This window comes from Anabrus simplex, chromosome 2 (assembly GCF_040414725.1).
Source record: "Anabrus simplex isolate iqAnaSimp1 chromosome 2, ASM4041472v1, whole genome shotgun sequence".
NCBI lineage: Eukaryota > Metazoa > Arthropoda > Insecta > Orthoptera > Tettigoniidae > Anabrus > Anabrus simplex.
In genome coordinates this window covers 209,150,308-209,222,396 of record NC_090266.1, presented here as the reverse complement: position 1 = coordinate 209,222,396, position 72,089 = coordinate 209,150,308, and the positions used below count along the sequence as shown (strand labels likewise).

Sequence of the window (72,089 nt, the reverse complement as noted above, 5' to 3'; positions counted from 1 at the left end):
CAATATCACATTCTCCGCTTCCCTTACAAGGGAAGGGCGCGTACCGGGGAATCACCGTCTTTATATAAATTTTGCACACACACATTAAACGGGTCAAGAATAACACAGTGGCCAAAATACTTATTTCGGAAATTAACTCGTGCGACCTACAGAAAGCGTTCAAGTTCGTATGTTTGAATTAGCGCGCTCGGGTACGCCGGCCGCTACTCCATACCCTACCCGCAACTCGTACTGTCCAACATGATTTGAGGCCACGCTGAAATTGTATGGGACTAGTAGTTGTTTGTATAATGGCAATCAACTTAGGCAAAGTTATAGGCGTTGGAAGGAAAATATGGAACGTGATTTTAAGCCCTTATGCTCGCTTCGTTAGGTGTGGTTGGTGTACAACCGCTTTGTGCTTTCAACATTATCTACCACGAGAATCATTGTTACAGAGTATATAAGGAGTAACGTCCCTTGTTTTTGGATAAACCTACTGCCGCCCCAGGCAATTTCAACATAGTATGTAACATTTGGAACCGGGCGGGAGGAATATTATGGCTATTTCTGTAGATTGCGTAGGTGTGTCAACTACTGTCTATATAAGCTGCTGTATATTGTAGAGTTAGTCATTGAGAGAGCGAGGCCACAATTGGTCGGTCAGTCAAATGGATGGTGAACAGAGAGTTAGTCATTTGGAAGGAGAGACCTTAGTCAATCAGTTAGTTGAAGATACGGAAGGAGAGACTTGCCATAAAGTCATACGGAAGGAGAGACTTGCCAATAAGTCATATGGATGGAGAAACTTGCCAAGAAGTGTTGTACTGATATGATAGTAGTCAGTCATCTGGATGGAGAAGCAGCAGTCACATGGATACTTAGTTGTCAGTGAAACAAGAAGGATACATCACCAAATTAGGCTTGATACGCCTACAGCAAAACACCAACTCAAAGGAATACGTCGTAATTACACTCAAAGTGTTGAAGGTACAGTCAAGTGATCCAGTGAGCGATAAATCTGGGATAAATTTGGGCTGGGAAGACTTGGAAGAAAGGAGACGAGCTGTTCGACTAAGTGGTATGTTCCGAGCTGTCAGTGGAGAGATGGCGTGGGAGGACATCAGTAGACGAATAAGTTTGGATGGTGTCTTTAAATGTAGGAAAGATCACAATATGAAGATAAAGTTGGCAAATATTCGTTTATAGGAAGGGGAGTTAGGGATTGGAATAACTTACCAAGGGAGATGTTCAATAAATTTCCAATTTCTTTGCAATAATTTAAGAAAAGGCTAGGAAAAGAACTGATAGGGAATCTGCCACCTGGGCGACTGTCCAAAATGCAGATCAGTAGTAGTGATTGATTGAAAAAAAAATGTCTAATTTTTAAAATATCTGCTCAAGAAGAATTCAAATTTAATGCCGAGTTTCTTTCAGTTGTAATGTCATAATTTAATATTTTCATCTGATTTATTGCAGCAGGTCTTGTTATTTTTTCTAAACAATTCAGGAATATATTTTGTTCTATCAAATTAATGTATTGTTTTATTTCAATGGTAGAATTAGATAACCTCAAATTTCATGGGGAAACCGAACGACAATCTCCTTTTCCTAGAACCTATATGCTATGTTGTCAAAAGTAAGATTATTACCCCACACTTACAGTGCTCGCAACAACCAACTCAACGTCCCCAGTCTCCTTTAAGCCTCAATATCAACCCCCACTCCCACCCCCGCTGTTCAACCCATCACAGACAACCGCAACCCGCAGTCTCATTCTCCAATAGAGCTATTAAAATGTTTTCTATCCTTCTTAATCAACACCAACTAACCTCTACCTCCACCTCTCCCAAGACCCACCCCCCGCCCACCATTAAATTATGCATGCCTATGTCACCACTAAAACCAACTCCTCGTAGCCCTCATATCATAATGTGTACCACTACACATGATAGGAGCCTTTCTGTACATTATAATAGTCTCATGTCCCTATACAGCCCGCCGGTACTTTGTTACACCCCGTACTTTGCCACCACAATATTTCAACTCTTCCATTTTCTCTAACGCTCCAATCTTTCCTGAAATACTGGAAAATGTGGCCAACATATCACAACAACGTTTATACGTCTCTATAATGCTGCCAGCCAACAAAAGACCTAAATATGCAAATTCACAAACCAGCTGTCATGGGACAGGACTTAACGGTCGGTGGTCCCACCTTTCATTATCCACTTTAATCACACAAGGGATTTGCAAACGCGAGTTCAGTTCAGTTAATGAGTCTACGAAGAGTATCAACGAAGTTACGACAAGCACGTTTGAAAGCAGCAAGGAAAGGGGAGTTACTGCCTATAAAATGATTGATACATGTGAATATTATAACGAAATATGCATTGATCTTTACAATTGGAAGTAATTACAAACCTAACTTACTATAAACACTCTGAGATCAACTTGTCACGTTCGTAGACACACAACAAACTTGCTGAGTGTTTCGCATCGAGAAAAACATTCACAATTATTGTTTTGGGTTTAGTACAGGCTGATCAAGAGTATCATATACTCTGCCTGCGTTAAACGAGTTTGTTTTCTCACTAATTACGTTGCTGAACTGAAATTTCTTTCACTTGCCACATTGGAGGCTGGAATAGGCAATATTTTCTTTGCTAGCGGATGAAGGTTTGGATATTATGTGCTGTTAACTCTCCACCATGCAATGGGATCGTCATCAGAAAGGTGATCCTTTAATAAATACTTAACTATCAACTTTATATTCGAAGATGGTTTCTCATCTGTATCGTCACGCTAATTCGTAAAACCGAAAAAAGAAAGAGACTTTGTTCGGCGGCGTCGATTGCGGTCTGACATGCTGGCATATCCTCCGTCATCAATTTGTCTTGGAAAACACGACTAAGCACTGTGTTTAGACAGTTCGCGATGTACGGATAATGGTGGTAAGAGCTTTACCAATATTTGCTTCTTTTTCGGTCATGATTTTCTTCATATGATCACGTTATACTCCCAGCTTCAACAGCTTGTCTTCTATGTCCTCGCGTATGTGTGATTGTGTGCACCTGCTTTTGTAACTTTTTTGTGTGGGTGGAGGAGGATATCAGCAACCTTTCTTCGTCCATAATCCGTAACAACTTGAAAAAGTTCTTGATACAGATGTTTTAATTCATTTCCCGTAGCAACCGTAAAGAGAGGAAGATCTCTTGCACAAATGTTGACACACTTTCGTGTAACGTTTCCTTCTATATTATGTGTTACTGTAGGCCTTATTTGATGGTCGCAATGCAGTTGGCCACATTTTAGACGCGTGTATTTTCATATGTCCACCTCTGAGGTGTAGTGGTTAGTGTGATAAGCTGCCAGCCCCGGAGGCCCGGGTTCTATTTCCCGCTCTGCCACGAAATTTGAAAAGTCGTACAAGGGCTGGAACGAGGTCCACTCAGCCTCGGGAGGTCAAGTGTGTATAGGGTGTTCGATTCTCATCTTAGCTATCCTCCAAGTGTTTTTCTGTGGTTTCCCACTTCTCCAGTCAAATGCCGGGGATGGTTCCTAATTTAAGCCCACTGTCGCTTGCTTCCCCCTTCCTTGTCTATCCCTTCGGTTCTTCTCATCCTGTAGCAGGTGAGGCCTCGTGGGTGAGGTATTGGTCCTCCTTTCCAGTTTCATCCCCCCGACCCAAAAAAATCACGCTCAAGGACACTGCCCTCGAGGTGGTAGAGGTAGGATCCTTCCCCGAGTCCGGGGGGAATAAGCTAACCGGGAGGGTAAACTGATTAAGAAGAATTATTTTCGTATGTCAGGTAATAAGCTGCAGACGTGAATAAGGAATCAACGTTTACAGGACACTTATCCTACATGTTGACCATTCGCAGCTGTAACTGTACATAGTTTTAAGACACCGCACTTTTCCTCCCTTAATTCATTTGTAATCCATATTCCATCCACTCATGGTTTGCTTTCACCGTGTCTTTTGAATCCCGTTCCAAGTTCGCAGCACATGTCACAGCGGCTTCGAATCGGTGTTACCAAGCCAATTTTCATTTAATAAGCTGTATCATCCGATATAAGCTCGAAACAGCTCAGTCAGAGCTAGCAAAAGTCAAGAAAATAAGCCAAATAAGTGCGTAGGGTACGAAATTATTCTCTGTTCTGTTCAATTAGGCTTCTCGTCCACAGGAAGCGTAAACCTGCGAACTGTGAGTTTGGACGAATCTGTGCGAAGTCTGTTCGTCCGAAATCGTGCGTACGCTATCGCCCTTTGGCTGCGTATTCGGCCGAGTTATTTAGTAGCTGTATGTGTGAGATGATGGCGTCTCCTGAAGATTTGTGTGAGCTCAATGCATTAGATACACCTCTGCTAGCGAGAAGAAGAGCTCAGAAAAGGAGACGGGAGTGGGTGAATGATGTTATCGAAGAGGCAATTGTTTGGCGAATTTTCACATATATAGGCTGATCTGGAAAAGAACAAAAGACAGTACTTTGGTTATGTTCGCATGGCATGTGAAACATTTCGATACATATCACAAAAGGTACAATATTAGTTAAAGAAGTACAGTAACTTTCGAGAAACTGTTTCACATGAAAAACGTCTAGTTGTAACTGAGACAAACAATGTTAATTTTGAAATAGGAAGCAGGAGAATTTCTCCCCCTTATATTTATTTTGTCCATTGTTAACATTCATTTCCTAATTCCCAACCAGGCAAAGGAAATCCTGTCTTACCCGAGAGTATGTTTTGTAACAGTCCGCCTCTGTGGTGTAGTGGTTAGCTTGATTAGCTGCAACCCCCGGAGGCCCGTGTTCGATTCCCGGCTCTGCCACGAATGGAAAAGTGGTATGAGGGCCGGAACGGGGTACACTCAGCCTCGGGAGCTCAACTGAGTAGAGGTGGGTTCGATTCCCACCTCAGTCCTCCTCGAAGTGGTTATCCGTGGTTTCCCACTTCTCCTCAAGGCAAATGCGGGGATGGTGCCTAACGTAAGGCCACGGCCGCCTTCTTCCCTCTTCCTTGCCTGTCCCTTCCAATCTTCTCATCCCTCCACAAGGGACCTGTTCAGCATAGCAGGTGAGTAGTATAATAGGCGGGTTCTGCGGCCGCCTCCGCCTCAGGGCTCCCAGAGGCCCCCTCCGCCTCCGCCTCACGGGAGGCCCTCCCAGAGGCCTCCTCCGCCTCCGCCTCCGCCTCCCGAGGGGCCTTCCCAGAGGCCTCCTCCGCCTCCCGCGGGAAATTTGAATTGGTAAACAAAGCAACGTGCTTTTTGACAGCTGTCATCGACAACAACGCATCGCTAACCTCACTGCTGCCATCATGACGGGCCTAAATCTCAGTGGTACCAACTTAACCTAACTAGCGCGAGATTTGAATAGGTAAACAAATCCACGTGTTTTCTGACAGCCACGTGCTTTTTGACAGACAACAACGCATCGCTAACCTCAGTACTGCCATCTTGACGGGCCTAAACCTCAGTAGTACCAACTTAACCTCAAGGCGCGAGATAAACAAAGCCACGTGCTTTTTGACAGCTGTCATCCGCCATCTTTAAACTACAGAGCACCGTGCTGCCCTCATTATCGCAGTAGCTGTAAATTCGTCACCTGTCACCGGCAGTGCTGCCATCTTGTCGGGCCTAAACCTTAGTGCTACCAACTTAACCTCACTAGCGCGAGATAAACAAATCCACGTGCTTTTTGACAGCTGACATCCGCCATCTTTTATCAACAGAGCACAGTGCTGCCCTCTTTAGCTACTTACCTTTGAAATGTGGTGGCGGATAATTTGAAAAATGCTTTTTGACAACAGCCATCTTGCATCGCAAACCTCAGTGCTGCCCTCTTTAGCTAGATACCTTTGAAATGTGGTGGCAGACAATTCCACGTGACAGCAGCCATCTTTGAGCACAGTGCTGCCCTCTTTGTGGTGGCGGCAAATTCCACGTACTCTACAAACTCACGTGCTTTTTTCTGACAGCTGTCATCCGCCATCTTGCATCACAAACCTCAGTGCTGCACTCTTTAGCTAGATACCTTTGAAATGTGGTGGCGGCAATTTGAATAATTCTACATTCTCTTGTTTGGAAACAAACTTATGCGCTGTCATCCACCATCTTTAAACCACAGAACACCGTGCTGCCCTCTTGCATCAGCTGACATCCGCCATCTTTAAACTACAGAGCACCGTGCCGCACTCTTGCGAGCAATTTCGTCAGCCGTCATCCACCATCATTAAACTACAGAGCACCGTACCTCACTCTTGCGGGCAATTCCGTCAGCTGTCATCCGCCATCTTTAATCAAGAGAGTGCAGTGCCGCACTCTATGTGGTGGTGATAAATTAAACATTCGCCATCTTTAATCTACAGAGCGCCCCGCTGCACTCTGTGGTGGCGGATAATTTGAAAAGTTGTCAAGACAGCATCGTGTTGGTATCTTTATTCTTTGACATGTGGTGGCGGCAAATTCCATATCCGCCATCTGAGAGCACCGTGCTGCGCTCTTGATCGCAGTAGCGGACAATTTAAAAAGAACATGTCAAGGAATACCTTTGTTCTAGGAGAAGAAAAGACTACAGTTCTGAACGGTTTGCCTAAGATAGCGATTGTGTTAACCTCCTTTTCCCTGCTCTGTTAAGGCATAGCATTATCGAATACTTGAAGATTATATTACAAAAGAAGTGATTAAGAATATAATCGATACAACATATGATCAGAATATTGAATGATGTGTTTGGAGTGCACCTTCGTTCTAAGAGAATCGAACCCGAGACTGCCGGGTGAGAGGCAAGCACGCTAAACCAAACCGTAGGAGCCGGCAATTCTCTTTCTATATAATAATTTCGTGTGGCTATTTCTAGCCAAGTGCAGTCTAAAATTAAATCCTAGTCTTGTTACATCAGGAAGGGTAACTGGCTAAATCCTGGTCTTTCAGTGTCAGGAAGGGCAATCGGCTGTAAAACAGATTCTTGCGATTTAAACTCTTGCGTCAGGAGGGGGCACTCGGCTGTAAAACATATTTTAATCCCAAGAGAATCGAACCCAAGACTGCCGGCTGAGAGGCAAGCACACTAAACCAAACTGTAGGAGCCGGCAATTCTCTTTCTATATAATAATTTCGTGTAGCTATTTCTAGCCAAGTGCAGTCTAAAAATAAATCCTAGTCTTGTTACATCAGGAAGGGTAACTGGCTAAATCCTGGTCTTTCAGCGTCAGGAAGGGCAATCGGCTGTAAAACATATTTTTAATCCCAAGAGAATCGAACCAGAGACTGCCGGCTGAGAGGCAAGCACATTAAACCAAACCGTAGGAGCCGGTAATTCTCTTTCTATATAATAATTTCGTGTGGCTATTTCTAGCTAAGTGCAGACTAAAAATAAATCCTAGTCTTGTTACATCAGGAAGGGTAACTGGCTAAAGCCTGGTCTTTCAGCGTCAGGAAGGGCAACCGGCCGTAAAACAGATTCTTGCGATTTAAAATCTCATGTTAGGAAGGGGCACTCGACTGTAAAACATATTTTTAATCCCGGCCCTGTTACGTTAGGAACCACATCTAGCTGTAAAAATGGAGCTCCAAACATTTACAGTGTTAAGCTTTAGTAGCAGGCTATGTGCTCACACCGGGTTACATTTTTTGTTCCACTGCTTTTTTGTTCCACAGTCTTTGAAGTTGTATCGGCGCAGTCAGTCAGAGCGACGTGAGGAATGCATGCGTTGACTGAAATTGCACACTCGGCTTCCGGCTGTAGTAACCTTGAACGAGGACACTGCGTGATGATAAGCCACTTGTAACTCACGGAACGTTTTCTTAGCCGTGTAGCATTTAGCTGGTGTAAGTTCCTAACATAAAATATTATGGTTGTACGGAGAGGTTAAAACACAGTGCCAGCATATAGCCTACCCCTATCGAAAGAGCCTGCACGGCGCCGGCACATAGGCTACTCCTGTTGAAGGAGTCTGTACAAGGTTTAACACCCCCATCAACAGCCCTTACTTAATGCCGGCTTTTTGCACACCCTCGAAACTGCCTAAGAATGTAATATACTACAGTAGGGAGAGGGTAAAACCCGGTACCGGCACATAGCCTACTCCTACCGATGATGCCTGCACACAGCTTATCACCTCCATCCGACAGATGAATCGCCATCAACATCTTGTACTCACAATCGTTTTCGAAGGAGCCTGTACAAGGTTTAACGCCCCTCCCATCAACAGCCCTTACTTAATGCTGGCTTTTTGCACGTCCTCGAAACTACCTAAGAATGTAATATACTACAGTAGGGAGAGGGTAAAACCCAGTGCCGGCACATAGCCTACTCCTACCGATGAAGCCTGCACACAGCTTATCGCCTCCATCCGACAGATGAATCGCCATCAACATCTTGTACTCACAATCATTTTCGAAGGAGTCTGCACAAGGTTTAACGCCCCCATCAACAGCCCTTACTTAATGCTGGCTTTTTGCACGCCCTCGAAACTACCTAAGAATGTAATATACAACAGTAGGGAGAGGGTAAAACCCAGTGCCGGTACATAGCCTACTCCTACCGATGAAGCCTGCACACAGCTTATCGCCTCCATCCGACAGATGAATCGCCATCAACATCTTGTACTCACAATCATTTTCGAAGGAGCCTGTACAAGGTTTAACGTCCCCATTAACAGCCCTTACTTAATGCTGGCTTTTTGCACGCCCTCGAAACTACCTAAGAATGTAGTATACTACAGTAGGGAGAGGGTAAAACCCGGTGCCGGCACATAGCCTACTCCTGCCGAAAGAGCCTGCACAAGGCTTATCGCCTCCATCCGACTGATGAATCACCATCAACATCTTGTACTCACAATCATTTTCGAAGGAGTCTGCACAAGGTTTAACGTCCCCTTACTTAATTTTTTTGCACGCCCTCGAAACTACCTGAGAATGTAATATGCAACAGTAGGATCGCCTCCATCCGACAAATGAATCACCCTCAACACTCGTGTGCCCGCAATCATTCTCGCTACTTCGAGAGATAGCGGGTTCGAACCCCTACTGTCGGAAGCCGTAAAAAGCAAATGCTAGACGAGGGACCTGCGCGATCGTCATAACGTGTAATTACATGATCTAGCTAGATGCGGTTTTAGCTCAATGCCTTTAAGTGCCTACAGGTAAGGAATACCGCGGATGTCGGCTTCTTGCGTAGCTTAGTACCCTCCCGTTTAAGTCCAGAGGTCGAGGATCGCGCGCTAACTTTCCAAGGCTCGATCCGCTGCAGAACTCTTAAATTCTGACACCTCGGCATCAACAGCAGGTTCGATCCCGGCTTAAATACGTCAGTCTGCAGAACTCAGCGTAAGACCCTCAGGAGAGCTCTTGTTGCATAAACATTTCGTTCCAACTGTACTGCAAACGTCTGCAATTCTTGATATCCGCTTGGTAACAAGGAGCATATTTACTCGCTGCAGTCTGCGTGAAGCGCTCACAATTCTTTGTGTGCGTTTATTACGTGCACATCTCCCGTCTAAGTACTGTCTGCTGTGAATATTATTCTTCAGCCTTCAACTTAAGGTAAGCCTGAACTGTTAGTTACTGTTTGCAAAGCAACTTCTACGCTAGGTAATAAACATCTACATTCATATATTTTCTTTTCTTTTTTAGGTACAACTAGAATATTATCATTCGAGTTACAGGCTTGAAAGTACGCATTTTATTCTTCCGAGTAACAGTCTGCAGCGCGAACATTTTAAGGTATGTTTCGAACTTTGAGTTGTAAAGATAGCTAGGCTAGCTGATGTACCCTACACTACATTCATATATGTTTGTTCTTTTTAGGTACGACCAGAAAATTATCATTCGAGTTACAGGCTTGAAAGTACGCATTTTATTCATCCGAGTAGCAGTCTGCAGCACGTTCATTTTTAAGGTATGTTTCGAACTTTGAGTTGTAAAGATAGCTAGGCTAGCTGATGTACCCTACACTACATTCATATATGTTTGCTCTTTTTAGGTACGACCAGAATATTATCATTCGAGTTACAGGCTTGAAAGTACGCATTTTATTCATCCGAGTAGCAGTCTGCAGCACGTTCATTTTTAAGGTATGTTTCGAACTTTGAGTTGTAAAGATAGCTAGGCTAGCTGACGTACCCTACACTACATTCATATATGTTTGTTCTTTTTAGGTACGACCAGAATATTATCATTCGAGTTTCAGGCTTGAACGCACGCATTTTATTCATCCGAGTAACAGTTTGCAGCGCGAAGATTTTAAGGTATGTCTGACCTCTATACGTTGAAACTTGGTTTCTTCCCAACATCGTAACTTTAAGCTAATCTCTATTGATAAATAGTTGTTCTCTTCAATCCTCATGCTGTAGAAGAGGTTAATCTTATAATTTCAAAATCACAGCAATGTCCGACCTCTATACGTTGAAACTTGGTTTCTTCCGAACATCATATCTTTAGTCTATTGATAAATAGTTATTCTCTTCAATCTGCATGTCATAGAAGAGGTTAATTTTATAATTTCAAACACACATAGCTATGTCTGACCTCTATAGGTTGAAACTTGGTTTCTTCCGAACATCGTAACTTTAGTCTATTGATAAATAGTTGTTCTCTTCAATCCTCATGCTATAGAAGAGGTTAATCTTATAATTTCAAACTCACAGCCATGTCTGACCTCTATAGGTTAAAACTTGGTTTCTTCCGAACATCGCAACTTTAGTCTATTGATAAATAGTTGTTCTCTTCAATCCACATGCTGTAGAATAGGTTAATCTTATAATTTCAAACTCACAGCCATGTCCGACCTCTATACGTTGAAAGTTGGTTTCTTCCGAACATCGTAACATTAGTCTATTGATAAATAGTTGTTCTCTTCAATCCTCATGCTATAGAAGAGGTTAATCTTATAATTTCAAACTCACAGCCATGTCTGACCTCTATAGGTTGAAACTTGGCTTCTTCCGAACATCGCAACTTTAGTCTATTGATAAATAGTTGTTCTCTTTAATCCTCATGCTATAGAAGAGGTTAATCTTACAATTTCAAACTTACAGCCATGTCCGACCTCTATACGTTGAACATCGCAACTTTAGGCTAATCTCTATTGGTTGTTCTCTTTTCAGATGTTTCCCTGCTCGCAGTGTAACGAAACGTTCAGAAGACGTGACATCCTCACACGTCATATAAAATCGAAACATCGTGATGCGTCTGATACGTTTTCCTGCGGGCAGTGCAACGTTACGTTCGCAAGGCGAGATAACTTTATGCGCCATATAAAATCAAAACACCCTAGCATAACATCTGCTTTATGTGAAGTTTGTGGTGTGTATTTCGCTAACGTAGAGCGATACGAGGCTCACTTAGTAGAAGCACATCAGGTATCTACTTGCCCTCAGGTAATAGGAGAAAAGCGTAAAAAACGGATGTAGCTGTAGAAAGTACTAGTAGTAAAAAACCTAGAAAAAATCATGAACTTCAAACTATTCACTGCGAGCAATGTAACACTGATGTACCATCTTCACATTTTCAGGGACACTCACGGAGTAATGAGCATAAAAATAATGCGTGTAGAAGTGGTAGTAACGCAAACATCGAGGAAATTAATACAGCATTTAAAAGTAGGATTTCTAGTTACAGAATTCGCACCAGTCGAAAGTTTCAGAGCACTTCAAACTTTTTAAATTGTGTTCAACCGGATGTACAACAGCTTCTTGCTAAATCTTTGTCCAATCATAATTTATTTTTAAAGTTAATTTTGAACTTTTCGCCTTGTACATTAAAAGCACGGATGAATCCGAAATAACGGACATTAAATAATTTAATACGAAGAATTTTGTCATAAGTCAGTCAACTAATTTTGGTGATGTACTTAGGGATGTCTCTAACATTATTTCAACTAAGAGCGAGGAATTTCAGGAAAAAAATCAGGGTGGGCTTTAGTTGAAATAATGTATCTAGAAGTTAACATCAATAAGTACGATCCTATGCGTGGATCTTCGCACATCGAGCTGCCGACATGGATTCAGCAAAGAAAAGCTGTTGTAAACATCCAAAGCAATGACGAAGCATGTTTTGCATGGTCGGTGATGTCGGCTTTAAATCCTGCTAAATCATACGTAGCTAAGAGAACATCATCGTATCCACACTATTCAACGCAACTAAATTTCGATAGTATAGAATTACCTATGCAGTTAAAATATATTAAGCGCTTTGAGGAACTAAATAACATTAGCATTAATGTGTATGGTATAGAGAAAAAGTCTGTAGTAGGTCCTCTGTATTATACATGTCATAAGAAGAGTACTCATGTTAACTTACTCTATATCGAAAACAGTGAAAATAGCCACTTTTGCTGGATTAAAAATCTGAGTAGACTTCTTGTTAGTCAGTTGTCAAAAGATAGGTGTAAAAAGTGGCTATGTGATGGATGTTTGCAGTATTTTAGAACTGAAGATCAGTTAACGAAGCATTCCAAGAATGACTGCAATCATGTACGTACAGAGATACCTACTACGGGCAATAATGTTTTAAAATTTACAAATTTTCACAAGCAGATGTGGGTACCTTTCGTGATTTATGCAGACTTTGTAGCCATCCTCAAGCCATGCAGCACATGCTCACCTAATCCTGACATCTCTTTCACTAATACTACGCACATGCATGTCCCGTATAGCTTCGCGTATTACATCAAGTGTAGTTTTGATAGTACGCTTAACAAGTTAGAGCTGTATCGAGGACCTGATGCTGCTAAAATATTTTTAGAAAGACTTGAAAGTGATGCAGAACGTCTTGGTCTATTCTAAATAGTAATATTCCTATAAAGCCACTCACCGAAATTCAGTTAAATGATCATGAACGTGCTACAAAGTGTAGCATTTGTGATGGGGAATTTTCCGAAAATGACCCTAAAGTTTTTGATCATGATCATTTAACTGGTTTCTACAGATGTGCCGCTAATTATAGCTGTAATCTTAAGTACAGAGTTCCTAAATTTATCCCTGTAATTTTTCATAACTTATCTGGTTACGACTCACATTTCATCATTTCACAATTTGGAGCTTCAGATGAAAAAGTAGATATAATCCCTCAGAATAAAGAGCGGTACATTGCGTTTGCAAAGTCTGTAAAAGTAGATGCGGAGCATTCTATAAAACTGAGATTCCTTGACTCGTTTCGCTTTATGGCGAGTAGCCTCGATAAACTTTCTAGTCATTTACAGCCAGAACAATTTACGGAAATTCGACGCGTTTTTCCTGAAGAAGCGCAGTTTAATTTACTTCGGCGTAAGGGTGTTTTTTGTTATGAATATCTTGACTGCTTAGAACGCCTCGAAGAACGTGCCTTACCATCGAAACAATCCTTTTACAGCTCGCTGAATTCAGCGGATATTAGCGATGATGACTATTTACACGCACAACATATCTGGGAGCAGTTCCACATTCAAACGCAAGGTGAATACTCCGACTTATATTTAAAGACGGATGTACTTTTGTTAGCTGATGTTTTTGAAAATTTTCGCTGTGTTTGCAAGAAAACCTATAGCCTTGACCCATGTCAGTATTTTACAGCGCCTGGGTTAAGTTGGGATGCGATGTTAAAAAACACGCAGGTGAATTTGGAACTGCTAACCGATATTGATATGGTGCACTTTATAAAATCGTCTATTCGAGGCGGTCTAAGTCAGTGCAGTGGGCGGTATTCTAAGGCAAATAATAAGTACATGCCGAGTTTTGATTCTAGTCAGGAATCTCAGTATATCGTTTATCTCGATGCTAATAATCAGTATGGGTGGGCGATGAGTCAGCATCTACCGGTGAGTGGTTTTCGCTGGCTAACGCAGTGCGAAATTGATGCTTTACAGCTGCACGCCCTAGGCGATGAAGCTGATAAAGGCTATTTCCTCGAAGTTGACTTACACTACCCTAAAGAGTTACACACTTCTCATAATGACTTACCGTTCTGCCCTGAAAATGTGAAGTCCCCGTACATTGCATCAACGACGAAAATGCTAATTGCTAATGTGTGTGATAAATCTATGTATATCATTCATTACCGAAATTTAAAACAGTGTTTTCAGCATGGTTTGAAGTTATCCAAAATTCATCGTGTACTAGAATTTAATCAGTAACCGTGGCTAAAGCCATATATCGATCTGAACAATAATTTAAGAACGAATGCGGTTAACGAGTTTGAAAAAGACTTCTACAAACTCATGAATAACAGTGTGTTTGGTAAGACTATGGAAAATGTTGACAAACGCGTTGATGTAAAATTGATTACAAACTGGGAAAATATTAAGAAAAGGTATGGTGCTAACTATTTAATAAGTAAGCCAAATTTCCACAGCTGCACCATCATACATGAGAATTTAGTTATTATACAGATGAATCATGTTAAGGTTAAGTACGACAAACCTACCTACGTCGGCTTTGCAGTACTTGAATTGGCTAAAACACTCATGTATGAATTCCATTACGATTATATGATGAAGAAGTACGCGCATAATGCGCAATTGCTCTACACAGATACCGATTCGTTTATTTATCAAATCAAAACTGATGACTATTACAATGATATAAAGCCAGACTTGGGTAGGTTTGATACAAGTAACTATCCTGCAAATAATCAATATCATCTACCGGTAATGAACAAAAAGTTTCTAGGTAAAATGAAAGATGAATGTGCTGGAAATATTATCGATTCATTTGTAGGTACTAAATCCAAGTCATATTGCATAAAACTCTTAAATGAATTACAAATAAAGAGATTGAAGGGGGTTAAAAAGAATGTCGTTCAGAATCAGCTAAGTTTTGAAAACTATAACAATTGCATTAAAAGTAATCCACCTATTTTGCATAAGCAAATGTCTGTCATTAGAAGCAAGAAGCACCAGTTGTACACTCATTTAATTAGTAAGGTAGCCCTTAATAATGATGATTGCAAACGGTTTGTCATTCCAAATTCTACCAACACTCTAGCCTGGGGGCATAGTAGTATTGATAGGTACTACTTTACATAAAGCGGATGTGTGTAAACATTAATGCTAGAGGTGTGTACTTTGTAAAATATATACGTTAGGCTGTCTTACATCACAATTCACTGTACATATTGTATAAAGATAGAGAGAGGTACGCTGAGAGCGTAGAACGGCAAGTTTAAACTTGTACATTCAAGAATTGTGTCGAGAATGGGAGAAGTACGTAAACATCACTACGGTAAAATGATTCGAGATAAAACTTGTACATACAAGATGTAAATAAATAATGTAGAATTGGCATATTCTTTTATTTTAGGTTAGGTATTACCTTCCTCCCCGCTCCTTATTTGAAAGATAGTTTTGTTTCTTACTCAAAGAAGAAAAGCAAGAAAAAAGGTGATGAGCAGATTCATAAGTATGTTATTGTCTAGCTCATGTTGAGAAGAGAATTTTTTTCTTTTTCTAAACAGTGTTTGATTGCAATGCAGTGTTCAACAACATCGAACTATAAACGGTAGTATGTGTTCAAGTCTAAACTTGCACACTCTTGCTTTTGCAATGCACGTTCGATAGAGATGTAGCTTGATAGAGGAGGAAGAGCAGCTTAGTAAGTATGTTGAGAAGATAATTTTTTTTCTTTCTAAATAGTGCTCGATTCTAGTCATGCAATGCAGTGTTCAACAACGTCGAACTATAAGCAGTATTATGTGTTCAAGTCTAAACTTGCAGGTACGCGATATGCATGCTGTCTTATGTGTAAGATCGCGTTGTATGTTCGATAAAGCTATGCCTTAACAGAGCAGGGAAAAGGAGGTTATAACAATCGCTATCTTACGCAAGCCGTTCAGAACTGTAGTCTTGTGTTCTTTTAGAACAAAGGTATTCCTTAACATGTTCTTTTTAAATTGTCCGCTACTACGATCAAAAGCGCAGCACGGTGCTCTCAGATGGCGGATGTGGAATTTGCCGCCACCACATGTCAAAGAATAAAGATACCAACACGATGCTCTCTTGGCAGCTTTTCAAATTGTCCGCCACCACAGAGTGCAGCGCGCCGCTCTGTAGATTAAAGATGGCGAATGCGGAATTTATCACCACCACATAGAGTGCGGCACTGCACTCTCTTGATTAAAGATGGCGGATGACAGCTGACGGAATTGCCCGCAAGAGTGCGGTACGGTGCTCTATAGTTTATTGATGGTGGATGACGGCTGACGAAATTGCCCGCAAGAGTGCGGCACGGTGCTCTGTAGTTTAAAGATGGCGGATGACAGCTGACGCAAGAGGGCAGCACGGTGTTCTGTGGTTTAAAGATGGTGGATGACAGCGCATAGGTTTGTTTCCAAACAAGAGAATGTAGGATTTTTCTAATTGCCGCCACCACATTTCAAAGGTATCTAGCTAAAGAGTGCAGCACTGAGGTTTGCGATGCAAGATGGCGGATGACAGCTGTCAGAAAAAAGCACGTGAGTTTGTAGAGTACGTGGAATTTGCCGCCACCACAAAGAGGGCAGCACTGTGCTCAAAGATGGCTGCTGTCACGTGGAATTGTTTGCCACCACATTTCAAAGGTATCTAGCTAAAGAGGACAGCACTGAGGTTTGCGATGCAAGATGGCTGTTGTCAAAAAGCATTTTTCAAATTATCCGCCACCACATTTCAAAGGTAAGTAGCTAAAGAGGGCAGCACTGTGCTCTGTTGATAAAAGATGGCGGATGTCAGCTGTCAAAAAGCACGTGGATTTGTTTATCTCGCGCTAGTGAGGTTAAGTTTATAGCACTAAGGTTTAGGCCCGCCAAGATGGCAGCACTGCCGATGACAGGTGACGAATTTACAGCTACTGCGATAAAGAGGGCAGCACGGTGCTCTGTAGTTTAAAGATGGCGGATGACAGCTGTCAAAAAGCACGTGGCTTTGTTTATCTCGCGCCTTGAGGTTAAGTTGGTACTACTGAGGTTTAGGCCCGTCAAGATGGCAGTACTGAGGTTAGCGATGCGTTGTTGTCTGTCAAAAAGCACGTGGCTGTCAGAAAACACGTGGATTTGTTTACCTATTCAAATCTCGCGCTAGTTAGATTAAGTTGGTACCACTGAGGTTTAGGCCCGTCAAGATGGCAGCAGTGAGGTTAGCGATGCGTTGTTGTCGATGACAGCTGTCAAAAAGCACGTGGCTTTGTTTACCAATTCAAATTTCCCGCGGGAGGCGGAGGAGGCCTCTGGGAAGGCCCGTCGGGAGGCGGAGGCGGAGGAGGCCTCTGGGAGGGCCTCCCGTGAGGCGGAGGCGGAGGGGGCCTCTGGGAGCCCTGAGGCGGAGGCGGCCGCAGAACCCGCCTATTATACTACTCAGGTGAGGTCGTCGGGGCAAGGTACTGGTCCTTCTCTCCAGTTTCATCCCCCGACGCAATGTCTCGCGCTCCAGGACACTGCCCTAGAGGTGGTAGGGGTGGGATCCCTCGCTGAGTCCTTGGGAAAAGCCGACCCTGGAGGGTAAATTAAGAAAGGGAGAAAGATGTTTTGTAGCACCGAGAGGTAAGAGAAATAGCGGAAATTATTCTCTCTCATCAGTGCGATAAAGCTTGCTTCGAGCGGCCATAGCACACGGAAGTGTGGATTTTCCCTGTCGGTGGCGTGCCAGATGCGACCGTGCAGCATGCGACCCGTGCCATTAGCGACCGCATAATCTGCAACCGTGCCGGATGCGACAGGCGTTGACAAGCAAATTGCCATTTGATAAGTTGTGTAATCACCCAAGATAAGGTAAGCTAAACGAAGTGCAATGTCATTTCAGTAAGTCCTATAAGCAACTACTGCCCCTAATTTACATAACACTTCTGGGGGAAACTCGTTTTACAACACGAAACATGGTGATCCGTTTACGTCTTTTCCCACCGAGAGAGTTGGCCATGCGGTTAGACGCGCGCGGCCCTGAGCTTGCATCCGGGAGATAGTGGGTTCGAATCCCACTGTCGGCAGCCCTGAAGATGGCTTTCCGTGTTTTCCCATTTCCACACCAGGCAAATGTACTTTAATTAAGACCAGGGCCGCTTCCTTCCCATTCCTAGCCCTTTCCTATCCCATCGTCGCCTTAAGACCTGTCTGTGTCGGTGCAACGTAATGCCACTAGCAATTAAAAAGATCCTAATTCTCTGAAATTATTTACGACTTAGGCCTATGTACTTATCGTGTCCTATTAGTACCAGGAGTGTCCGAGGACGTGTTGGGCTTGCCTTGCAGGTCTTTCTACCTGACGTCCTTGGGCGGCCTACGCGTCTGGATGTGAGATTATGATAATGAAGTAGGGAGAGATGAAACCCGGTTTCGGCACTTAGCCTATTCCTCTCAAATAATACCAAGGGGTCTGCTCAATGCTTTACGTCGCCATCCGACGGCCGAATCACAATCAATAGCATCATATCCCCTCACTCCATTTGAACACTGCGAAAAGGTTTGGATTTGAATCCCGGCTTTTGGCATGCAATCTAGTAATTAGAAACTGTCTACCACCAACTATCCTACCCTGCCGGCCAACATTCTGATTGTGATTTTTTTTCTCATCCAGGCTAAGTGGCTCAGACGGTTGAGATGCTTGTCTTCCGACTCCAACTTGGCAGGTTCGATCCTGGCTCAGTCCGGTGGTATTTGAACGTGCTCAAATACGTCAGCTTTGTGTCTGTGGATTTACTGGCACGTAAAATAAGACCTGCGGGACTAAATTCCGGCACCTCGGCGTCTCCTTTAACCATAAAAGTAGTTATTAGGACCTAAAGCCAGCAACATTATTATATTTTTCTTTCGACCAACGGCACTCGAACCTGCTAACCACGGTGTCAGACATTTATTTTAGAAAATACCAAGTTAGCTACTTATAAGCAATTTGCCACTTGGTGACAGCCCTTAATGCATATCAGTTGTAAGTGATTGATGGGTCGCATGCGGCACGATGCTTTTCCGCTCGGTCGCTATTGGCACGATAATGGCCTGGTCGCATCCGGCACGGTCGCATCTGGCACGTAACCTCGCTGTCAAGTCACAGAACGATAACATTTATCTGAAATGAGAAAATGAATCTATATTTTCTATAATTCAAACACTGGAGGCAATGATTTATTATATATGGCATTTTAGCACATATTTTACAAAAAATAATCAGACGTAGGTATGAAGTGATCGGACGGGAAAGTATAAATATTGCTAGAGTTTTTGAATAACTAAAGTAAATTCGTGCTCTAATCCTGAGGTGGTGCAGCTCTTTTCAGGCACACTCCCGATGGAGATGAGCTGCATGTATCATTTCAACCACATACCAGCCCTCCTGCCATTCTTAAATTTTTAGCAGTACCGGGAATCGAACCCAGGCCACCGAGGACAGCACTTAATAGTGCTAACCGTTACGCTATGGAGACGGACAAGTTTTAAAATGAAAATTACACTTTGAACTTGTGTTGTAAAGAATCTTCAGATACAAGAATCAAGTAAGTGGTATAAAATTTACCTGGCTCACTCATTTCTCACGCCACCTCATTCCATAACAACTTTTTCAGGTCCCACAAATACTTCCCGTCTTGTACCGAGAGTATCAGCCTTTCAGCACTGATACGTGTTCGTAAGAATTCGTCATCGCAGCTTTTCGCAGGTTTCCGCTTCCAATGGACGAGAGCCCTTAGCTAGCAAACTACCGTAAACGGCAAACCATGGGCATTTAATTATGCACACTGAGCTAGTCTTGACAGGTGGAGGTGGTGGTGATTGTTTTAAGAGGAAGTAAAACTGGGCAACCATCCTCTATTAAGACTAATCAGAGGGAAAGTGGAAGGGGTCCGGCACCAGTGGTGGTGATTAGGGTGGGGGGAAGGGGCGCAGTAGCCCCCCCCACTCTGTGGAGAAAACATTACTTTTTTTTTCATTTTATCCAGCTGAAACTAGAGATTATTATTATTAAAACAAAGCAATTTGTACAAACTCCGTTGCCTTATCAGCCAATTATTTCCTTTATTTTGTATTTTTTTGTTTGTTAGGGGCTTTACGTCGCACCGACACAGATAGGTCTTATGGCGACGATGGGATAGGAAAGGCCTAGGAGTTGGAAGGAAGCGGCCGTGGCCTTAATTAAGGTACAGCCCCAGCATTTGCCTGGTGTGAAAATGGGAAACCACAGAAATCCTTTATTTTCTTTAATTCTTTATTTTCTTTAATTATAAACAAAATTTTCAGCGGAAATACGCACAGAATGTCGTTTGTTCAGATTTGTGTAGCGCGACACTTAGCATGTGATGTGAGGAAGGGTAGCAGGGGTGTATATACATATATTTACCACGGTCATGGACACAGAGGTATGAACCCACTTGCCGCGCACATTCGTCAATTTGTAATATTGTTCCTTTAGCGAAAGTTTTGTTGTACGGTATTGAATTAAAATCTCAAAAACACTATTGTTACCGTAGTTAAGTTGGTAAACTGTCAACCTTTACCTCTGTCGAAATTCGCTCAGAGAGCATCGAAAAATTGACCATTTAGTAGCTTTTTTTCAGTTTTGATGTACATGCCCCCCCCCCAACCCCCGCCCGCTATGTTCAACAAACTCAGGTACTTGTTGTTGTCTGTACATTTTTGTCCCCCCCCCCCCACTTCTCATACCCAATCGCCGCTACTGTCCGGCATTTCCAAAAATGAAGGTATCGGCCAAAGCAAGACCAGGGCCATGAAGGGCGTGAAAGTGTCCGTAGGCCTATGACCAAATACCGTCGGGGTCGGAAAAGGACAAGAGTTGACCAAGGGGGGTCGGACAGGATAGATGAGAGTGAGGAGCCTACCACAAGTAAGGACGTTTTATGCGGTCATCGGACGATAGTAAAACAGAAGGATGAAAAGGGATGTCAGTATTACATCATAAAGGCACTTACCTTGCAACATGACTAAGTGATCATAGCTAGTTTCGCTGTTGCTGCCATATCATTCAAGAAGGGAATATAGGGAAAGAGAGTAAGTCTTCGTTCATAACCGGGTGGGCCATAACGCCACATCACAAGGGGCACGTTGGGTGAAATAAGTTAGATTTAGAGGGGAAGAAAGCTAAGTTGGCGATACTGCTCAGAATGTCTAGCGCAGAGCGGTCGGGCAGGTCACGCGCCGTAGCGGAGAAGGAGTCAACTACACGACTGACTTCGCTCGACCGACAGCAAACGTGGAATGCAAACCTTTATCGGAAAGATGAGTCACTGAATAGTGCTGAAGTGCTCTTTCTAAATATTGTTACTTTGTGGTCCCATGGTGTAATGGTTAGCACTCTGGACTTTGAATCCAGCGATCCGAGTTCGAATCTCGGTGGGATCTGGATTTTTTTATCTCTCTTCCTTTGAAATATGAGGTATATATTGTTCCTGCGTTCGTAAGGCCTGATGCTTCTTTTACGCCGCGAAGCCTCATGTATGTGCTTGTATTCGGTACTAGCTGCTGATGTACACGTGTTTCTCTACGGAATTCTACATTGTATACAGAATTCTAAGTACAGTAGTGTACACGTTATGAATAAGATTGTTACATTACACAGATCTTGGATCCGCCTCTGTGGTGTAGTGTAGCTGCCAACCCCGGAAGCCCGGGCTCGATTCCCGGCTCTGCTACGAAATTTGAAAAGTGGTATGTGGTCTGGAATAGGGTCGACTCAGCCTCGGGAGGTCAACTGAGTAGAGGGGGTGAGGGAGGGTTCGATTCCCACCTCAGCCATCCTCGAAGAGGTTTTCAGTTTCCCACTTCTCCATGCAAATGCCGGGTTGGTACCTAACTTATTGCCAAGGCCGCTTCCTTCCCTCTTCCTTGTCTATCCCTTCCGATCTTCCCCTGTGGCGGTATAGGTCAGATCCCTCGCTGATTCCGAGGGAAAAACGAACCATGGAAGCTAAACAGCTTAAGAAAGAAATATCTTAGCGTTACCGGAGAAACACGACGGGGAGGTCGCTATACGTCATTTCTCATGTGAAGACCTGGTTAGGGAGTTTTAATTATGATGGCAGGCCGCCTTGGCCACTACCGGACGCAATGGTGTTGGGCAGTTTTCATTATAATGCCAGACACTCACTCTAAACCTTCCTGTTTATATAATGAGGAAGACTGTCTCTGTGGTTTTCCCAAAGTCTCAACGGGTCTGTCAGTGGACAGAAAACCAACATAAATATATTAACGCAATAAAGCGAGTTTTATTTAATCCGTATCTGCATAATTACAAATTCAAAGGACATGTCGGCCATGTTGGTGGCTGAGGTAAATGGAGAAAATAATGTGATACGCAGCAAGAGTAAAAGTATGAATGTGGCAGTCAGTTTGTAAAAGGACAGTTTTCTTGGTAAGTATTAATCCCAAAATGAGAATAGGGTAGAAAATGTGAAATAAGTTGTAGGATCTACGTGTTATTGGGTAACTAAGATATTCGGGTTACGTCGCACCTTCCTATCTACGAAATGTCACTGTAAAATTTGTCACAAATGGAACATAATAATTGCCCTTACACAGTTGAAGTCTAAAATGTGCGGTAAATTAAGAAATATTTTATTTTTGGTGAATATTATGTATACCTACTTTACTACTTTACAAGTACGTTTGGTGCTACGCTCAAAGTAACACACCTATGTCTTTTGTTTATCTTACACTTTCAACAATTTCGTGTGTGATGTCTGTGTTCAATGAAGTTCTTTGCTTTCGTTTTATTGCTTCAGGTGTCAATGACACCATTTCCTGAATTGTATCGCGATATGCAAGATTTAATAGATGACAAAAAGCTATGTGCAGAAAATAGAATTGAGGAACTCAAGTGGATAATGAACCGCATCGTTGTGAACCAGTGTATCACTTACCAGTAATTATCGGACCATGTATGGACCAGAGGAAATTAAAATCCACAGCCTGCTTCAAGTCATTCGATCGTCTCAGGAATGAAACTAATGAACCCCCCCCCCCATCTAGCGGCGAGGATAAGAATTGTGCCGGCTGCCGAAGCCTGTCACACTCCACTAGGCGCAATGACACGCGAAGTGAAATGGCATATGGATTTTAGTGCTGGGGGTGTCCGAGGGCAAGCTCTCCCGTAGGCAACCTGCGCGTACTGATGAGAATGAAATTATGAAGATGACAAATACACCCAGACCCCGTACTAGCGGAATTAACCAACTATAGCTAACATTTCCCATCTTGCCGGGAATCGAACTCGGAACCTCCTGTAGCCAAAGGCCACCACGCTAACGATTTAGCCATGGAGCTGGACATGTCAACAGAGGAAATTAAATGATGCTGGAGTGCTGCTGCAATGAAAGATGACGGGGAAAACCGAAGAACCGGAGAAAACTTGTCCCGCCTCCGCTTTGTCCAGCACAAATCTCACACTGAGTGACCGGGATATGAACCATGGAACCTAGTGGTGACAGGCCGGCGCGCTGCCGCCTGAGCGACGGAGACTTCGGTATGGAAAAGAGGAAAAGCTCGTTGAAAAAAAGTTATCTAACTCCCCAGTTAGTTTCCGCCAATACTTGGGCAGGCTGTTCTTCTCTGGTAGCTAACTCCGCGGTACGCAGCAGTAATGTCATCTATGGGAGATACGCGGCGGCAGAAGAGACGAAGCACATCACAGTAAACAATATCCAGTGTAATGTTATTCCTGATCAATTTTATGGGCTTTCGATACTGTAGGCCTTCACATTTAGTTTTCTTCCATCTCTTTGATAGTAATCTGTAATGGGAGGCCTATTTTCTCCTTTCGTGACTCTCTCTTGTCTTCTCCAAGCGATCATTCCTTTACGTTTTTTATTCTTCTCATTTTGACAGTCATCTTCAGTTTTCTTTGTCGATATGGGCTGATGACAACGCGGCTTTTTACCGTAAGACAACACAACAGAAATCACCACCATCGCCAGTTAACACTGTTGAACAATATTTTCATGTTAAGGGTGTTCGGTGTTGATTTGGCGTAATGTCAGTACTTCCCAGGCATTCCCCATAATGTATATCAATACTACATGATCATACTACAAAATATTACTCATGTATTGGTGAATTTAAAGCTATATCCTGTTACATTGTGGTTTGTGATATAATGTGCAGAATTATTTGGACGTGACCTGAGGCGTCAAAGGAGAATCTCTCAATGAGTGTGAAGAATTCATTAGAAACATTATCGATATGCTTGATACTATACCTGGATTGGAACCCTAGGATTCACAAACTGTAACGCGCAGCCTCTAATCCTATCGTGAAGCGTGAGGTAACTTAACTAAAGAGGTAAGATGATTTATATGATTTTACGTTCCAGCTACTACTTTAATGGCTTTTCGGAAACGCCGAGGTGCCGAATTTTTCTTCCGGAGGCGTATGTTTACGTGCCGGTAAATACAGACACGAAGCTGGCGTATTTGAGCACATTCAAATACCAGCGAACTTGAGCCGGGATGGAACCAGACAATTGACCTCACATGACTAGTGCTCTTACTACTAAGCTAGTTCGCACATCTCACAAGAAAGGGAAAAGATTTAAAATTGAGAGAGGGGTGGAACGATGGCAAAGCAATTATATTTTTATAGTTACAAAAAGTGAATATTCAAGATCGGCCATTTAGTATTGTGCACAGGTTAATTTCCTGTCGGATATAATGGATAGTTAAGGACTGCGGGCTACTCAGAGCACATTATTCAGATTTAATTTATACATACATAACATCTGAGTCTTCAAGCCATTGTGAATGAAACCCAATATTTCCTTTTTAAATTTGCTTTACGTCGCACCGACACACAGTTCTTTTGACTGTGGTGGGATAGGAAAGGGCTAGGAGTGGGAAGGAAGCAGCCGTGGTCTTAAGGTACAGCCCCAGCATTTGCCTGGTATGAAAGTGGGGAACCGCGGTAAACCGTCTTCAGGGCTGCCGACAGTGGGTTTCGAACCCACTATCTCACGAATGTAGGCTGACAGCCCCGTACCCTAAACCACGTGACTACTAGTTCAGTCCCTCAATCTGTAACTAGCAGTGACTTTTCGTAAGTTCCACATCTCTTACTTCAAAATCATTATACGTACAATTACTTCAACTATCGTCACCTAGGTCTCCGTTTGTTTCTGTTGTTCACCATGACCAAGTCTATTCTTGATTCGCCTCACATGAGCCTCGTGAGCAGAGCTTCCTTTAGAGAGTTCATTCCTAACTTAGCCTTTACCTCCTCACTGCGAGTGCACTCCTCTCATTGTTCCCACAAGTTTGTAACAGCAATTTTTCTCGCTACATTCTGTCTTACCTCCAGCTTGTGAATAAAATATATCTAGTCTATCCAGATGTCACTACTGAACAACTTCAAAACGGAGCCATGTAAAAATTTGTTCCGAGCTTACTTTTTACATACATTATAGACCGTTATGCCTTTCAGCGTTCAGTATGCAAGCCTCTGAATTTACTAAACGTCGTCACAATCCTCTATTTGCAACTAGTGCTGTGGTTCCATTATTCTCTTAGATAATCTAACCTCCTCCATTCGCCTCACGTGACCCCACCACCGAAGCCGCTTTATGCGTACAGCTTCATCAATCGAGTTCATTCCTAACTTAGCCTTTATCTGCACATTCCGAGTACCGTTCTGCCATTGTTCCCACATGTTTGTACCAGCATGCCGAAAATAACAATTGCGAGCTTACTGCATTACATCTGCTATTTATTTATTTATTTATTTATTTATTTATTTATTTATTTATTGATTTATTTATTTATTCATTTATTCATTTATTTATTGATTTATTTATTTATTTGCTATTTGCTGAATGTGATAAAGTATGCCAAAACAATACCCAATGAACAGTGACAGTTAAAGATGGATAGTACAGCTACATAGGTTTCAGTAAAAGTTCACTTGATGTCTTGAGTGCTAATATGCAGTACAACTCCATTATCCGAAACCCGCGTTATCCGAAATGCCTCCAAAATACTCTTGTAAAGCAACACAAACTATAGTGTGTGCATGTGTTTCTATTTGTTGACAATGCAGTGAATCAACGCCGGTTGACGTCCAAGTAATGAAGGGTGGCGGGACATTACTGCTTGAAAACGTTGGAGGGACGCAAGAAGCAATTACCGAGCTTTTTGAACGAGTGATTTATACTAAGTATAGGGCCGATATTTTTGTTCTGTAATCCTGAAAATGCAATTTTAGCGTTAATAAAACGATTTTTTAAAATCCGGAACGACCCCCCCCCCCCCCATCCCCCGACGCCACTTCAGTTCGGTTAACCGGGTTTTACTTTAAGGCAACTATGGAGAACCATCTGATTTCATAAATTGTTGACAATTTTGTCAGCTCCTCTGGTGCCTATAAGCTATGTAACTACTATAATGCTACAAATTCCGGAAGTCTCTAAAGCATTCTATTTTTAACATCGACACCTCTCTTGATCTGCCTAGTATCCTTTCTGCGGTCGATATCGATTACGCCGATTCGTCTGCTGACCCCTCCTGTGGCAATACAAGGAACTACTTCATACACTTCCAGATCTTGCGCCTTGCTGGGGAAAAAGCAGTCGCGATCCTTGCCCGGATTCTATGATGTTTGATGTTTCTAATAAGGAGCTACGCCTTGGTCAAGAACCGAGAACGTTTGCGAGGATTTCGATCTCTCTGCATACACTGCTGTGGGTTGCGTCTCACCCTCGTCCTAGAGAACGCTTGAGAGTTTCCGTCCACTCAGGTCTCGACAAACCGTTCAGGGTCTCAATCCAGCCAGCGATTCGACAGTGTATGTTCATAACAGTATTGCTCTTTCCCGTGAACACAAAGTTCACACGATGTATTATCATCACGTTTTAACAGCGCCGGCCTTGCGGTCTAGGGGTAGCGTGCCTGTCTCTTACCCGGAGGCCCGGGGTTCGATTGACGGCCAGATCAGGGATTTTTACCTGAATCTGAGGGCTGGTTCGAGGTCCACTCACCCTAAGTGATTACAATTGAGGAGCTATCTGACGGTGAGATGGCGGCCCCGGTCAAGAAAGCCAAGCATAACGGCCGAGAGGACTCGTCATGCTGACCACACGACACCTCGTAATCTGCAGGCCTTCGGGCTGAACAGCGGTCACTTGGTAGACCAAGGACCTTCGGGGCTGTTGCGCCATTGGGGGGGGGGGGTCTTAACAGCCCTCGTAATTCTGACGGTCTAGGAATAGCGCGCGTTAAATCTTGAACGGAGGCTCCAGGTTCAAATCCTAGCCAGTTCAGGGATTTAAGATTTAAGACTGCAGTCCGGGGACTAGTTCGAGGCCCACTCAGCCTACGTGCGTTATGCCTGAGAAAGGGGTTTCGACCTAAAAGGGTTCTGTAAGCCTTCGGACTGAGCAGAGGTCGCCTGGTAGGCGAACCCGACCAGGACTGTAGCGCGGTGCCTTCGTACAAGTCTCTTGGTTTAACGCGCACGTCAGAATAATGGTGTACGGCCTCCGAAAGAGGCCTGGTGCAGGTCTTTCGATTAGATACCTTATAAGCTACTCGCGCGTCTGAGAATAACGCCATACCTAAGATGATTTCTAAAGATAAAGGTGGCACAAATACCCAGCCCCGAGCCATAAGAATTAACCAATTAAGGTTACTACCCCTAACCCGAACAGGAATCGAACCAAAGGCAAGCATGCTAAAAATTTAGCCATGAAGGCGGACTCACGTCAGAAAAATGCTTTGGAAAACCTACATGAATCAGATCTTTTAAACGGAATATTTAAATATCCGGTGCCTCCACTGTCCTTGTTTATTTCAGGAAAGCGTCACAATCAGATTTTCGAGAATAGATATGTATCAGAATAACTGTCTCTCAAGAAAAATATTCCGAACCCGCAGAAGCAATTCTCGCCCATTTTCTTGTTAATCTCGATTTTGTATCAGGCAAGGACTTTCACAAGCAATCGCTTGAACATGACGCAAGTAGTCTAGTTTAGCGTTTCTTGAAAGGAACAATGCCACCAACTGGATAAACAAATTTGAAAGAATGGTGTTCATATCTGGTGGGAGATTATTTTAGGACATGGTTGGCCGAATTCATTATGTTGTAAAATCACAGCCAGAGAACATCTTCAGGCAACCTCTATAAAGGGTCGTCCACATGCGCAGGCTTTACTTCGCGCATACTTGCGCAAACCGGTTTGCAGCGGAAAGCTTGTACCTATGGACGGGAAGACGGTAGCTCGTTGCAGCCCCAAAGATTTTACTTGCGCAAACTAAGTTCGTGCAGTGAAGTTTGTGCGTGAAGACACGTTAGCTCAAACCGCGCCTTAAAACTCGAAATACTTTCCAGTGCGGGTAGGTGTAAACAATAATGTCAGATATAAGAAATTGTTCAAAACAGTTTGTTACGGAATTTATCGAGCTCTACAAGTCTCTGCCATGTCTTTGGAAAGTAAAATCCAAGGAGTATTCTGACAGGAATAAAAAGAATGCTGCATACGACAAAATGATAGAAAAACTAAAACAGGTAAGTAGGGTACTTTCCATGTTATATATTCGGAATGAACAGTCAAGTGTTTTTGTAATATTCAGTTTTAGAAATGGTGTACATAAAATATAAATTAACTTTAGTTTTGTTACCGGTACACATTTTCAGTTGTATAAAATGTGCGGTACATATTGAAGTAAAATAGTACAAGGAAGAAATTATTTTTATAACATTATCTATCCGTCAATTCATTATAGAACGTTTTTCTAATCAGTTCACTTCTGTGAAATGTTTACAGTAGGCTGGTGGTCACTACTAACATTTCTTTCCCATTTTATCTTTACAGATAGAACCAAGCGCCGACAGAGATTCAGTAACAAAGAAAGTTCCTACCGCAAAGAAACGAAGAAAGTCAAAGACTTACTGAAGTCAGGTAGCAGCACAGAAGTACCTTGTGGTACTGCAGTTTGTAGACGCAAATTCTACTTCGCAGTGGGTGCTGTCACAGCAAAGTGGACAAGTGGCAATTTTTACAGCTTTTGTTACTCTTTGCTGCTATAGAAGAGAAGTAAACGTTGTAGATCGAAATGGAGCAAATAAGGCTATTGAAGAGAGATATATTTACATGTAAATGTAACGAAAAACTAAGTGTAGATCCAGATGACTGGCGTAATTATTTAAGAATGGATGAAAAAGCATATACTGAATTGCTCCGGCTGGCAACGCATCTAATTGACGGACAAAATACTGTGATGCGCGTATCTGTATTTCCACACGACAGATTGATTTGCATTTTAAGGTTCTTGGCTACAGGAAGACCGTATAGAGTCTTGACATTCACGATGGCAATTTCTCATGAAGCATTGTCTAAAATAATAAGCAAGGAATTCATGAAGGAATGTTAAAATCAATGTTTAAATAAACAATGATTACAATTATAGCAGTTAACCGACACTGACGGGATGGATGGCAGAGAACTGTTATAAGCAGGCAAATTTGAAGGTATCTGCCTTGTAGGTAAACATATACAACCATTTTTGTTTAGGTTCCCTAATTCTGCTTTAAAAATAGGTTCAATTATTTTTTCTACATAAATGCGTTGATATTTCAGTTGTTTTCCAATACCACTTAGTATGTCTGCTGCTTTTCCTCTTCTTTGTCCGGGCGGTAAGTGGGCACCAGGATAGGCGATAACACGTCTAGGTCAAGGGGTGTACGATCCGGTACAGAGTTGCTTGCTGCTGATTGTGATGGTGGATGAGCTCTGGGGTAGAGTTAACCGTTACTGAAACCGATTCACTTTTATCCTGAAAAACTAGTATATTTGTTAAGGTTCCAAGGTCATAACAGGAATGGGGACAAAATAGCACGAGAATTTCAGAATTAATGGACTTTCCCTCATTGCTTGGGTGCCGTTGATGGTAAACATGTCATGATTGTACCACCGCCAGAGAGTGGTTCGTATTTTTACAATTATAAAGGATTCCATAGCATGTTACTGATGGCAGGTGTAAATGCAAATTATGAATTCATTATGTGTGGATTTGGTGTCAATGATAGATGTTCTGAAGTTTGCGCAAATTTACTTGCACTGTGTGGACGCTGCACGGTGCTCAGTCTATTTTGCGCAAACTATACCGCACAAGAAAGTCGCTCACGTGTGGACGGCCCTTAAGGCTCAATACCTTGGTTGTATTATTGAGGCTGATCACAATCTCACCAATACCTGCAAGCTATTAGCATGATGTTTTTCAACGATGCACCTACCTCAGGCACTAGTAGACATACTAGTTTTTCTCGGTCATCGGATTCTGGGGGACTGAAAACATCATGCGGGAATGTATCCGAGCTTCCCAAATCTCATCGCCGAAAATGTAAGACTTTCGTTGGTAGTCTAAACATCAACACACTTCGGAAAACTGGGAAGGTAAAGCAATTAACAGGCATGTTAGATAACTTAAACATCCAAATGTTAGCACCTCAGGAAACGAGATACAAGGATGAAAATAATTTTTACTCAGGAAATGCTAGAATTTACAAGGGCAAGCCAGCAATCTCCCTTTATAAGAAGCCATTACAATTTGGAACTGGATTCGCTGTAAGAAGAAACACTAACTCAATACTCAACTTTTCTTCGCCTTCTGAAAGAATTTAAACATTATTAAGTCAGGGAACACAGCTTATACATTGATTAATGCGCATGATTCCACCAATAACTACAATCGAAAAGATCCACAAATGACTGAAGACTTCTGGGAACTGCTAGAAGAAACTACAGCCACAACTCCAAAAAATCACTAAAATATATTGGGAGATTTTAATGCCCAAGTTGGTAGAAAAAAGAAATTCAGGACCGTTGTAGGACTATACACAGGGCACTATAGGACTAGTAAAAATTGGAGAAAGATTGAATCACTTTTGCAAAAATTGTGATCTCAAATTAATGTCAACACACTTCCGGGCGCTTCCACACAAGGAAAAAACCTGGCGATCCCCAAATTTTCACTTGGGAGAATTTCAAATAGATCATGTGGCTATTTACAAGGAAATAAAAAAAATAAATTATGAATGTTAAAGTTAAAAAAGGAATCATTGACAATGACCACTATCTATCCTTAAGGTAAAATTTGAACGGATCAGGTCCAAACCAAGAATAACAAAAACCCTGAGGGTCGATCCGGAATTTCTTAAACAGAACACTAGTACTTTTATTGGACGTACTCTACTCACAATCCTTCGAAGGGCGTAGAACTCAAAGACATACATTTGAAAGCTTCTCAGAATGTTGGCATACCACGCAGGAAATGCAAACATAAGTAGTGGAATGAAACCTGCGACAAGGTCATAAACTTTAGAATTAAAGCCTGGCAGAATTGGAATTCTCATAAAACTGAACTAACCCGGTGGGAATTCACAAAAATACAGAAACAAACACAAAAAATCAGGTCTGAGAAACGCAAATATGATCACTACAGACTGGTAGAATTTGAACAAGATTTTACAAAATCAATACACGTAACTACTACAAAACTTTCCGAGAAGAATTATCAAATTATAAGGCACCTGGTATTTGCTTCAATTGCCCGGATGGATCATTAGAAACGAATAATCAAGCCAACTGTAAGCTTCTAGCACTATTTCAAGGATCTGTTAAACTGTGAATCCCCTAAAGAACAACTCACCTTTGAAACACCCTCATCTAACCAAGATTCAGAACCCCCAACATCGGAAGAATTCAAAGAAACAATCCGTGATCTCAAAAACAACAAAGCCCCAGGAGAAGATGGAATAATGGCCGAAATGCTGAAGATAGGCGAGAGCGTAGCTCGGAAAATCCACTTTATTCCTGAAAACATCTGAATCACTGAAGAAATCCCTGAAGATTGGAAATGTGCCCTAATCCATTCATTACACAAGAAAGAGGATAAAAACCACATCAATAATTAGACGAATTAGCTTGAGCAGTTGCTTACAAAATGTTTTCCAAAGCCCTGCTCGCTAGACTTGAGAAACAAACAGACGAAATCCTTAATCTTAAAACGATTACAAATACGCAAAACCAGACAAACTGTCATTACTTTTGTAGAATTCAAAAAAGCATATGCCTTTATAAACCGTCAAACACTTATCAATACTCCAGAAGAATTTCAAGTGGATAAAAAACAAGGGCATTGATCAGACAAAAAATAACTGGTACTACTTCAAAAGTTAAATTCCTAGGTGAAATATCTGAGCCTTTTACTATAAACACCGGGGTCCATTAAGGAGACTGATTATCTCCGTTACTTTCTCAAGTACAAGATTGAACAGTAATCAGCACCTGGGAAATGGATATTAAAAAAAAACCCTTGGCAGACTACTTAAACATAGAATTCACTTTCACTGTCTGGCCTTTGCGGATGACATAGCAATCCTTTCTAATAACACACAAGAACCATTCATTCCATTGAAAAATTGAATGAAACTCCCATCAAAACGAGACTTCAAATCTCGTATGAGGATACTCAATACATGGAAAGAACTTCACGATACTTAGACGGGAAACACAACTAAATTCGGCAACACCCTTCAGGTGAACCAATTCGAATATTTGGGAGAAATTATTCAGCCCTCTAGTTTAAACCGCGAAGAAAATAAAGAAAGAATTTCCAAACTACAGAAAGCTTGCAGGATCACTTGGAACAGGTACAATAAAAAATCAATATCTCGGAAATAAAAACTTAAATATATTGTCATTTTGAAAAAAAATCACACTTTCCAGAAAAGCCGATTAAAATGTTATGGACACATCAGGATGGACAGTAACAGACTAACTAAAAGAATTCTCAACCTGGCCCTTTCATCTAAAACCAAAACACCTGGCTTCGTGAAACTGAAACAGATCTCCGGGAAATCAACATCTCAGAAGACATTGTACAGGACAGATGTAAATTCAGAACCAAAATCGACAATCACCAGTTTGACGACAAACCCAACACCAGAGCCACTGTAACTTCGACAGAAGAACGAAGGAAGCAGCTCAGCGAGAGGATTAAGAGATTTTGGGAGGAGAAGAAGGCCAACATCAGCTAAGCTGGTTCAATCGAGTTCCTAAGTGGAGCATAACGATGTAAAGTAATAATATAATGGCGTGTAGCCTCCAAATAGGCCTGGTACAGGTATTTCAAGTTGACACCTTTTAGGCGACCTGTGTTTCTGAGGATGGGGCGCTACCTAATGCTGAAGGCTGCTTTCATACCCAGCCCCGCAGCCATCGGAATTATCCAATTACCACCGACCTGGCCGGGAACCGAACCCGGGATCCCTTGAACCAATGACCAGCACGCTAAATATTTAGCCACGGAACCGGACCATCGTCCATATTGTGACGGGCAAAAATAATTTCCATTTGTGTACTCTAAGAAGAGTACAGAATTACAACGCACAAACAGAAATAATATTTGAGCTGTTATTTTCCGAGATCAACATCTCGGAAGGCATTGTACAGGACAGGTGTAAATTCAGAACCAAAATCGAAGAAAAGATAACTACGTTTCATTCAAATAATAATATGGGACACAAAGCGATTTGCAATATGTTCACCCGTTAACTTGGCAATCTGCTCTGGCTAGTCTACGGTCGCGAACAGTCAATCTTCGATTTGATCCGATCCACTTATGGAGCTAGGAGTTTGGTGGACATCGGCCAAAGCAAGACCAGGGCCATGAAGGGCGTGAAAGTGTCCGTAGGCCTATGACCAAATACCGTCGGGGTCGGAAAAGGACAAGAGTTGACCAAGGGGGGTCGGACAGGATAGATGAGAGTGAGGAGCCTGCCACAAGTAAGGACGTTTTATGAGGTCATCGGACGATAGTAAAACAGAAGGATGAAAAGGGATGTCAGTATTACATCATAAAGGCACATACCTTGCAACATGACTAAGTGATCATAGCTAGTTTCGCTGTTGCTGCCATATCATACAAGAAGGGAACATAGGGAAAGAGAGTAAGTCTTCGTTCATAACCGGGTGGGCCATAACGCCACATCACAAGGGGCACGTTGGGTGAAATAAGTTAGATTTAGACGGGAAAAAAAGCTAAGTTGGCGATACTGCTCAGAATGTCTAGCGCAGAGCGGTCGGGCAGGTCACGCGCCGTAGCGGAGAAGGAGTCAACTACACGACTGACTTCGCTCGACCGACAACAAACGTGGAATGCAAACCTTTATCGGAAAGCTGAGTCACCGAATAGTGCTGAAGTGCTCTTTCTAAATATTGTTACTTCGTGGTCCCATGGTGTAATGGTTAGCACTCTGGACTTTGAATCCAGCGATCCGAGTTCGAATCTCGGTGGGACCTGCTTTTTTTTAATCTCTCTTCCATTGAAATATGAGGTGTATATTGTTCCTGCGTTCATAAGGCTTGATGCTTCTTTTACGCCGCGAAGCCTCATGTATGTGCTTGTATTCGGTACTAGCTGCTGATGTACACGTGTTTCTCTACGGAATTCTACATTGTATACAGAATTCTAAGTACAGTAGTGTACACGTTGTGAATAAGATTGTTACATTACACAGATCTTGGATCCGCCTCTGTGGTGTAGTGTAGCTGCCAACCCCGGAAGCCCGGGCTCGATTCCCGGTTCTGCTACGAAATTTGAAAAGTGGTATGAGGTCTGGAATAGGGTCCACTCAGCCTCGGGAGGTCAACTGAGTAGAGGGGGTGAGGGAGGGCTCGATTCCCACCTCAGCCATCTCGAAGAGGTTTTCAGTTTCCCACTTCTCCATGCAAATGCCGGGTTGGTACCTAACTTATTCCCAAGGCCGCTTCCTTCCCTCTTCCTTTTCTATCCCTTCCGATCTTCCCCTGTGGCGGTATAGGTCAGATCCCTCGCTGATTCCGAGGGAAAAACGAACCATGAAAGCTAAACAGCTTAAGAAAGAAATATCTTAGCGTTACCGGAAAAAGACGATGGGAAGGTCGCTATAAGTCATTTCTCATGTGAAGACCGGATGGATAGTACAGCTACACAGGATTCAGTAAAAGTTAAATTGACGTTTTGAGCGCTAATATGCAGTACAACTCCATTAACCGAAACCCGCGATATTCGAAATGCCTCCAAAATTCTCTTGTAAAGCAACACAAACTATAGTGTGTGCATATATTTCTATTTGTTGACAATGCAGTGAATCAACGCCGGTTGACGTCCAAGTAATGAAGGGTGGCGGGACATTACTGCTTGAAAACGTTGGAAGGACGCAAGAAACAATTACTGAGCTTTTTGAACGAGTGATTCATACTAAGTATATGGCCTATATTTTTGTTCTGTAATCCTGAAAATGCAATTTTAACGTTAATAAAACAATTTTAGCCTACAGAAAGTGTTTTAAACTCATTTGGACTTCAAAAAATTATTAACAGATATTCATGGCTTAACCGATTTTTAAAAATCCGGATCAGCTCTCCTCCCCTCCCCATCCCCCGTTGCCACTTCAGTTCGCTTAACCGGTTTCTTACTTTAAGGCAACTATGGAGAACCCTCTGATTTCATAAATTGTTGATAATTTTGTCAGCTTCTCTGATACCTATTAACTACGTAACTACTATAATGCTACAAATTCCGGAAGTCTCTAAAGCATTTTATTTTTAACATCGACACCTCTCTTGATCTGCCTAGTATACTTTCTGCGGTCGATATCGATTATGCCGATTCGTCTGCTGCCCTCTCCTGTGGCAATACAAGGAACTACTTCATACACTTCCAGATCTTGCGCCTTGCTGGGGAAAAAGCAGTCGCGATCCTTGCCCGGATTCTATGATGTTTGATGTTTCTAATAAGGAGCTTCGCGTTGGTCAAGAACCGGGAACGTTTGCAAGGATTTCAATCTCGCTGCAGACAGTGCTGCGGGTTGCGTCTCACCCTCGTCCTAGAGAACGCTTGAGAGTTTCCGTCCACTCAGATCTTGACAAACCGTTCAGGGTCTCAATCCAGCCAGCGGTTCGACAGTATCTATATATATAAAGTAACTTGTCCTGAATGATTCATCATCGCGAGCCAAAACTACTGGACATACAGAAATGACATTTTGGGGATACATTCATATTAACATGTAGGTGCTCGCTAAGAGAGGATTTTTGGATATTCCGTCGCTAAGGGGGTGAAAAGGGGGAGGGTGAAATTTTAAAATGAGTGTATCTATATCTCGAAACTTTAAAAGTTTACAGATGTAAAAATTGGCATTTAGAATCTTCTTTAAAAATAAGGAAATACGTATTTTTTGTTTTCAGAAAATCCCAATAGGAGGGGTAAAAAGGGTGAAAAAGGGGTTGAATGCCTTTAATCAGGATACCGGTACTCATATCTCAGAAACTGAACATATTACAGACCTGAAAATTTGTACTTTTGATCTCTCTTAAAAATAAAGAAACATGTATTTTTTTTGTTTTCGGAAGATCCAATTAATGGGAGGGTGAAAAGGGGGGGGGTGAATTTCTAAAATGAGTGTATCTATATCTCAAAATTTTGAAAGTTTACAAATGTAAAAATTGGTATTTAGTATCTTCATCTATATATATAAAATAACTTGTCCTGACTGACTGACTGACTGACTGACTGACTGACTGAATGATTCATCATCGCCGAGCCAAAACTACTGGACATAAGGAAATGAAATTTTGAGGATATACCGGGTGGTACAGCTGCCCCTATTCACACAGTTTTATGCAACCCGCAGATTATATTCGAACCTAAAAATATTGACCTTGACTACTCACTACAATGTCTGCTCTTACAACGCTTTCCATAATGCGTTTATTCGTGTCAAGCAAATCAGCATTAATGATAAAATACCGATTGATGGTAAAGAATCGTGAAAATTATGTGTCGCAGAAACGTCCTGTACAGAGAATATTATTGGTAAATGATTAGAAGTAGCAGCAACACAACAGCGCTAAACAGCAACCTGTGATAGCCGAGCTTGCTAAAAGTTGGAGGAGAGTACCGGTGTTCGTTAGTACGCGGTTCGAGTTCTGTGTACGACGAATATTTTTATTGCGTTGTTGATGTTCGTGAGAGTCGTGTTGTTGACGACAAATCTAAATCATGATCAGTTCTCACATTGCAGGTACTCAGCTATGTTTGTTTTTTAAGGAGCTCTTAAAAGGGCTATTTGCAATAAAGTGAGATTGTACCGACAGCGGTGCGATGGGCTTATGCATGACCATTCGATTAATGAAGCAAATGTTCAAAATGACCACCTGCTTCGTTAATGCACATCTGAGCACGGCGGAGGAGAGACATTCTTGCTTGCTGCAACATATGTGGTGGAATCTGCCTGCAGGCTTCCGTGATGAGCCGCCGTAAATGATTCGGGCTCTCAGGCTCCTGCTCATAGACTCTTTCCTTTAAATAACCCCAGAGGAAAAAGTCGAGTGGAGTAAGGTCAGGTGATCTAGCCGGCCATGTGACCGGACCCCCTCGTCCAATCCATCTTCCAGGATATGTCCTATGCAAGTGGTTCCGTACTGCCAACGACCAGTGTGGGGGAGCTCCATCCTGCTGGAACCACATCCGTAACCGTGTCATAAGGGGCACATCCTCCAATAAGAGTGGGAGTTACTCACGAAGAAACTCTAGATAGCGTCGTCCCGTGAGGTTTCCTTCGAAGAAATATGGTCCAATTATCTTGTCACCTAGTATCCCGCACCACACGTTGACGGCCCATTGTACCTGAAATCGAGCTCCCCTGATCCAGTGAGGATTTTCAACGCTCCAAGTTGTGACGATTAACAGTTCCGTTGTTGTGAAATCTGGATTCATCACTAAAGAGAATGTCCATTAAGAAATTCGCATCAGCTTCAACTCTTTGTAATATCCATTGCGAAAATTCTATCCGTTTTGGAAAGTCATCTCCGTGAAGTTCCTGGTGCAGCTGTTGATGGAAAGGGTAGAATTTATGGCGGTGCAATATTCGCAGTACAGATACATGACTGATGTTCAGTTCATTTCCTATGGCCCGTGAGCTTGTGTGCGGGTTGTATGCAATTGCATTTTGAACAGCTTCGTCGTTATTTCCAGACGTCACTGGAGCATCCCGAACGGGGGGTAATGTATGAAATGACCCCGTTGCACGCAACCGTCTTTCAACAGGTCGAAATGTATCTGCAGTTGGCAGCCTTCGTCCAGGAAATCGTTCTTGATACAAGCGTCTGGCTTCCCGTGCATTTTGCCTTGCTTCTCCATAAAGTAGTACCATATTCACATAATCATCCCGTGAATACATAATGTTTGCTTTCGTGCTAACCGTACAGTACGTGCTCACACGTTGCTGCTAGGATTACGATATGCTGTTTCATGTGCCCTACGTATGAAGTGTAGACCGCTGTTAGTTGGTCTTCGAGTCGAACGTGCGCTGTTGCTTGGTTGAATGGGTGGGTCAGGATGTTGACAACACGTGCACTGCGCTTCATTCCCTGTAGTCGTTTGCCATATGGAAGTCGCATGTTATTATTCCTTTCGTATGTATGCTTTCTTTGTAAAGGTGGCAAATTACTTTTGAGATTTAAGAACGTTAAATACTTATTACGAATGGCCTTACAAGTATAATATTAAAATAAAATTGAAAAGCTCGTAACTTAATTCGAACTCTAAATGCCTGCTGACATATCGTATGCTCGCTGCGATTGGTGCCATGTAGCCACTGCAGGCGAGAAAGGATTTGTCTCGTAGCTCTGTACTAATGGAATTACCTAGGCTATCGCTTCGATACTGATCGTTGATGTTAAAAGTTCTGAACTCAAATGTGCAAACACCACAGTGAATTAAAGAATCGCGTCTCTCTTACGCCCAGATAGTTGCAACCATTTTCTACGCGTTACTTGGTTGAATGAGTCCAGCGTTATGTTTCAGGTGGTATTCACAATCGGTGCGTATGTGGCGATATTTATGATACCTGCTTATTATAACTTCCGTAGAAGAATATCGGAGACTTCAGAAAGGTCTTCGTAAACGATGCCTAGGCGAATACGAAATGACATTAAAAAATGCATGACTGAAGAATGGTTGGAACCCTTCCTGCTTCAAGTAACCTATCGATGTACGTCTTCCATACGTAATTCCGCGCAGCTATTTGCAACGTACAAGCGCCAGCCTTGTAACTCTGTATTCACGAGGAGAGCGGAAGTTCCCGCTTCGACAAGTTACTGATGAGTTACAGCCTTATGGTCCCGTTTTATGCCTTTTTTGATCGCTCTAACGGTAGTAATTACATGGCGTAAGCTATCACATCTGCTGTACAGCATTTGCGTGCCACAGATTATAAACTACAGTGCAAAACACGTTTCTATCAATTTCGATGTGATGAGACTGTACAAAATGGTGGTGCATTGACATGTCTGTAATTGGTCTTACCCTATCACGTTTTCTATGATACCACGACCGCCCTTTCTATCAAAAGAAAATGGCCTCTTGGACCAATCAGGTGCGCATTTCTCTACCGACAGCTATAGGCGTGTTTATGGTTTGTACAGTATAGTAACATTTCGTAAAAATTAGCAGAGTATTGGACACCGCTCTACATAAAATGGTACAGTGTTTTTGAGATGGACCTCACTTACTGCCTCTTGTACCATTTTTCCATTGTGCGGAGAAGTCTACATCGGGTTAACTGCACATAACATTGCTGTAAGGTGTTGCGCAAGGTGGGACTAAGAGGCATTTACGTCCTAGCTGGTTGCATATATTCGGGAAAAAAATAGGGGCAGCTGTACCACCCGGTATACTGTGACCGTTCACCATCATGCCATGGACATGTTATGAGCTCTGGCTAATTATATATGCCGTTTTCCGCAACATCCTGTGACATATAACGCAGTAGTTAGCATTCTGTATGTCAAACCGGGGTATGATCCGCGACGCGCCAGTCCGGAAGGAGCATTTTTTTTTTTTTTTTTTTTTTTTTTTTTTTTGCTAGGGGCTTTACGTCGCACCGACACAGATAGGTCTTATGGCGACGATGGGATAGGAAAGGCCTAGGAGTTGGAAGGAAGCGGCCGTGGCCTTAATTAAGGTACAGCCCCAGCATTTGCCTGGTGTGAAAATGGGAAACCACGGAAAACCATCTTCAGGGCTGCCGATAGTGGGATTCGAACCTACTATCTCCCGGATGCAAGCTCACAGCCGCGCGCCTCTACGCGCACGGCCAACTCGCCCGGTAGGAGCATTTTTCCTACGCTGTTATGAGAAGAGGGCAACGCAGTATTGCTAACCTTGAAACCGCGCTCTCTTTCCGAGCGAGCGAGAAGAGAAGATAACGCTACGCACGGAGATGGAGGTTTTTGGAGACCGGGCCGAATTAAGGTGTGTTAACTTTTGGAAAATAAATGCCCACTATAAATTCAACACCGCATTCATTAGTACCACTTCACCATAATTTACGAAAAAGAGGAAGAAGAAGAATACTTCTATATGAGATAATTTTTCTAAATTTATGAAACGGGTCCCATTCGAACCAATGTATTTTATGCTGACTGTCAATGCATATAAATACAATACTTTATTAATGGATCAATAATGACGCCTATCATACAGTAGTACGCAGATCAAAGGCGACTACTGAAATCTGACAACATGTGGAAAAAGGTGGGAGATATTGCATGATGAAACATGACGCGTAATCTTCCAAAAGGACGCTTTTAAAATTATGAATAACCTACTGATCGCTTTGGTTTCATATGTGTTCAGTAGAAAGTAGAGGGTATAAGCTTTAATTCGATTGTTATCACGTCGTTCAAGGACTCCGATTACCGCACTGTCATTTCCAACAGGGACATAATTCACCTCCCCCCTGACCATTTTGCCCGTAGGCTATAAATATATCCAAGACCCAGACACTGTAAGGGACGAGCTGACTGCCGTAGTGAAAGGACATACGTGCCTCTCGCTGCGCTCTCTCTCTCCTTGCCAGGCGCTCTGTACTTTTCAAGTATCAGCCAGGCACTTGTACTTATTAGTACATTTTCGAAGGAGCATTGTCTGAGCTGTAGCACTTCTCAGTGCTCGCTCTTTCTTCTGTTTCAGGATTTCTTACAGGAGGACAGGATGGAGAAGCCGACCCTACCAGTGAGACTGGTCGACCAAGACTACGAAGGAGCCTTCGACAAGATACAAGACGCGCTCAACACGGTGGCAGCCCCCCGCTATGAACGCCCTGGGCTGGTGGTGTTCAACCGGTGGGGTGAGCGCGATCACGAGGGGACGCTTCGAGTATTCGACCACCTCAATGCGACGGCGGAGTCCATTGGGGAGCCACTCCTGCAGATCATCGGCCATATGGTCCCTGGCTGGGCGATCATCATCCGGCCTAATGACGCAGCTAGCTTCAAGGTCTACGAGGAGCGCACGTCCCAGCAGTTCCAGGTTGCCCGGCTACCAGGATTCAGGGAGCACCTGGACGTCTCGGGCTACCAGGAGGCAGCCTCGCAGACGGAGCCAACGACCGAGGACGACGGCGACGCTCCCGAGCGTCGCGACGGCGCGACCCCAGTTGGAAAGCTGTACTTTACGAAGTACACGCAGACCAACAAGGCGACAACCAGGGCGAAGTGGTCGCAGACGCAGGCCTACCAGGAAGGGCCTGTTACCCGGGCGCAAACCAGGAACGCGCCCGTGATGGTGGAGAGCAGCACAGCGGTGGAGAAGGACGCCCCCTGGCGTTCTGAGGCTGCTGCCCAGGTCCAGCCAGCCTGCACGTCTGTCGAGTTGCAGACCTCGATGTGCGCCCCCCAGGACAGGGAACGCAGTCGAGTGTTAGCAGCGACCGACGCCGCCGCCGCCAGCCAGGAGAAAGAAGAAGAGGGCGACGCAGCGCAGCCACCAGCTACCCCGGGGTCACCAGGCCGGGAGGGGGGCCACCAGGACGAGGCCTCTTCCCCCGCCGAGAAGCAACCCCCGGGAAGAAGAAGAAGACGACGCCGCACCAGGAAGCAGAAGGCGTCGCTGGCTCACCAGGAGAGGACCGCCAAGCCGCAACCCAGGACTGTTCCCAGGACAGCAGTCAACCGAGGAGCCAATCAGGAGAGGACCTCAGCGGGTAGCGGCAGTCAGGTGAGAGTGAAACGTCCCCCTCAACAGCTCTTGCAGTGTTTCCGCTGTCTGAGGTGGGGCCACCGTCAGGTCAGCTGTGGGCTCGAGGTGAGGTGCAACCGCTGTGGTGGTGATCACTACTACACGGCCTGCGCAACACTTAGAGACGCGCCAGTGTGCGCCAACTGCTCGGGGGGCCACCCGGCCTCCCATCGCAGTTGCCCAGTCTACCGGGCCATGGCGCGGGCAGAGAGGAAGGAGGCCCGGCGCCATGACCCACCCCCTTCCAGGAGGCCCCCGCCTCGGCGGGCTTGGCCTCATTCTCCGGGATCGGATACTGGGTACGAGGTACCCCAAGGAGGTGGAGTCGTGCGACAGGCCCTAGTGGTACTCGACGCATGGCTCCGCAGCCGGCAAGGACCGTGCTAGTCACAGCAGTGCCCAGACGGACTGATCCCCAGGTGATGGAATGGCAAGGAATTGGTTTATGTATTGTGCATGTTACCTGTTCCTAACTAACACAACCTCTGGTCTTTTTCCAGCCCACATCCTTGCATGTGCTATCACAAGATGTCAGGTTTTACATGTAGGCTCTTTCTTCTTTCTGCCTATGTGGTTTTTCCCTGACCCTTCAATACCATACTTCAACACCATATACCTAATACAATCTCGCCTGGTAGCGTGTCTGACATGGAAACAGGCAGATACTCCTTGTATCACTTCCCACTCTTCCCTGCTATCTCTTTCTTCTTCTTAGAAATAATAGCATGTCGGAGGCCATGTAGATTGAGTCGTTGGTCACGCGGGGGGAGCGGGCTTTGGGGGCCCCCCCGAAAAAAAAAAAAAAACAGACACTGTATCTCATTCTCATCCGTGTACCGGCAGTGGTAACACGTTACCTCATTATCGTCTGTGTAGTGGCAACCCAACATATTAGAAGTGGAACTTGGATATCAGTGTACAAAGTGTTGTGCCACTGAAGAAACACATCAATCTGATGTAAATATATTTACGGAATAAATCGTGTGGTACGAGTTAATGTACATAATTGCCGAATAGAAGCCTTAATTTGGCATTTTAACATCACAATCGTCGAAGATAGTTAATTATGACTTATGGTGCAATCACCAACGGAGGGCAAACGCTTCGGGTTATTTAGCGTGGTGAGACAGTTAATTAATATATGCAGGGGCTAATTATCACCGCTCCTGAGCATTTAAGAACGAGTGACATTTAGCAAAAATTAAATAACTGTTCTTGACAAATTTAATATTCACATCCTCCAGGGACATCCGTTGTGGTAGTCTGTGTGACGGTCAGGGAATGAACAGTGATTTTACAACTTATCACTACTTGCGTTAATCTGTTTGAACTTAAGAGTGGATCTTGTTACGAGTAGGCCCCCCTTTGAAAGTGCATAAAACAGTATTTGATAACTCATTCTCCATTTTTCTGTAGGTTCGTGAGTGGTCGTCGAACCCAAGACTCGGAGCCTACAAGAGTCGCGCCTGAGTGCCTGCAATCAGCTTTATAAGGATCGTCCCGAAATTCAACTGAGAAAACAGCAGTTCGAGTCATGGATCGTCGTATGAATAAGAACCGAGGACTACTAGGAACAAGAATATTCATCATGTTCGTGTAAAGATCTAAGATGTACCCTAGATGACAGCAAGCCTTACTCACCAAGTGTTAAGTACATACTATTATATACCCTAAACACGAGATATGCATGCCAGTAATAATAATATTTGTAAATATTATAATGTCATAATTAAATATTGAATATGTAGGGAACATTATGCGCGTATGACTGGGAAAGATTTATTACTATTAGTTAGGATCATCAAGTGATTTTTAAGATAATCATTGATATTTAACAAAAATTCATTTGCATGAATTATTATATAGACTTCAAAGTTCTTAGTTTATATGAACTATCTTTGGGAAGAACGGCAAGTTAGCTAGACTTATATATCTTCGTCTGGTAAAGATCTTCAGAGTAGTTTGGATATAAATGATACGTTTGAGATTCGGGTATTTGTAATCCCGGATAATATTAGATAATCATTGGAGTTGATACAAACGAAGGTGTAATTAATTTATAATTATATATGAAATTGTGAGAATAAAATAACCTGAAATAATGGGGTTTTCTCTGTGAATTAAATGAACGGGTTGAGATACGATGCCAAGACATGAGAGGGCGAAGCTGTAACATGTTTTGTTGTTGGAGTGATTAGGAAGAATAAATAATTATAGCTGTTGTGAGATATTAAATTGGGCTGAATATATAGCCAGATAACGAGTAATAAGAAATAATGGCTTTCAAGTGAAAGCCGAGATGATATGTAAGGAAAATGAAAGGAAGGGGTGACGGAAGATTTATGGTATCCACACCCAGGACTAGTCACAGCTGTTATTGTGATTGACAGGTATATGCTGGTCAACCGTAGTCAGTTTTGACTGATTTTCTTTAAATATATAATATGTTAGGTAAACCCAGGATACGCACATATATGTTCAGCGTGTATGTTCATCGTAAGTGTTCAATGTAAATATACATTTGTCGTGGTCAAATGGATCACATGTTCGATACCCGGCAATGCAATCTCGTGTGTATAACAGATGTGCTTATATTGTGTTATATGCTTTTCTCTCTATCCAAATCATTACTAACAAATAAAGGATACCTGGTTCTTACCCAGGAGGCTCGAGTTCGATCCCCGGTACCGGAACCACACATCAGTATAAATAAAATGTTTAGAATATATACTTGAACGGAGATTCTTCTCATTTAACAAATATTAGCATATTCCTCTCATATTATAGAATCCTACTTTCATTATTTTAGATAGTGCCTATTTTATTTCCTTATCGAACATTCCATTACCCATATTGCTCTACGAATTCAGCCGGTGATCTTATGAAAGTAGGGAGGATGTGACTTCAAGCCTGGTAAGTGACTTCTGGCGGTTCTCATACAAATGTTCCATCTGTACATCTGTTTGTGAAACCAAGTTAAATAATATTGCCCTAATTATACCCAGAGTAAGCCTCATTTGTTGCCCAACTAACGGGGCCAGTTTCATTTTGTCGTCTATTTTGTTCTGAGCTGGTTCATACTTAATTTGGTGCGACGATAAAAGCCCTAACAGTTGCAATACATATTAAGATGCAGGTGCTCGCTAAGAGAGGATTTTTGGATATTCCGTCGCTAAGGGGGTGAAAAGGGGGTTGAAATTTTAAAATGAGCGTATGTATATCTCAAAACTTTGAAAGTTTACAGATGTAAAAATTGGTATTTAGAATCTTCTTTAAAAATAAGGAAACACGTATTTTTTTGTTTCCAGAAAATCCCAATAGGAGGGGTGAAAAAGTGGTTGAATGCCTTTAATCAGGATACCGGTACTTATATCTCAGAAACTGAAGACATTACAGACCTGAAAATTGGTACTCTTGATCTCTTTTAAAAATAAAGAAACACGTACTTTTTGTTTTTGGAAAATCCCAATAGGAGGGTCGAAAAGAGTTGAAAAATTGGTTGAATGCCTTTAATGAGGGTACATATATCTCAGAAACTGAAGATATTACAGACCTGAAAATTGGTGTTTGGGATCTCCTTTAAAAATAAAGAAATACGTATTTTTTTGTTTTTGGAAAATCCAATTAATGGGAGGGTGAAAAGGGGGTGAATTTTTAAAATGTCTGTATCTATATATCAAAACTTTAAAAGTCTGCACATGTAAAAATTGATATTTAGAATCTCCTTTAAAAATAAAGGAACACGTATTTTTTTGTGTTCTGTATATCCCAATAGGAGGGGTGTAAAAGGGTGAATAATGGGTTGAATGCCTTTAATGAGGATACATATATCTCAGAAACTGAAGATATTACAGAACTAAAAATTTGTATATGGGATCATCTTTAAAAATAAAGAAACACGTATTTTTTGTTTTTGGAAAATCCAATTAATGGCGGTTAAACAGGAGTGACAAATTGGGGTGAATTTTTTGAAAGATTATATCTACAGAATACCGGAGAAACGTAAAATGTTACAGACTTAAAAAGTGGTATTTGGAATCTCCTGTAAATGTAAAGAAACATAGGTGATTCGTTTTTGAAAACTCCACTTAAGGGGAACAAAAAAGGGGGTGAAATTTTAAAATGAGAATTTGTACAGTATATCTCAAAAAACTTAACATGTTACAGAAGTGAAAAATGGTATTTTTTATCTCTATTAAAAAAAAGAAACGTGTATTTTCAGTTTTCCTAAATACCACTTGGGTGGAAAGGGGGGGGGGGTAAAATTGTCTGAAAATGGTGTTGAATTATTTTAATTAGGCTACTGATATCTCAAGAATGAAGATGTTACAGACGTGAAATTTAGTATTTGGAATCTGCTTTAAAAGTAAAGAAACACGTATTCTCGGAAAATCCAATGAAGTGGGGGGGGAAGGTGAAAGAATTGAAAAATTAATTGACTTAATTGTATGAGAATACTTTCATCTAATAAAAACTAAAGTTGGTACAGACGTGAAAATTGGTATTTGTATCTCCTTTAAAAACAAAGAAAAACGAGTTTTGGGGAGGAAATCATCTTGGGGGGCAGGAGTAAAATGGAGTTGAATTCCTTTCACGAGGACGAAGAAATCAAAAACTGAAGAAGTTAGAGTCGTGATAATTGGTATTTAGAAGATCCTTTACTATTAAAGAAACAAGATTTTTGCCGGAAAATTCACTTGGAGGGGGGGGGGGGGGGAGGGAGAGGAGGAGTGTGATAAGGAGTGAAATATAGTGAATTATTTTTATGAGGATACTTATATACCAAAGCTGAAGGTAATAGACGTGAACATTGGTGTTTGGAATCTCCTTTAAACATAAAGAAACTTGCCTTCTTTTAATTTTTTGTGGGCGGGGGGGGGGGGTTAAATAAACTTGACGGCGGTGGGGTGTAAAAGGAGGTGAGTCCAGTTGATTTTACTGTTCATAATGTACTTATAAGGAGCCTCCGTTGCTCAGGTGGCAGCGCGCCGGGAGGAAACTTGCCGTAATCTATTAGAAAACGAGTCAGATCGCGAAATTTGGCGGATTCTCTCAGAAAACCAGTCAGATCGCGAATTTCGGCTGATTATATATAAAACAATAAGCATTCAATTATAAATGTCAGTATAATACCGTAGCGAAGCGCGGGTATCTTGCTAGTATGTTCATAAGAGTTTTGCTCTTTCCCGTGAACACACTGTTCACACGATGTATTATAATCACGTTTTAACAGCGCCGGCCTTGCGGTCTAGGGGTAGCGTGCCTGTGTCTTACCCGGAGGCCCCGGGTTCGATTGACGGCCAGGTCAGGGATTTTTACCTGAATCTGAGGGCTGGTTCGAGGTCCACTCAGCCTACGTGATTACAATTGAGGAGCTATTTGACCGTGAGATGGCGGCCCCGGTCAAGAAAGCCAAGCATAACGGCCGAGAGGACTCGTCGGGCTGACCACACGACACCTTGTAATCTGCAGGCCTTCGGGCTGAACTGCGGTCACTTGGTAGGCCAAGGCCCTTCGGGGCAGTTGCGCCATTTGGGAGGGGGGGTCTTAACAGCCCTCGTAATTCTGACGGTCTAGGAATAGCGCTCCTACATCTTGAACGGTGGCTCCAGGTTCAATTCCCAGCCAGTTCAGGGATTTAAGATTTAAGTCTCCAGTCCGGGGACTAGTTCGAGGTCCACTCAGCCTACGTGCGTTATGACAAACCGGTTTCGATCTACAAGTGTTCTGTAGGTGTCCGGACATTTTGTACCACGGACATTTCGTACCACTCGATTTTTGAGGACATTTCGTACCACATCGCTCGTTATCTACCTGCGAACGGTTTTCTCGTAATCCCCAAATATTTACGTCAGCACAAACCGTACCACTTGATGTCAAATTGGAATTCCATTTCCACGCCAGCGGGCGCAATGAGCCTGACAGGCACACTTTAGAAATCGGAAACAAAAATAATTTACATTTGCTGAACGCAGCTATATTATTTTAATAATTGTCGTTTAAACTATACTTATGTTTAAACTTATGTTTACATAGATATCATAAGAACGTCGAATTTTTTTTTTTTTTTTTTTTTTTTGCTAGTTGCTCTGCGTCGCACCGACACAGATGGGTCTTATGGCGACGATGGGACAGGAAAGGTCTAGGATTGGGAAGGAAGCGGCCGTGGCCTTATTTAAGGTACAGCCCCAGCATTTGCCTGGTGTGAAATTGGGAAACCACGGAAAACCATCTTCAGGGCTGCCGACAGTGGGATTCGAACCCACTATCTCCCGGATGCGAGCTCACAGCTGCGCGCTCCTAACCGCACGGCCAACTCACCCGGTAACGACGATTTTTAAAAAATATAAAGCCTGAAACTAAAGAATGCAATAGAAGTATGCATTATGTTCGGGCGCAATGTGCCTGACGAGCACAAAGTTGGATAATATTACTATTATTGTGATTATTTATAAACTACCGCATTATTTCACTATCAAGTAAGTAAAATAAAAGATTCTGATGAACTGCCCGATATGGGCTTGAAGGTCACGCGGAAACCGTATACTACTGGAAGGTGGAAGTAGCTAGGTCCCTACGAATGGCGAATACGAGATAAAAATTGACACGTGCACCAATCAGGTCAGTTGCGCCCAACGGAAAGTTAACATCAGTAGTGGTCAGAGCGTGCGGAGGCTTTTGCGCCACTAGTGGACAATGGATATACAAATATATACAGTACATTCATTAGGAACTCGTTTTAACTTCGCAATACTTCCATTCTCTTCCAAGTGGTACGGAATGTCCTCTCCTAAATACTTAACTGACACCTCGCAGGTAATCAGCCGGTCAAGTGGAACGAAATGTCCGTGGTACGAAGTGTCCTAGAATCGTTCTGTAAGCCTTCGGACTGAGCAGAGGTCGCCTGTAGGCGAAGCCGACCAGGGCTGTAGCACGGTGCCTTCGTACAAGTCTCTTGGTTTAATGCGCACGTCAGAATAATGGTGTACGGCCTCCGGAAGAGGCCTGGTGCAGGTCTTTCTTTAGATACCTTATAAGCTACTCGCGCGTCTGAGAATAACGCCATACCTAAGATTATTTCTAAAGATAAAGGTGGCACAAATACCCAGCCCCGAGCAATAAGAATTAACCAATTAAGGTTAATACCCCTAACCCGAACAGGAATCGAACCAAAGGCAAGCATGCTAACCTAATTTAGCCATGAAGGCGGACTCACGTCAGAAAAATGCTTTGGAAAACCTACATGAATCAGATCTTTTAAACGGAATATTTAAATATCCGGTGCCTCCACTGTCCTTGTTTATTTCAGGAAAGCGTCACAATCAGATTTTTGAGAATAGAGATTTATCAGAATAACTGTCTCTCAAGAAAAATATTCCGAACCCGCAGAAGCAATTCTCGCCCATTTTCTTGTTAATCTCGATTTTGTATCAGGCAAGGGCTTTCACAAGCAATCCCTTGAACATGACGCAAGTAGTCTAGTTAAGCGTTTATTGAAAGGAACAATGCCACCAACTGGATAAACAAATTTGAAAGAATGGTGTTCATATCTGGTGGGAGATTATTTTTTTTTTGCTAGGGGTTTTACGTCGCACCGACACAGATAGGTCTTATGGCGACGATGGGATAGGAAAGGCCTAGGAGTTGGAAGGAAGCGGCCGTGGCCTTAATTAAGGTACAGCCCCAGCATTTGCCTGGTGTGAAAATAGGAAACCACGGAAAACCATCTTCAGGGCTGCCGATAGTGGGATTCGAACCTACTATCTCCCGGATGCAAGCTCACAGCCGCGCGCCTCTACGCACACGTCCAACTCGCCCGGTGGAAGATTATTTTAGGACATGGTTGGCCGAATTCATTATGCCGTAAAATCACAGCCAGAGACCATCTTGAGGCAACCTCTATAAAGGGTCGTCCACACGCGCAGGCTTTACTTCGCGCTTACTTGCGCAAACCGGTTTGCAGCGGAAAGCTTGTACGTATGGACGGGAAGACGGTAGTTCGTTGCATCCCCAAAGATTTTACTTGCGCAAACTAAGTTCGTGCAGTGAAGTTTGTGCGTGAAGACACGTTAGCTCAAACCGCGCCTTAAAACTCGAAATACTTTCCAGTGCGGGTAGGTGTAAACAATAATGTCAGATATAAGAAATTGTTCAAAACAGTTTGTTGCGGAATTTATCGAGCTCTACAAGTCTCTGCCATGTCTTTGGAAAGTAAAATCCAAGGAGTATTCTGACAGGAATAAAAAGAATGCTGCATACGACAAAATGATAGAAAAACTAAAACAGGTAAGTAGGGTACTTTTCATGTTATATATTCGGAATGAACAGTCAAGTGTTTTTGTAATATTCAGTTTTAGAAATGGTGTACATAAAATATAAATTAACTTTAGTTTTGTTACCGGTACACATTTTCAGTTGTATAAAATGTGCAGCGCATATTGAAGTAAAATAGTACAAGGAAGAAATTATTTTTATAACATTATCTATCCGTCAATTAATTATAGAACGTTTTTCCAATCAGTTCATTTCTGTGAAATGTTTACAGTAGGCTGGTGGTCACTACTAGCATTTCTTTCCCATTTTATCTTTACAGATAGAACCAAGCGCCGACAGAGATTCAGTAACAAAGAAAGTCAATTCATCGCCTAGTTCCTACCGCAAAGAAACGAAGAAAGTCAAAGACTCACTGAAGTCAGGTAGCAGCACAGAAGTACCTTGTCGTACTGCAGTTTGTAGACGTTAATTCTACTTCGCAGTAGGTGCTGTCACAGCAAAGTGGACAAGTGGCAATTTTTACAGCTTTTGTTACTCTTTGCTGCTATAGAAGAGAAGTAAACGTTGTAGATCGAAATGGAGCAAATAAGGCTATTGAAAAGAGAGATATTCACATATAAATTTAACGAAAAACTTAAGTGTAGATCCAGATGACTGGCGTAATTATTTAAGAATGGATGAAAACGCATATACTGAATTGCTTCGACTGGCAACGCATCTAATTGACGGACAAAATACTGTGATGCGCGTATCTGTATCTCCACACGAAAGATTGATTTGCATTTTAAGGTTCTTGGCTACAGGAAGACCGTATAGAGTCTTGACATTCACGATGGCAATTTCTCATGAAGTATTGTCTAAAATGAGGAATTCATGAAGGAATGTTAAAATCAATGTTTAAAGAAACAATGATTACAATTATAGCAGTTAACCGACACTGACGGGATGGATGGCAGAGAACTGTTATGAGCAGGCAAATTTGAAGGTATCTGCCTTGTAGATAAATATATACAACCATTTTTGTTTAGGTTCCCTAATTCTGCTTTAAAAATAGGCTCAATTATTTTTTCTACATAAATGCGTTGATATTTCGGTATGTCAAATATCGTGTTGATCTTCAGCTCTTCTTTCCATCAGTTGTTTTCCAATACCACTTAGTATGTCTGCTTCTTTTCCTCTTCAGTTGTCCGGGCGGCAAGTGGGCACCGCGATAGGAGATAACACGTCTAGGTCAGTGGGTATACGATCCGGTACAGAGTTGCTTGCTGCTGATTGTGATGGTGGGTGAGCTCTGGGGTAGAGTTAACCGTTACTGAAACTGAGTCACTTCTATCCTGAAAAAATAGTATTTTTTTAAGTTTCCAAGGTCATAACAGGAATGGGGACAAAATAGCACGAGAATTTCAGAATAAATGGACTTTCCCTCGTTGCTTGGGTGCCGTTGATCGTACGCACGTCATGATTGTACCACCGCCAGAGAGTGGTTCGTGTTTTTACGATTATAAAGGATTCCATAGCATGGTACTGATGGCAGTCGTAAATGCAAATTATGAATTCGTTTTGTGTGCATTTGGTGTAAATGAAAGATGTTCTGAAGTTTGCGCAAATTTACTTGCACTGTGTGGACGCCGCACGGTGCTCAGTCTATTTTGCGCAAACTATACCGCACAAGAAAGTCGCTCACGTGTGGACGGCCCTTAAGGCTCAATACCTTGGTTGTATTATTGAGGCTGATCACAATCTCACCAATACCTGCAAGCTATTAGCATGATGTTTTTCAACGATGCACCTACCTCAGGCACTAGTAGACATACTAGTTTTTCTCGGTCATCGGATAATGGGGGACCGAAAACATCATGATGCTTGTTGTTTAAAGGGGCCTAACATCGAAGGTCATCGGCCCCGATAAAGCAATTAACGGGCATGTTAGATAACTTAAACATCCAAATTTTAGCACCTCAGGAAACGAGATACAAGGATGAAAATTTTTTTTTACTCCGGAAGTGCTGGAATTTACAAGGGCAAGCCAGCAATCTTCCTTTATAAGAAGCCATTACAATTTGGCACTGGATTCGCTGTAAGAAGAAACACTAACTCAATACTCAACTTTTCTTCGCCTTCTGAAAGAATTTAAACATTATTAAGTCAGGGAACACAGCTTATACATTGATTAATGCGCATGATCCCACCAATAACTACAATCGAAAAGATCCACAAATGACAAGACTTCTGGGAACTGCTAGAAGAAATTACAGCCACAACTCCAAAAAAAAATCACAAAAATATATTGGGAGATTTTAATGCCCAAGTTGGTAGAAAAAAGAAATTCAGGACCATTGTAGGACTATACACAGGGCACAATAGGACTAGTAAAAATTGGAGAAAGATCGATTCACATTTGCGAAAATTGTGATCTCAAATTAATGTCAACACACTTCCGGGCGCTTCCACACAAGGAAAAAACCTGGAGATCCCCAAATTTTCACTTGGGAGAATTTCAAATAGATCATGTGGCTATTTACAAGGAAAAAAAAATAAATTATGATTGTTAAAGTTAAAAAAGGAATCATTGACACTGACCACTATCTATCCTTACGGTAAAATTTGAACCGATCTGGTCCAAACCAAAAATAACAAAAACCCTGAGAGTCGATCCGGAATTTCTTAAACAGAACACTAGTACTTTTATTGGAAGTACCCTACTCACAATCCTTCGAAGTGCGTAGAACTCAAAGACATACGTTTGAAAGCTTCTCAGAATGTTGGCATACCACCCAGGAAACGCAAACATAAGTAGTGGAATGAAACCTGCGACAAGGTCATAAACTTTAGAATTAAAGCCTGGCAGAATTGGAATTCTCATAAAACTGAACTAACCCGGTGGGAATTCACAAAAATACAGAAACAAACACAAAAATTCAGGTCTGAGAAACGCAAATATGATCACTACAGACTGGCAGAAATTGAACAAGGTTTTACAAAATCAATACACGTAACTACTACAAAACTTTCCGAGAAGAATTATCAAGTTATCAGGCACCTGGTATTTGCTTCAATTGCCCGGATGGATCATTAGAAACGAATAATCAAGCCAACTGTAAGCTTCTAGGACTATTTCAAGAATCTGGTAAACTGTGAAACCCCTAAAGAACAACTCACCTTTGAAACACACTCATCTAACCAAGATTCAGAACCCCCAACATCGGAAGAATTCAAAGAAACAATCCGTGATCTCGAAAACAACAAAGCCCCAGGAGAAGATGGAATAATGGCCGAAATGCTGAAGATAGGCGAGAGCGTAGCTCGGAAAATCCACTTTATTCCTGAAAACATCTGAATCACTGAAGAAATCCCTGAAGATTGGAAATGTGCCCTAATCCATCCATTACACAAGAAAGAGGATAAAAACCACATCAATAATTAGACGAATTAGCTTGATAACAGTTGCTTACAAAATGTTTTCCAAAGCCCTGCTCGCTAGACTTGAGAAACAAACAGACGAAATCCTTAATCTTAAAACGATTACAAATACGCAAAACCAGACAAACTGTCATTACTTTTGTAGAATTCAAAAAAGCATATGACTTTATAAACCGTCAAACACTTATCAATACTCCAGAAGAATTTCAAGTGGATAAAAAACTAGGGCATTGATCAGACAAAAAATAACTGGTACTACTTCAAAAGTTAAATTCCTTTCTTTTAACACCGGGGTCCATTAAGGAGACTGATTATCTCCGTTACTTCCTCAAGTACAAGATTGAACAGTAATCAGCACCTGGGAAAAGGAAATTAAAAGAATAACCCTTGGCAGACTACTTAAACATAGAATTCACTTTCACTGTCTGGCCTTTGCGGATAACATAGCAATCCTTTCTAATAACAGACAAGAACCATTCATTCCATTGAAAAATTGAATGAAATTGCCATCAAAACGAGACTTCAAATCTCGTATTAGAAAACTCAATACATGGAAAGAACTTCACGATACTTAGAGGGGCAGCATAACTAAATTCGGCAACACCCTTCAGGTGAACCAATTCGAATATTTGGGAGAAAATATTCAGCCCTCTGGTTTAAACCGCGAAGCAAATAAAGAAAGAATTTCCAAACTACAGAAAGCTTGCAGGATCACTTGGAACAGGTACAATAAAAAAAAACCAATATCTCGGAAATCAAAACTTAAATATATTATCATTTTGGAAAAAATCTCACTTTCCAGAAAAGCCGATTAAAATTTTATGGACACATCAGAATGAACAGTAACAGACTAACTAAAAGAATTCTCAACCTGGCCCTTTCATCTAAAACCAAAACACCTGGCTTCGTGAAACTGAAACAGATCTCCGGGAAATCATCATCTCGGAAGACATTGTACAGGACAGATGTAAATTCAGAACCAAAATCGACAATCACCAGTTTGAAGACAGACCCAACACCAGAGCCACTAACTTCGACGGAAGAACGAAGGAAGCAGCTCAGCGAGAGGATTAAGAGATTTTTGGAGGAGAAGAAGGCCAACATCAGCTAAGCTGGTTCAATCGAGTTCCTAAGTAGAGCATAACGATGTAAATATCTATATATATAAAATAGCTTGTCCTGACTGACTGACTGACTGATTCATCATCACTGAGCCAAAACTACTGGACATAATGAAATGAAATTTTGAGGATACATTCATATTAAGACGTAGGTGCTCGCTAAGAGAGGATTTTTGGATATTCCGTCGCTAAGGGGGTGAAAAGGGGGGTGAAATTTTAAAATGAGTGTATCTATATCTCAAAACTTTAAAAGTTTACAAATGTAAAAATTGGCATTTAGAATCTTCTTTAAAAATAAGGAAACACGTATTTTTTTGTTTTCAGAAAATCCCAATAGGACGGATGAAAAAGGGTGAAAAATGGGTTGAATGCCTTTAATCAGAATACCGGTCCTTATATCTCAGAAACTGAAGGTATTTCAGACCTGAAAATTGGTACTTTTGATCTCTTTTTTTTTAAAAACACGTATTTTTTGTTTTTGGAAAATCCAATTAATGTTAGGGTGAAAAGGGGGGTGAATTTTTAAAATGAGTGTATCTATATCTCAAAACTTTTAAAGTTTATAGATTTAAAAATTAGTATTTAGAACCTCCTTTAAAAATAAAGGAACAAGTATTTTTTTGTTTTCGGAAAATACAAATGGGAAGGGTGAAAAGGGTGAAAATGTGTTGAATGCCTTTAATGAAGCTAATTATATTTCAGAACCTGAAGATATTACAGACCTAAAAATTGGTATTTGGGATCTACTTTGAAAATAATAAAGAAACAGGTATTTTTCATTTTTGGAAAATCCAAATAATGGGGGTGGGGGAAGGGGTGAATTTTTAAAATGAGTGTATCTATATCTTAAAATTGTAAAAGGTTACAGATGTGAAAATTGGTATTTTGAACCTCCATTAAAAATAAAGAAACATGTATTTTTTTTCGGAAAATCCCAATAGGAGGGATGTAAAAGGGTGAATAATCGATTGAATGCCTTTAATGAGAATACATATATCTCAGAAACTGAAGATATTACAGAACTGAAAATTTGTATATGGGATCTCCTTTAAAAATAAACACGTATTTTTTTTGTTTTTGGAAAATCCAATTAATGGCGGTTAAACAGGAGTGACATATTGGGGTGAACTTTTTGAAACACGATATCTACAGAATATCTGTGAAACGTGGAATGATACAGATGTAAAAAGTGATATTTAGAATCTCCTGTAAATGTAAAGAAACATAGGCGATTTGTTTTTGGAAACTCCTCTTAAGGGGAACTGTAAAGGGGGTGAAATTTTAAAATGAGAATTTATACAGTATATCTCTAAAACTTAACATGTTACAGAAGTGAAAAATGTTATTTTTATCTCTATTAAAAATAAGGAAACGTGTATTTTTAGTTTTCGGAAATACCACTTCGGTGGAGGGGGGGGGGAGTAAAAGTGACTGAAAATGGTGTTGAATTCTTTTATAATAATAATAATGCTATTTGCTTTACGTCCCACTAACTACTTTTACGGTCTTCGGAGACGCCGAAGTGCCGGAATTTAGTCCCGCAGGAGTTCTTTTACGTGCCAATAAATCTACCGACACGAGGCTGTCGTATTTGAGCACCTTCAAATACCACCGGACTGAGCCAGGATCGAACCTGCCAAGTTGGGGTTAGATGGCCAGCGCCTTAACCGTCTGAGCCACTCAGCCCGGCTGAATTCTTTCAATTAGGCGACTGTTATCTCAAAAATGAAGATGTTACAGACGTGAAATTTGATAATTGGGATCTGCTTTAAAAGTAAAGAAATACGAATTCTCGGAAAATCCAATGAATGTCGGGGGGGGGGGGGAGGTGAAAGAATTGGAAAATTAATTGACTTAATTGTATGAGAATACTTACATCTAATAAAAACTAAAGTTGTTAGGGCCGACAGACGTGAAAATTGGTGTTTGGATCTCCTTTAAAAACAAAGAAAAGCCCGTTTGGGGGGGGGGGGGGTGAATCATCTTGGGGGGCGGGAGTGAAAAGGAGTTGAATTCCTTTCGTGAGGACACATAAATCAAAACTGAAGAAGTTACAGTCGTGATAATTGGTACTTAGAAGATCATTTACTATTAAAGAAACAAGTATTTTTTGCCAGAAAATTCACTTGGGGGGGGGGGAGGAGTGTGAATGTGAAAAAATTTTAATTATTTTAATCTCAAAACTGAAGATAATAGATGTAAACAATGGTGTTTGGAATCTCCTTTAAACATAAAGAAACACGTCTTCTTTTAGTTATTTTTTTTTGGGCGGAAGGGGGGGGGAAGTAAATAAACTTAACGGCGGTGGGGTGTAAAAGGAGGTGAGACCAATTGATTTTACTGTTCATAATGTATTTATAAGGAGCCTCCGTTGCTCAGGCGGCAGCGCGCCGGCCACACACAGCTGGGTTCCGTGGTTCAAGCCCCGGTCTCTTCATGTGACATTCGTGCTGGACAAAACGGAGGCGGGACAGGTTTTTCTCCGGATACTCCGGTTTTCCCTGTCATCATCCATTCCAATATAATTTCATTTCATTTGTCATCCATTAATCATTGCCCCAGAGGAGTGCGACAGGTTTCGGCTGCCGGCACAATTCCTATTGTCGCCACTAGATGGGGGCTTTATTCATTCCATTCCTGACCCTGTTGAATGACTGGAAACAGGCTGTAGATTTTCGATGTACTTATTCTGATCATAAACCGATCATTTTTAATCTTTCCTGGGTTCGTTTTCAAGAGCAATCTTTTCCTTCGAAATAAACGATAGGACTGAGATTGACCGTCCAATTTTTCACCTCTATAATAAGATCAATAATGCACAGAAGTATGTCATTCGTATGGCCAGAAATCCCCCACACTTGCCTACGCGCGACAATGGTGCTGGTCACATTCTCAACAATGACAATGGCAGCAGATGTAATTTACCGCCAAGTTGCGGTCTTGCATCTTGCTGTTGGGTCCAGAAAATCTATCATATTATAATAATAATTGTTACGGACTTCTCCGTGGTAGTTAGAGGTGAAAGAAGGTGCTGGGATGAACAGGTCTCAACTTACGAAATTGAAGTTAATTTAAAATTCAACAAGGTTATATTTTCTTTTCAAGATCAAGAACTAACATGTACAACAGGAACTTGGTTATATAGCAACAAAATAAGAATGTACAATTACAGTTTATTGATGTATATTGGGCTTCGAGTTCCAAAACACAATCCCTGAGCAATGAGCCCAACTTTACTTATACACAAGGTTTAACAAAGGGGCAGAAAACCCCAATCATGCCCAGGAGCACTCGCTCCCTATTACTCAGTAAAGCCTGCTCGAGGCACACAGAAACCGAATTAAGAAAGAGCAACCCGCTCTCAAAGTTCAAGCCCATCAAAGGCCACACCAAACTCCACCTTCAAGCAGACCTCCAAGCACATGAAAACAGGGGTAAAAATACCCAACCTACTGAAGCCTACTCAATAAAGAAACAGGACAGTTACATGGCCTCCAAAATACCAAGTTGAGAGGAGGCGAAACTGCACTCCTAATACATTTCTTTAAAACCCATTTGGCACTAGGCCACTTATGCAAGGGCTAATCCCATACTACGGAGGTGACACGATTGAAAAATGTTATGACATTACGAGTAGAAGGGAAACTGTTATAAAAACGTAGTCACCTCAAAACAAAGTGAATGGGAGCTCGAGAGGGTTAGGCACTCTCTATCCCAATTTGAAGTTAAGGAGGCAGAATTTGTACCAAGTATCTTTTACATTTAAATATAGGTTACATGAGGAAAGTTTCGAACCCGCCCCGAGGGTTAAACTGCTGAGCTAGCAAGAAAATAAGTTATAAAACGGCCATTACCTGAATGTTGAACTGCTGCCCGAAGAAAGAGGCGCTTCCCGCCCCCTGCTATATAATCACACAAAGAAAGATGTTACTGAAGTGGCGAGGAGACCAGAAAATCAGCAGTTTATATACCCTCGTGGAAGATTCGAGACGTTTCATGAATGATTACAACCCGCCCACAAAGTTTTATTGGTTACCGAACACAGTTACAGAGTAGGTTGGGGAAGAAAGCCCCGATTGGTCGAAAATTAATTTAAGAAATTCGGGATTGGCTAATTTCAAAACAGGCAGAAAGAAAGGATTATACTGCCAACTCTCAAACCACAGAACAAAATTTAGCAAAAACAAAACTTATGAATGTTAAATTTCTTCCGGACAGTTCATTCCTTTACACCAGAGAGCGTTATCAGTTTTGGTAGATACATCTGTTAGAGAACGTTCAAAGTTCTTGCTATGGAGCAGACAAACACGAATCGAAATTGACGTAGTTCAGAACACTTAAAAATTTACAGTAGAGACATCTTCTGAGAAACTTTAGAATTAACATGGTTGTTAAAGTTCAGGCTTCCTCCAGAAGAGGAGTTTCAACTGGCGCAATGTTTGAATTAGCGGCGTGGAGGTGTACTGCGCGGTACAATAATAATAATAATAATAATAATAATAATAATAATAATAATAATAATAATAATAATGTTCTGGACCGTCGTCAAATGTGCGGACCGCGCTGGAAACTGTCGCGGGTTCAGTACCGCCAAGGCACCCAAGACGACACCACGCCTGATCTCCTGAAGGATTTGTTCCATATTAAAAATGCTTATAGGAAAAGATGGCAAAGATTTAGGGACCCAAGTGACCGGGTGGAATACCTGGACCTAGCCCGGGAAGTACGAAATCGTTTGCTGGAAAGAAAGATTGAAAAATGGGAGAAAACTTGCCGTAATCTATTAGAAAACGAGTCAGATCGCGAATTTTGGCGGATTCTCTCAGAAAAAGAGTCAGATCGCGAATTTCGGCGGATTATATGTAAAACAATAAGCATTCAAATATAAATTTCAGTATAATACCGTAGCGAAGCACGGGTATCTTGCTAGTTAATAATATAATGGCGGGTAGCCTCCAAAGAGGCCTGGTACAGGTATTTCAAGTTGACACCTTTTAGGCGACCTGTGTTTCTGAGGATGGGGCGCTACCTAATGCTGAAGGCTGCTTTCATACCCAGCCCCGCAGCCATCGGAATTATCCAATTACCACCGACCTGGCAGGGAACCGAACCCTGGATCCTTTGATCCAATGACCAGCACGCTAAATATTTAGCCACGGAACCAGACCATCGTCCATATTGTGACGGCCAAAAATAATTTTCATTTGTGTACTCTAGGAAGAGTACAGAATTACAACGCACAAACAGAAATAATATTTGACCTGTTATTTTCCGAGATAGAATACAAAATAAAACTTAAGTTTTATCAAATTTGTGAAGAAAAGATAACTACGTTTCATTCAAATAATAATATGGGACACAAAGCGATTTGCAATATGTTCACCCGTTAACTTGGCAATCTGCTCTGGCTAGTCTACGGTCGCGAACAGTCAATCTTCGATTTGATCCGATCCACTTATGGAGCTAGGAGTTTGGTGGACATCGGCCAAAGCAAGACCAGGGCCATGAAGGGCGTGAAAGTGTCCGTAGGCCTATGACCAAATACCGTCGGGGTCGGAAAAGGACAAGAGTTGACCAAGGGGGTTCGGACAGGATAGATGAGAGTGAGGAGCCTGCCACAAGTAAGGACGTTTTATGAGGTCATCGGAGGATAGTAAAACAGAAGGATGAAAAGGGATGTCAGTATTACATCATAAAGGCACATACCTTGCAACATGACTAAGTGATCATAGCTAGTTTCGCTGTTGCTGCCATATCATACAAGAAGGGAACATAGGGAAAGAGAGTAAGTCTTCGTTCATAACCGGGTGGGCCATAACGCCACATCACAAGGGGCACGTTGGGTGAAATAAGCTAGATTTAGAGGGGAAAAAAGCTAAGTTGGCGATACTGCTCAGAATGTCTAGCGCAGAGCGGTCGGGCAGGTCACGCGCCGTAGCGGAGAAGGAGTCAACTACACGACTGACTTTGCTCGACCGACAACAAACGTGGAATGCAAACCTTTATCGGAAAGCTGAGTCACCGAATAGTGCTGAAGTGCTCTTTCTAAATATTGTTACTTTGTGGTCCCATGGTGTAATGGTTAGCACTCTGGACTTTGAATCCAGCGATCCGAGTTCGAATCTCGGTGGGACCTGCATTTTTTTATCTCTTTTCCATTGAAATATGAGGTGTATATTGTTCCTGCGTTCATAAGGCCTGATGCTTCTTTTACGCCGCGAAGCCTCATGTATGTGCTTGTATTCGGTACTATAAAGAGCGTTCCAACCTTAAATTGCAGTACAGCAGCAATGGAATAATTCCGTCTCTTTCCTTCTCCCATGTATTGCGGGTAGCGCTGTCCTACTATAAGACAGCGGGTTTGCCAAATATCCGTGAATCAGAATGTTATCGGTTAAAATGGGTGAATATCGTGTTATGTACAGAATTTCAGGGCGCATTAGATGCCGTTAACAAAAAAAAATGTAAAAAAAAAATAGTGTAAAAATGGTAATATAATGGAAAGTTTCGCCAAATGCAAAATCTTCATTGCATAGAACTTATCATGCCATAACTCCTATTTTATATTAATTATTTTCCTAATTTTTTCACTGCTTGTAAATGAACATTTCAGCTCGATGTAGATAAGTTTATTTTTAAATTTAAATGATAACAAAATGCAGTATATGCGTTTATTTTCAGTCATGTTCAGGGAATTTTATGTGTAGGCACGAAAAAGTCAGTCGCTGGCCAGCGTCTTTCCTATTGGATTTGCATGGGGGGTCAAAGCGAGGCAAATGGTCTTCAGATATGGAAGTTATTTTTAAAACAATCCCAAACAATCTTGCTTAGTTATTAATTTGTGACAGGAAGAATATATCCTTGAATTTTGGTTTCGTGCGTGACTCGGCTGGCAGTCTGGCTGGCTGGCTGAAGTACCGGTAGTGATCTCCCAAACATGCGCTTTTAACATTTCCAGACAGTGCAGTGCTCATTTCGTCAGTAGTATGTATAATAGTGATTAAATACATATCAGTGACATCTGTACAATTCTTGAGGGAAAGTGTATTTCGTTTGTGTGGTTCGTGAGTTCGTGCTCGTGCGTGGGGATCTAATTTCGAAGGAAATGTGCAGAAGGATCATAGCGTGGTTAAAGCAAAGCAAACGCTCTTCGAATATGGAAGTTACTTTTAAATCATACCTCAAGTCCCTATCTCGTTATCTCTTTAATTTATGACAAGGGAAACGTCTCGTTTGTTTACGTTTCACGAGTGACTCGGCTGGCTGAGCTTTTCAATATACTGCCAGCCGTGTGCAGTGGTGCTCATTTAATTAGTATTATAAGATTGATTAAATACAGATCAGTGATATATATATATATATTTAATGGCCTGTGGCCTCCGAAGAGGCCGACTGCAGGTCTGTCCAGTGTTGACGCCGCATAGGCGACCTGCGCGTCTATAAGGATGGGGCCCTACCTTGTGATGAATAATAATGCTGAAGACGGCACACACACACACCCAGCCTCCGAGCCATTGGAATTAACCAATGAAGGTTAAAATCCCCGACCCGCCCGGGAATCGAACCCGGGGCCCTCTGGACCAAAGGCCAGCACGCTAACCATTTAGCCATGGAGCCGGACAAGATCAGTGATAAATGTATAGTTCTTGAGGGCAAGTGGATTGTGTTTGTTGTGTTTGTGTAGTCTGTACAGTTGTCAGTTCGTGCTCGTGCTCGTACGGGGGTTCTTAGTTCGAAGAAAAAGTGCAGAAGGATGTATAATGGATCGTCAAATTGAAAAGAGACGTTCCGTAGGTAAATTCAGGGGAAAAGAACGCAATATTATGAGTGTCCTCGATTATTTTTTTAAGACTATGAATATGAGCAGCGCAATCAGTGAAACAGCTAAAGCTACAGGTTGTTCCGAAAGAACAATCTATGCTATAAGGAAGGAACACACACATAGTCCTTTGCGAGCTCTCGCAAAAAAAAAAAAAAAAAAAGCGAGAAAAGAGGACGACAGCAAAATTAAATATGATGAAATTGTTAGAAGTGGAGTGCGTCGGGTGGTTCACTCTCTTTTATTCGCTAAATACCACCGACATTGAACGTGACTTTGAGTCGCGTAAATGCAGAAAATTCTTTGCCACGATTTTCCAAAACTACGTTGTATCACTTCTTATATGATATAGGCTTCCGTTATTTAAGACGGGGTAATAAAGCAGCTTTCAATGAAACCGATGAAATTATTAATTGGAGGCACAGATATCTCAGGGAGATAAAACGTTTGAGGGCACAAAATAAAGCTATAATTTACACAGATGAATCGTGGGTAAATATTGGGCAGACAGTGACAAAAGAATGGAAGGATACGACAGTGAAAAGTGCACGGCAGGCCGCCATTGAAGGGGTGAATTCGGGACTTTGGCCACCGAAAAGCCGAGGACCGTGATTTGCCTTAGTCCACGCGGGTAATGAACATGGTTTTGTTCCAAATGCCGAACTAAAATTTTTATGCCATGAAAACATAAGACAATTGAGGAAATTACCTGAAAGAAGTAAAGAAAAATTAAAGAGTTTTGTGGAAAGCAGACGAATTACAGGACGATGTCGACGATGACAAGTTTTTAATACGACTTTCTTCATCGTCCGGACCATCCTCAAGTTCATCTCTCGACCCTGTTTCATCCAAAGCGCGAACATCAGGCCTTGCAGAAATGTTAGAATGTGTACGTCCAATGTCTGAGAGCAACGTCAGTGGTTATGGTATGTTGTATTTATTTTACCATCCTAAAAATATTAATTTATGAATGAATGAACTTAAAATTACAAAATTACAAATGAAAAATGTGGAACTGTGACGCCCTGTTTGGGTCACACACGAGTCGATTTCGCAACAGCGCGCTCCATCTACGCTGTACTGCAATTTAAGGTTGGAACGCTTTATAGCTGCTGATGTACACGTGTTTCTCTACGGAATTCCACATTGTATACAGAATTCTAAGTACAGTAGTGTACACGTTATGAATAAGATTGTTACATTACACAGATCTTGGATCCGCCTCTGTGGTGTAGTGTAGCTGCCAACCCCGGAAGCCCGGGCTCGATTCCCGGCTCTGCTACGAAATTTGAAAAGTGGTATGAGGTCTGGAATAGGGTTCACTCAGCCTCGGGAGGTCAACTGAGTAGAGGGGGTGAGGGAGGATACATTCATATTAACATGTAGGTGGTCGCTAAGAGAGGATTTTTGGATATTCCGTCGCTAAGGGGGTGAAAAGAGGGGGGTGAAATTTTAAAATGAGTGTATCTATATCTCAAAACTTTAAAAGTTCACAGATGTAAAAATTGGCATTTAGAATCTTCTTTAAAAATAAGGAAATACGTATTTTTTGTTTTCAGAAAATCCCAATAGGAGAGGTGAAAAAGGGTGAAAAAGCGGTTGAATGCCTTTAATCAGGATACCGGTACTCATATCTCAGAAACTGAACATATTACAGACCTGAAAATTTGTACTCTTGATCTCTTTTAAAAATAAAGAAACATGTATTTTCTTGTTTTCAGAAAATCCAATTAATGGGAGGGTGAAAAGGGGGGGGGGTTAATTTCTAAAATGAGTGTATCTATATCTCAAAACTTTAAAAGTCTGCACATGTAAAAATTGATATTTAGAATCTCCTTTAAAAATAAAGAAACACGTATTTTTTGTGTTCTGTAAACCCCAATAGGAGGGGTGTAAAAGGGTGAATAATGGGTTGAATGCCTTTAATGAGGATACATATATCTCAGAAACTGAAGATATTACAGAACTGAAAATTTGTATATGGGATCTTCTTTAAAAATAAAAAAACACGTATTTTTTGTTTTTGGAAAATCCAATTAATGGCGGTTAAACAGGAGTGACAAATTGGGGAGAATTTTTTGAAAGATTATATCTACAGAATACCCGAGAAACGTAAAATTTTACAGACTTAAAAAGTGGTTTTTGGAATCTCCTGTAAATGTAAAGAAACATAGGTGATTCGTTTTTGAAAACTCCACTTAAGGGGAACTAAGAAGGGGGCGAAATTTTAAAATGAGAATTTGTACAGTATATCTCAAAAAACTTAACATGTTACAGAAGTGAAAAGTGGTATTTTTTATCTCTATTAAAAATCAAGAAACGTGTATTTTTGGTTTTCCGAAATACCACTTGGGTGGAAAGGGGGGGGGGGGGGGGGTAAAAGTGTCTGAAAATGGTGTTGAATTATTTTAATCAGGCTACTGATATCTCAAGAATGAAGATGTTACAGACGTGAAATTTAGTATTTGGAATCTACTTTAAAAGTAGAGAAACACGTATTCTCGGAAAATCCAATGAAGTGGGGGGGGGGGGGGAGGTGAAAGAATTGAAAAATTATTTGACTTAATTGTATGAGAATACTTTCATCTAATAAAAACTAAAGTTGTTACAGACGTGAAAATTGGTATTTGTATCTCCTTTAAAAACAAAGAAAAACGAGTTTTGGGGAGGAAATCATCTTGGGGGGCGGGAGTAAAATGGAGTTGAATTCCTTTCATGAGAACACAGAAATCAAAAACTGAAGAAGTTAGAGACGTGATAATTGGTATTTAGAAGATCCTTTACTATTAAAGAAACAAGTTCTTGGCCGGAAAATTCACTTGCGGGTGGGGGAGGGAGGGGAGGAGTGTGATAAGGAATGAAATATAGTGAATTATTTTTATGGGGATACTTATATACCAAACGCTAACATTGGTGTTTGGAATCTCCTTTAAACATAAAGCAACTTGCCTTGTTTTAATATTTTGTGGGCGGGGGGGGGGGGGTAAATAAACTTGACGGCGGTGGGGTGTAAAAGGAGGCGAGTCCAGTTGATTTTACTGTTCATAATGTACTTATAAGGAGCCTCCGTTGCTCAGGTGGCAGCGCGCCGGCCTCTCACAGCTCGGTTCCGTGGTTCAAATCCCGGTCACTCCACGTGACATTCGTGCTGGACAAACCGGAGGTGAGACAGATTTTCTCCGAATACTCCGGTTTTTCCTGTCATCATTCATTCCAGCACACTGTCCAATATCATTTCATTTCATGTGTCATTCATTATCCATTGCCCCAGCGGAGTGCGACAGGCTTCGGCAGCCGGCACAATTCCAATTGTCGCCGCTAGATGGGGGCTTTATTCATTCCATTCCTGACCCTGTCGAATGACTGGAAACAGGCTGTAGATTTTCGATGTACTTATTCTGATCATAAACCGATCCTGGGTTCGTTTTCAAGAGCTATCTTTTTCTTCGGAGAACGTTCTTAGATTACAGTAGATTCTCCTGGCATATAAATACAAATATAACACCTTTGAAATAAACGGTAGGAATGAGATTGACCGTCCAATTGTTCACCTCTATAATAAGGTCAATAATACACGGAAGTATGTCATTCGTATCGCCAGAAAACCCGCACACTTGCCTACGCGCGACAATGCTGCTGGACACAATGTCAACAATGACAATGGCAGCAGATGTAATTTACCGCCAAGTAGCGGTCTTGCATCTTGCTATGGGGTCCAGAACATCTATAATAATAATAATAATAATAATAATAATAATAATAATAATAATAATAATAATAATAATAATAATAATAATAATGTTCTGGACCGTCGTCAAATGTGCGGACCGCGCTGGAAACGGGTCCTGGACGGGTAATGACTAAGAATGCAGTCCGGTCGCGGGTTCAGTACCGCCAAGGCACCCAAGACGACACCACTCCTGATCTCCTGAAGGATTTGTTCCATATTAAAAATGCTTATAGGAAAAGATGGCAAAGATTTAGGGACACAACTGACCGGGTGGAATACCTGGACCTAGCCCGGGAAGTACGAAATCGATTCCTGGAAAGAAAGATTGAAAAATGGGAGGAAACTTGCCGTAATCTATTAGAAAACGAGTCAGATCGCGAAATTTGGCGGATTCTCTCAGAAAACCAGTCAGATCGCGAATTTCGGCTGATTATATATAAAACAATAAGCATTCAATTATAAATGCCAGTATAATACCGTAATGAAGCGCGGGTATCTTGCTAGTATGTTCATAAGAGTTTTGCTCTTTCCCGTGAACACGCTGTTCACACGATGTATTACAATCACGTTTTAACAGCGCCGGCCTTGCGGTCTAGAGGTAGCGTGCCTGTCTCTTACCCGGAGGCCCCGGGATCGATTGACGGCCAGGTCAGGGATTTTTACCTGAATCTGAGGGCTGGTTCGAGGTCCACTCAGCCTACGTGATTACAATTGAGGAGCTATTTGACGGTGTGATGGCGACCCCGGTCAAGAAAGTCAAGCATAACGGCCGAGAGGACTCGTCGTGCTGACCACAAGACACCTTGTAATCTGCAGGCCTTCGGGCTGAACTGCGGTCACTTCGTAGGCCAAGGCCCTTCGGGGCTGTTGCGCCGTTTGGGGGTTCTTAACAGCCCTCGTAATTCTGACGGTCTAGGAATAGCGCTCCTACATCTTGAACGGAGGCTCCAGGTTCAATTCCCAGCCAGTTCAGGGATTTAAGATTTAAGTCTCCAGTCTGGGGACTAGTTCGAGGTCCACTCAGCCTACGTGCGTTATGACAAACCGGTTTCGATCTACAAGTGTTCTGTAGGTGTCCGGACATTTCGTACCACATCGCTCGTTATCTACCTGCGAACGATTTTCTCGTAATCCCCAAATATTTACGTCAGGACAAACCGTACCACTTGATGTCAAATTGGAATTCCATTTCCACGCCAGCGGGCGCAATGAACCTGACAGGCACACTTTAGAAGTCGGAAACAAAAATAATTTACATTTGCTGAATGCAACTATATTATTTTAATAACTGTCGTTTAAACTATACTTATGTTTAAACTTATGTTTACGTAGATATCATAAGAACGTCGATTTTTTTTGCTAGTTGCTCTGCGTCGCACCGACACAGCTGGGTCTTATGGCGACGATGGTACAGGAAAGGTCTAGGTATGGAAAGGAAGCGGCCGTGGCCTTAATTAAGGTACAGCCCCAGCATTTGCCTGGTGTGAAATTGGGAAACCGCGGAAAACCATCTTCAGGGCTGCCGACAGTGGGATTCGAACCCACTATCTCCCGGATGCGAGCTCACAGCTGCGCGCTCCTAACCGCACGGCCAACACCCGGTAACGTCGATTTTAAAAAAAATGTAAAGCCTGAAACTAAAGAATGCAATAGAAGTATGCATTTTGTTCGGGCGCAATGTGCCTGACGAGCACAAAGTTGGATAATATTACTATTATTGTAATTATTTATAAACTACCGCATTATTTCACTATCAAGTAAGTAAAATAAAATAAAAGATTCTGATGAACTGGCCGATATGGACTTGAAGGTCACGCGGAAACCGTAAACTACTGGAATGTGGAAGTAGCTAGGTCCCTACGAATGGCGAATACGAGATAAAAATTGACACGTGCACCAATCAGGTCAGTTGCGCCCAACGGAAGGTTAACATCAGTAGTGGTCAGAGCGTGCGGAGGTTTTTGCGCCACTAGTGGACAATTGATATACAAATGTATACAGTACATTCATTAGGAACTCGTTTTAACTTCGCAGTACTTCCATTCTCTTCCAAGTGGTACGGAATGTCCTCTCCTAAATATTTAACCGACACCTCGCAGGTAATCAGCCGGTCAAGTGGAACGAAATGTCCCGTGGTACGAAATGTCCGTGGTACGAAGTGTCCTAGAATCGTTCTGTAAGCCTTCGGACTGAGCAGAGGTCGCCTGGTAGGCGAAGCCGACCAGGGCTGTAGCACGGTGCCTTCGTACAAGTCCCTTGGTTTAATGGGCACGTCAGAATAATGGCGTACGGCCTCCGGAAGAGGCCTGGTGCAGGTCTTTCTTTAGATACCTTATAAGCTACTCGCGCGTCTGAGAATAACGCCATACCTAAGATTATTTCTAAAGATAAAGGTGGCACAAACACCCAGCCCCGAGCCATAAGAATTAACCAATTAAGGTTAATACCCCTAACCCGAACAGGAATCGAACCAAAGGCAAGCATGCTAACCATTTAGCCATGAAGGCGGACTCACGTCAGAAAAATGCTTTGGAAAACCTACATGAATCAGATCTTTTAAACGGAATATTTAAATATCCGGTGCCTCCACTGTCCTTGATTATTTCAGGAAAGCGTCACAATCAGATTTTTGAGAATAGAGATTTATCAGAATAACTGTCTCTCAAGAAAAATATTCCGAACCTGCAGAAGCAATTCTCGCTCATTTTCTTGTTAATCTCGATTCTGTATCAGGCAAGGGCTTTCACAAGCAATCCCTTGAACATGACGCAAGTAGTCTAGTTTAGCGTTTATTGAAAGGAACAATGCCACCAACTGGATAAACAAATTTGAAAGAATGGTGTTTATATCTGGTGGGAGATTATTATTTTCTTTGCTAGGGGTTTTACGTCGTACCGGCACAGATAGGTCTTATGGCGACGATGGGATAGGAAAGGCCTAGGAGTTGGAAGGAAGCGGCCGTGGCCTTAATTAAGGTACAGCCCCAGAATTTGCCTGGTGTGAAAATAGGAAACCACGGAAAACCATCTTCAGGGCTGCCGATAGTGGGATTCGAACCTACTATCTCCCGGATGCAAGCTCACAGCCGCGCGCCTCTACGCGCACGGCCATCTCGCCCGGTGGGAGATTATTTTAGGACATGGCTGGCCGAATTCATTATGCCGTAAAATCACAGCCAGAGAACATCTTGAGGCAACCTCTATAAAGGGTCGTCCACACGCACAGGCTTTACTTCGCGCTTATTTGCGCAAACCGGTTTGCAGCGGAAAGCTTGTACGCATGGACGGGAAGACGGTAGCTCGTTGCATCCCCAAAGATTTTACTTGCGCAAACTAAGTTCGTGCAGTGAAGTTTGTGCGTGAAAACACGTTAGCTCAAACCGCGCCTTAAAACTCGAAATACTTTCCAGTGCGGGTAGGTGTAAACAATAATGTCAGATATAAGAAATTGTTCAAAACAGTTTGTTGCGGAATTTATCGAGCTCTACAAGTCTCTGCCATGTCTTTGGAAAGTAAAATCCAAGGAGTATTCTGACAGGAATAAAAAGAATGCTGCATACGACAAAATGATAGAAAAACTAAAACAGGTAAGTAGGGTACTTTTCATGTTATATATTCAGAATGAACAGTCAAGTGTTTTTGTAATATTCAGTTTTAGAAATGGTGTACATAAAATATTAATTAACTTTAGTTTTGTTACCGGTACACATTTTCAGTTGTATAAAATGTGCGGCACATATTGAAATAAAATAGTACAAGGAAGAAATTATTTTTATAACATTATCTATCCGTCAATTCATTATAGAATGTTTTTCTAATCAGTTCACTTCTGTGAAATGTTTACAGTAGGCTGGTGGTCACTACTAACATTTCTTCCCCATTTTATCTTTACAGATAGAACCAAGCGCCGACAGAGATTCAGTAACAAAGAAAGTTCCTACCGCAAAGAAACGAAGAAAGTCAAAGACTCACTGAAGTCAGGTAAGAGCACAGAAGTACCTTGTGGTACTGCAGTTTGTAGACGCAAATTCTACTTCGCAGTAGGTGCTGTCACAGCAAAGTGGACAAGTGGCAATTTTTACAGCTTTTGTTACTCTTTGCTGCTATAGAAGAGAAGTAAACGTTGTAGATCGAAATGGAGCAAATAAGGCTATTGAAAAGAGAGATATTTACATATAAATTTAACGAAAAACTTAAGTGTAGATCCAGATGACTGGCGTAATTATTTAAGAATGGATGAAAACGCATATACTGAATTGCTTCGACTGGCAACGCATCTAATTGACGGACAAAATACTGTGATGCGCGTATCTGTATCTCCACACGAAAGATTGATTTGCATTTTAAGGTTCTTGGCTACAGGAAGACCGTATAGAGTCTTGACATTCACGATGGCAATTTCTCATGAAGTATTGTCTAAAATGAGGAATTCATGAAGGAATGTTAAAATCAATGTTTAAAGAAACAATGATTACAATTATAGCAGTTAACCGACACTGACGGGATGGATGGCAGAGAACTGTTATAAGCAGGCAAATTTGAAGGTATCTGCCTTGTAGATAAATATATACAACCATTTTTGTTTAGGTTCCCTAATTCTGCTTTAAAAATAGGCTCAATTATTTTTTCTACATAAATGCGTTGATATTTCGGTATGTCAAATATCGTGTTGATCTTCAGCTCTTCTTTCCATCAGTTGTTTTCCAATACCACTTAGTATGTCTGCTTCTTTTCCTCTTCAGTTGTCCGGGCGGCAAGTGGGCACCGCGATAGGAGATAACACCTCTAGGTCAAGGGGTGTACGATCCGGTACAGAGTTGCTTGCTGCTGATTGTGATGGTGGGTGAGCTCTGGGGTAGAGTTAACCGTTACTGAAACTGAGTCACTTTTATCCTGAAAAAAAACAGTATTTTTTTAAGGTTCCAAGGTCATAACAGGAATGGGGACAAAATAGCACGTGAATTTCAGAATAAATGGACTTTCGCTCATTGCTTGGGTGCCGTTGATCGTACGCACGTCATGATTGCACCACCGCCAGAGAGTGGTTCGTGTTTTCACGATTATAAAGGATTCCATAGCATGGTACTGATGGCAGTCGTAAATGCAAATTATGGATTCGTTTTGTGTGCATTCGGTGTAAATGAAAGATGTTCTGAAGTTTGCGCAAATTTACTTGCACTGTGTGGACGCTGCACGGTGTTCAGTCTATTTTGCGCAATCTATACCGCACAGGTAGGTCGCTGACGTGTGGACGGCCCTTAAGGCTGAATACCTTAGTTGTAATATTGAGGCTGAACACAATCTCCCCGGTACCTGCAACCTATTATCATGATTTTCAACGATGCACCTACCCCAGGCACTAGTAGACATACTAGTGTTTTCGGTCATCGGATTCTGGGGGACCGAAAACATCATGCGGGAATGTATCGGATCTTCCCAAATCTCTTCGCCCAAAATGTAAGACTTTCATTTGTTGTCTAACATCAACACACTTCGGAAAACTGGGAAAATAAAGCATTTAACAGGCATGTTCGATAACTTAAACATCCACATTTTAGCACTTCAGGAAACCAGATACAACATACATACATACATACATACATACATACATACATACATACATAATCATTATAGACTCTTATGCCTTTCAGCGTTCAGTCTGCAAGCCTCTATGAATTTACTAAACGTCGACACAATCCTCGATTTGCAACTAGTGTTGTGGCCTCATTTAGTTCTATACCTCTTATCT

At 42.0% G+C, this 72,089-nt stretch overlaps 3 non-coding genes across 3 annotated transcripts; all 3 read left to right on the top strand.

The window, feature by feature from the left end:
• The first annotated feature begins 21,200 nt into the window (after window positions 1-21,200).
• TRNAQ-UUG (transfer RNA glutamine (anticodon UUG)) lies at window positions 21,201-21,272 on the top strand. Its single transcript has one exon. It is a non-coding gene; the product is annotated as a tRNA-Gln (tRNA).
• A 12,868-nt stretch (window positions 21,273-34,140) lies between these two features.
• Window positions 34,141-34,212, top strand: TRNAQ-UUG (transfer RNA glutamine (anticodon UUG)). Its single transcript has one exon. It is a non-coding gene; the product is annotated as a tRNA-Gln (tRNA).
• A 26,644-nt stretch (window positions 34,213-60,856) lies between these two features.
• TRNAQ-UUG (transfer RNA glutamine (anticodon UUG)) lies at window positions 60,857-60,928 on the top strand. Its single transcript has one exon. It is a non-coding gene; the product is annotated as a tRNA-Gln (tRNA).
• Window positions 60,929-72,089: the final 11,161 nt, after the last annotated feature.